We start from the raw sequence: 71834 nt of genomic DNA on the forward strand, positions 1-71834 counted from the left end.
AACTTGACCGAAAAATCAAGAGGCTTAGGTCCGACCGTGGTGGAGAGTATTTTCCCAATGAATTTGATGCTTTTTGTGCAGAACATGGTATAATCCATGAGAGGACGCCTTGATGTCTACTACACAACATTCTTCTTGTAGACGTTGTTGGGCCTCCAAGTGCAGAGGTTTGCAGGACGGTAGCAAATTTCCCTCAAGTGGATGACCTAAGGTTTATCAATCCGTGGGAGGCGCAGGATGAAGATGGTCTCTCTCAAACAACCCTGCAACCAAATAAAAAGAGTCTCTTGTGTCCCCAACACACCCAACACAATGGTAGATTGTATAGGTGCACTAGTTCGGCGAAGAGATGGTGATACAAGTGCAATATGGATGGTAGATATGGATTTTTGTAAACTGAAAATATAAAAACAGCAAGGTAACTAATGATAAATGTGAGCACAAACAGTATTGCAATGCTAGGAAACAAGGCCTAGGGTTCATACTTTCACTAGTGCAAGTTCTCACAATAATAACATAATTGGATCATATAACTATCCCTCAACATGCAACAAAGAGTCACTCCAAAGTCACTAATAGCGGAGAACAAACGAAGAGATTATGGTAGGGTACGAAACCACCTCAAAGTTATTCTTTCCAATCAATCTGTTGGGCTATTCCTATAAGTGTCACAAACAGCCCTAGAGTTCATACTAGAATAACACCTTAAGACACAAGTCAACCAAAACACTAATGTCACCTAGATACTCCAATGTCACCTCAAGTATCCGTGGGTATGATTATATGATATGCATCACACAATCTCAGATTCATCTATTCAACCAACACATAGAACCTCAAAGAGTGCCCCACAGTTTCTACCGGAGAATCAAGACGAAAACGTGTGCCAACCCCTATGCATAGGTTCATGGGTGGAACCCGCAAGTTGATCACCAAAACATACATCAAGTGAATCACGTGATATCCCATTGTCACCACAGATACGCACGGCAAGACATACATCAAGTGTTCTCAAATCATTAAAGACTCAATCCGATAAGATTACTTCAAAGGGAAAACTCAATCCATTACAAGAGAGTAGAGGGGGAGAAGCAACATAAGATCCAACTATAATAGCAAAGCTCGCGATACATCAAGATCGAATCACCTCAAGAACACGAGAGAGAGATCAAACACATAGCTACTGGTACATACCCTCAGCCCCGAGAATGAACTACTCCCTCCTCGTCATGGAAAGCGCCGGGATGATGAAGATGGCCACCGGTGAGGGTTCCCCCCCTCCGGCAGGGTGCCGGAACAGGGTCCCGATTGGTTTTTGGTGGCTACAGAGGCTTGCGGCGGCGGAACTCCCGATCTATTCTGTTCCCCGAAGGTTTTAGGGTATATTGGTATATATAGGTGAAAGAAGTACGTCAGGGGAGCCACGAGGGGCCCACGAGAGTGGAGGGTGCGCCCAGGGGGGTGGGCGCGCTCCCCTGCCTCGTGCCTCCCTCGTTGCTTTCCTGACGTGCACTCCAAGTCTCCCCGGTTGCTTTCCTTCCAAAAATAACTTCTCCAGAAGGTTTCATTCCGTTTCGACTCCGTTTGATATTCCTTTTCTTCGAAACACTGAAACAAGGGAAAAAAACAGGAACTGGCACTAGGCTCTGGGTCAATAGGTTAGTCCCAAAAATAATATAAAAGTGCATAGTAAAGCCAATAAAACATCCAAGATGGATAATATAATAGCATGAATACTTCATAAATTATAGATACGTTGGAGACGTATCAGCATCCCCAAGCTTAATTCCTGCTCATCCTCGAGTAGGTAAATGATAAAAGAAATAATTTATGAAGTGTGAATGCTAGCAGGTGCATAAGTTTGACCAATGATAATTTCAATCACCTTTTCTAGCATTATTATATGTCATAACAGTAGCTCAACTCATAGAACTTTGCATGATCAAGTAACAAACTATTCACATGTTAAAGTATAGATCATAAACTTTCTTGAAAACTAACAAACTATGTTCTCAGTCATCAAACAATTGCAATTCATCTTATTTTCAGGAAGAGTCTATGTCAGAGCTTTGATTCAGCAAACTTCACATACTCAACTATCATTTAGTCTTCCATGATTGCTACCACTCAAAGCATATTTTTAGAACAAATAGTATTCATCAAACACAGAGAAAGATAGGGGCTTAATGTTTCGCCTCCCAACCTTTTACCTCAAGGGTAATGTCAACAATAATAATTCATGCTCAAATATATTTGAATGGCCATATATGCTTAGATCTTTCCATCACATGATGCTTGCCAACTAAAGAGTAGGTTGGAATGAGAAGGAATACTACTGACTCTTGCATAAAAGTAAAAGATAGGCCCTTCGCAGAAGGAAGCAGGGATTTGCAGAGGTGCCAGAGCTCGAAGCAAAAACAGAGATGAAAATAATTTTGAGAGGTATGCTTTCATTGTCAACATAACGACCAAGAGTTCCCAATATCTTCCATACTACATACATTATAGGCAGTTCCCAAACAGAAAGGTAAAGATTTTTACTCCCCCTCCACCAACAATCATCAATCCATGGCTTGCCCGAAACAATGGGTGCCTCCAACTAACATCAAACCTGGGGGAGTTTTGTTTGCAATTATTTTTGATTTGATTTTGATCTTTTGATCATGGGACTGGGCATCCCAGTTACCGGCCGTTTTCTCGTGAATGATGAGCGGAGTCCACTCATCGTGAGAATAACCCACCTAGCATGGAAGATACTGCTAACCTGTAGTCGCTACATGAGCGATTCGGGCATACAAAACAGATTATTATTTGAAGGTTTAGAGTTTGGCACATGCAAATTTACTTGGAACGGCAGGTAAATACCGCATATAGGTAGATATGGTGGACACTCATGGAAGAAACTTGGTTCAAGGAATTTGGATGCACAAGCAGTATTCCCGCTTAGTACAGATATTTTGGCTAGCCAAGGATTCTAAATAGCAAGCACCACATGTTAGAGGATCCAAAACAATATAACTTATACAAATATACCCAAGCATAACTCATTATGTTGTCTTCCTTGTCCAACTTCAACTAATTTGCTCAGGTTTGAAAATAATTAATGGGGATCACAATCATAGAATATGTCCAAGATAGTATATTTATATGTGAAATCTCTCTTCCTTCAATATTCTTTCATGAATTGTTCAAGTGACCAATACAATGTTTGCTAACCTTCAATAGATTTACCACCTCTACTTCTTATATGTGAAGGCATTACTCCCCATGGGATAAGCATATGAAACATATATAATTTCAGATTTATGACATTCAAATCATTCAACCATTTACTCATAGGATATAAGTGAAGCACACAAGTAAATGACAAACTACTCCAAAAAGATATGTGTGAAGATCAATGAGTAGTTAAATAATTATGTAACTATGCGAAGACTCTCTAACATTTAAGACTTTCAGATCTTGGTATTTTGTTCGAACAGCAACCAAAGCTAAAGAAAATAAAACGACGCTCCAAGCAAAACACATATCGTGTGGTGAATAAAAATATAGCTCCAAGTAAAGTTACCGATGAACAAAGACAAAAGAGGGGATGCCTTCCGGGGCATCCCCAAGCTTAGGCTCTTGGTTATCCTTGAATATTACCTTGGGGTGCCTTGGGCATCCCCAAGCTTAGTCTCTTGCCACTCCTTATTCCATAGTCCATCGAATCTTTACCCAAAACTTGAAAACTTCACAACACAAAACTTAACAGAAAACTCGTAAGCTCCGTTAGCGAAAGAAAACAAGACACCACTTCAAGGTACTGTAATGAACTCATTCTTTATTTATATTGGTGTTAAACCTACTGTATTCCAACTTCTCTATGGTTTATAAACTATTTTACTAGCCATAGAGTCATCAAAATAAGCAAACAACACACGAAAAACAGAATCTGTCAAAAACAGAACAGTCTGTAGTAATCTGTAACTAACGCAAACTTCTGGAACTCCAAAAATTCTAAAATAAACTGGTGGACCTGAGGAATTTTTCTAGTAATCCTCTGCAAAAATAATCAACTAAATATCACTCTCCAGTAAAAAGTTTTAGCTAATCTCGTGAGCGCTAAAGTTTCTGTTTTTTTACAGCATGATCATAAAGACTTCACCCAAGTCTTCCCAAAGGTTCTACTTGGCACAAACACTAATTAAAACATAAAACCACATCTAAACAGAAGCTAGATGGATTATTTATTCCTAAACAGAACCAAAAAGCAAGAAACTAAAATAAAATTGGGTTGCCTCCCAACAAGCGCTATCGTTTAACGCCCCTAGCTAGGCATGATGATTTCAATGATGCTCACATAAGACATAAGAATTGAAACATAAAGAGAGCATCATGAAGAATATGACTATCACATTTAAGTCTAACCCACTTCCTATGCAAGGGATTTTGTGAGCAAACAACTTATGGGAACAATAATCAACTAGCATAGGAAGGCAAAACAAGCATAACTTCAAAACTTTAAGCACATAGAGAGGAAACTTGATATTATTGCAATTCCTACAAGCATAAATTCCTCCCTCATAACAATTTTCAGTAGCATCATGAATGAATTCAACAATATAACCATCACCTAAAGCATTCTTTTCATGATCTACTTGCATAGAAATTTTACTACTCTCCACATAAGCAAAATTCTTCTCATTCGGAATAGTGGGAGTATCATAAGAGACTTGAATACTATAAATTGTTTCCACATTAAAAGAGTAATGTTAAGAAAAAGGGTAATCATAATCATGACAAGTTTTATAAATATAATCATCACTACTTTTTATAGCATAAGTTTCATCACAATAATCATCATAAGTAGCAACTTTGTTCTCATCATAATCGATTGAAACCTCTTCCAAGATAGTGGACTCATCACTAAATAAAGTCATGACCTCTCCAAATCCACTTTCATAAATATTATATGATTCAACATCCTCCAAAATAGTGGGATCATTAATTCCTAAAGTTGACACTCTTCCAAACCCACTTTCATCAATATAATCATCATAGGTAGAAGGCATGCTATCATCATAACAACTTTGCATATCAAAACTTGGGAGGCTAAAAATATCATCTTCATTAAACGTAGCATCCCCAAGCTTGGGACAAACATTAATTTCAGCAAATATATTCTCAAATATGTCATCCTCATCAAACATAGCTTCCCCAAGCTTGGGCCTTTTCATATCATAAGCATAATCACTCTCATAATTAATAGTATGGATAGCACCAATAGTATAGCAATTATCATATTCTTCCAAGCAAGTGCCAAAAAGATTTTCAAGATCATAAGAAATATCATTATCTTCCCAATCATAATCATCACAACAAGCAATAGGAATAACGAGATCATCATCAAGTGCATCATCTTCCACAATTATTTTTGATTCATTTTCATGAGGCACAACAATAATAGGAGCAACATTATTTGGGAGAGATATCTTTTTACCTCTCTTCCTTTTTATTTTCTTCTTCTTCACCACATCATGTGTGGGTTCAATCCTCTTTTTGGAGCTCCTTATTAATGAGATTGGTTGAATAGAAGGCTCCTCCTCATAAGAAATAATAGGAGGATATTGGGAAGTCTCTCCCCTTTCATTAGTATTCTCTTCATCTTCTATTTGTTTTCTTTTCTTTATGTAATTGGCAATATAAGGATTTTCAATGCAATTCACCACACAATACATATAAATTTCCTCTAGGTCAAAATCAAGAAATTTATCGAGATTAAATTTTGGAATACCCTCAGTTATACGTTTCATTTCTTCATAACCCAAAAAAAGACTAAGCTCTTTATGATGTTCAAGGGTAATCAAGTTATCACAATTTTTGAACACGACTTGATCATGAAACAAATAGCATTGGAGCTTTAAATGACCATGTTCATTGCAAAGTTCACAAGGATGGCGATAAATATTGAATCTTTCAGCACAAACATCTAACCTTTCTTGCAACAATTTAGTTTCTAAATGCTTATGCCTCTTGCAATATCTATCTTCCCTATTTGGTGTGTACTTGCAAACCCAATGCACTCCATAAAAATTGACATGTTTATAGGAGACATTTTCATCATGACTAGTGCAATCATCATTAGTACTATGGATATTCAAGGAGTTCATACTAACAACATTGCAATCATGCTCATCATTCAAAGATTTAGTGCCAAACATTTTAATGCATTCTTCTTCTAACACTTTGGCACAATTTTCCTTTCCAGCATACTCACGAAAGATATTAAAAAGATGAAGCGTACGAGGTAAACTCAATTCCATTTTTTTGTAATTTTCTTTTATAAACTAAACTAGTGCTAAAACAAGAAACAAAAAGATTCGATTGCAAGATCTAAAGATATACCTTCAAGCACTCACCTCCCCGGCAACGGCGCCAGAAAAGAGCTTGATGTCTACTACACAACCTTCTTCTTGTAGATGTTGTTGGGCCTCCAAGTGTAGAGGTTTGTAGGACAGTAGCAAAATTCCCTCAAGTAGATGACCTAAGGTTTATCAATCCGTGGGAGGCGTAGGATGAAGATGGTCTCTCTCAAACAACCCTGCAACCAAATAACAAAGAGTCTCTTGTGTCCCCAACACACCCAATACAATGGTAATTGTATAGGTGCACTAGTTCGGCGAAGAGATGGTGATACAAGTGCAATATGGATGGTAGATATGGGTTTTTGTAAACTGAAAAATATAAAAACAGCAAGGTAACTAATGATAAAAGTGAGCACAAACGGTATTGCAATGCTAGGAAACAAGGCCTAGGGTTCATACTTTCACTAGTGCAAGTTCTCTCAATAATAACATAATTGGATCATATAACTATCCCTCAACATGCAACAAAGAGTCACTCCAAAGTCACTAATAGCGAAGAACAAACGAAGAGATTATGGTAGGGTACGAAACCACCTCAAAGTTATTCTTTCCAATCAATCCGTTGGGCTATTCCTATAAGTGTCACAAACAGCCCTAGAGTTCGTACTAGAATAACACCTTAAGACACAAATCAACCAAAACCCTAATGTCACCTAGATACTCCAATGTCACCTCAAGTATCCGTGGGTATGATTATACGATATGCATCACACAATCTCAGATTCATCTATTCAACCAACACATAGAACCTCAAAGAGTGCCCCAAAGTCTCTACCGGAGAATCAAGACGAAAACGTGTGCCAACCCCTATGCATAGGTTCATGGGCGGAACCCGCAAGTTGATCACCAAAACATACATCAAGTGAATAACGTGATATTCCATTGTCACCACAGATACGCACGGCAAGACATACATCAAGTGTTCTCAAATCATTAAAGACTCAATCCGATAAGATTAGTTCAAAGGGAAAACTCAATCCATTACAAGAGAGTAGAGGGGGAGAAGCAACATAAGATCCAACTATAATAGCAAAGCTCGCGATACATCAAGATCGAATCACCTCAAGAACACGAGAGAGAGAGAGAGAGATCAAACACATAGCTACTGGTACATACCCTCAGCCCCGAGGGTGAACTACTCCCTCCTCATCATGGAGAGCGCCGGGATGATGAAGAGGGCCACCGGTGAGGGTTCCCCCCCTCCGGCAGGGTGCCGGAACAGGGTCCCGATTGGTTTTTGGTGGCTACAGAGGCTTGCGGCGGCGGAACTCTCGATCTATTCTGTTCCCCGAAGGTTTTAGGGTATATTGGTATATATAGGTGAAAGAAGTACGTCAGGGGAGCCACGAGGGGCCCACGAGGGTGGAGGGCGCGCCCAGGGGGTGGGCGCGCCCCCCTGCCTCGTGCCTCCCTCGTTGCTTTCCTGACGTGCACTCCAAGTCTCCCTGGTTGCTTTCCTTCCAAAAATAACTTCTCCAGATGGTTTCATTCCGTTTCGACTCCGTTTGATATTCCTTTTCTTCGAAACACTGAAACAAGGGGAAAAACAGGAACTGGCACTGGGCTCTGGGTCAATAGGTTAGTCCCAAAAATAATATAAAAGTGCATAGTAAAGCCCATAAAACATCCAAGATGGATAATATAATAGCATGTATACTTCATAAATTATAGATACGTTGGAGACGTATCACGCCTCCCTACTCACCTCAGTCAAATGGGGTGGCCGAAAGAAAGAACCGTACTCTAATTGATTTGGTTAACGCCATGTTAGACACATCGGGTCTCTCCAAGGCATGGTGGGGGGAGGCGATATTGACAGCATGTCATGTCCTAAACCAAGTTCCCGCAAAGAACAAAGAGATAACTCCATTCGAGGAATGGGAGAAGAAAAGGTTAAAACTCTCTTATCTGCGAACATGGGGTTGTTTGGCGAAAGTCAATGTTCCAATTCCAAAGAAGCGGAAGCTTGGACCAAAGACTGTGGATTGTGTTTTCCTGGGATATGCTTTTCATAGCATTGGCTGATTCTTGGTTGTAAAATCTGAGGTACCTGACATGCATGTCGGTACGATCATGGAGTCGAATGATGCGACTTTCTTTGAAGATATCTTTCCCATGAAGGATATGGCTACCTCATCTAATCAGGAGATGCCTAGTTCATCGAATCAAGAACCAATTACAATTACCGAACCTGCCATTTCGATGGAACACTTTGAAAGTTCTGTGGAGGAGAACAATGAAGTTCCTACTAGGAGCAAGAGACAGAGGGACTGCAAAGTCCTTTGGTGATGATTTTCTTGTGTATCTCATAGATGACACTCCCAGTTCAATTTCAGAGGCCTATGCATCTGAAGATGCTGACTACTGGAAGGAAGCGGTTCGTAGCGAGATGGATTCCATCTTGGCAAATGAAACTTGGAAGATAACTGATCGTCCTTATGGGTGCAAACCTATAGGATGCAAATGGGTATTCAAGAAGAAGCTTAGGCCTGATGGTACTATTGAAAAGTACAAGGCTCGGCTCGTGGCTAAGGGTTATACCCAAAAGGAAGGTGAAGACTTCTTTGATACTTACTCACTTGTGGCTCGACTGACCACTATTCGAGTTCTGCTTTCACTAGCTGCCTCACATGGTCTTCTCGTTCATCAAATGGATGTTAAGACTGCTTTCCTAAATGGAGAGTTGGACGAGGAGATTTATATGGAACAACCAGATGGGTTTGTACTAGATGGTCAGGAAGGGAAAGTGTGCAAGTTGCTGAAGTCTTTGTATGGACTTAAGCAAGCACCCAAGCAGTGGCATGAGAAGTTTGAAAGAACTTTAACCGCTGCAGGCTTCGTTGTAAACGAAGCTGATAAATGTGTGTACTATCGCCATGGTGGGGGCGAAGGAGTTATTCTTTGCTTGTATGTTGATGACATACTGATTTTCGGAACAAATCTGAATGTTATTAAGGAGGTCAAGGATTTCCTATCTCGTTGTTTTGAGATGAAGGATTTAGGAGTGGCTGATGTCATTCTGAACATCAAGTTGTTGAGAGACGATGATGGTGGGATTACATTGCTTCAATCTCACTATGTGGAAAAGATCTTGAGTCGCTTTGGCTATAGTGACTGCAAGCCCTCTCCAACACCATATGATGCGCGTGTGTTACTTCGAAAGAATCGAAGAATTGCTAGAGATCAATTGAAGTATTCTCAGATCATTGGCTCGCTTATGTACTTAGCCAGTGCTACAAGACCTGACATCTCTTTTGCTGTTAGCAAACTGAGTCGGTTTGTCTCAAAACCAGGAGATGTGCATTGGAAAGCTCTAGAGAGAGTCTTGCGTTATTTGAAAGGCACTGCAAATTATGGAATTCACTACACTGGGCACCCAAAGGTGCTTGAAGGGTATAGTGACTCAAACTGGATCTCAGATGCTGATGAGATAAAGGCCACGAGCGGATATGTATTCACTCATGGAGGTGGCGCTGTTTCTTGGAAGTCTTGCAAGCAGACCATCTTAACGAGGTCAACAATGGAAGCAGAACTCACAGCACTAGATACAGCTATGGTCGAAGCAGATTGGCTTCGCCGGCTCTTGAATGACTTGCCGGTTGTTGATAAACCTGTACCGGGTATCCTTATGAACTGCGACAATCAAACTGTGATCACGAAAGTGAGCAGCTCAAAGGATAACATGAAGTCATCAAGACACGTTCAGAGAAGGTTAAAGTCTGTCAGGAATATGAGAAACTCCGGAGTTATTGCATTGGATTATATCCAAACTTCTAAAAATCTGGCAGATCCTTTTACTAAGGGTCTATCACGTAATGTGATAGATAATGCATCGAGGGAGATGGGTATGAGACCCACAATATGAGTTGTTCACAGTGGTAACCTATTCTTTGTTATCTGAGATCCCGTGAATTAGATGTGGAAGACAAGCTGTTGATCAACTGAGAGGAGAGTATCCTTACTATTAACAATACCACTCCATGAAGATGCAATACTCTCCTAAAACTGCATGGCAGGTTGATGTATATCTTAATGTGTTCTAAGTGGCTCATTTAAGCAAAGATGTTGTCCTGCAGAACATCTTTTGAAGAACACACCTATATGAGTCTGATTGTCAAACGTCGCAATCTATGAGAGTAGGGTTCTCTCTAGTAAACTCATGAAAGGTCTCGGAGTATGACGCATAAGCTCCACCCGCGGGGAAGACCCACGGTAGCCACGTATCGGTCAAGGCTTTATGTGAAGCTAGATTCGCAGAAAACTTGCAGTTCAAGCCCTAGTCCACTGTTCAAGTTGCTTACTAGTGTAGCATAGAGTTCTAGGTGGAAGTTTCAACTTAACAGTCTCCACTGCAGTACCGGTATATAAAACAGTGTTTTGGAACCAAAGGCAAATTTTGTGTGCCTCTGGGATCTGGTGGGGGATTGCTGGAATTTTGTCTATTTTTGGGCCTAGCCCAATAGAAGTTTCAGAAATTCCTAATAAATCCTAGAGGCCCACGCAGCCCATTTGTGCAAGGCAAGAGGTGGAACTAAAGTTTAGTCCCACATTGCTAGTTTGGAGGGAGTTGGACCTCTTTATAAGGGAGGTTCTTTACCCACATGTATGAGCATGAGAACAAGAGGGACATCCACGCACGCTCCTCCTCCGGCGCCCGCCTCGCCACGCCACACCTCGTCACGACGCGGGTTGCGGGTTGCGGGAATGAGCCGAGCCGATGTCTAAATTTTTGCCACGCACGACGGGTATACGAACGGTCACACGGGAGCTGAAACGTTTTGCTGTAGTGGAGACTGAATACGAACGGCTCACCTCTTCGCGTGCTGCGTGTTCGCTTCGTCTCCCTCCGTTGCTTCGCCTCCCGCCGCAGCCTGTTTGCGTTCTTCTCCAGTGCCTATATAAGAGAGGTCGCTCCTCTCCAGAGAGACACACCAGAAGATCTTCTTCCTCTCACCACAAAGATCCTGAGCACTGCGCTGCTGCTACGTTCTTCCCCATCCCGGTTTGCGACGTGCACTGCAGGTCGGGACAGTAGGCCTCCGGAACCGCACCTTTTGAGTCCTGTGCGGGAGAAGGGTGATAAGGTTTTTGGGGAGCGCTCCGCGCGACTACTGACCTCTTCATCACGGACTCAGACAACTACTTCCCCGACGACGACTTCTTCCCCGACGTCGACAACCTCATCGACGACATGGCTGGCAAGGATGTCGACCCCAAGTCCAGTGCTTCTGTTGTTGCTGTCCCGTACGTGTTCTTCCTGTTTCTGATAGAAGTCCTGCCACGGTTCTTTGCTTTAGTGTTTGCCCTACATATGTTAGGTTCTACTTCATATATTCAATATGATCTAGTTTCTGTCCTAGATGTGTTCAGTTCAAGTTCATATATGCAGATGCTATTTACTTTCTCTCTGTCAGATTGCATGACTTGCTTTATCGCTACTATATTAGTCATGCTTTATCTAGTATTTCTGTTAATAAAATCATTTGGTAAATTGCTCATATTCCAACAATTCCCTTTGTCATCGGTATGTTACTTGCCCAAGATTCGATCATTTGTATCTTCATACCTAGTTCAATCTCGTTACCGGCAAGTCTCTTTACTCGTTCCGTAATACATCATCCCACAACTAACTCATTAGTCACATTGCTTGCAAGGCTTATTATGATGTGCATTGCTGAGAGGGCCCAGAGATACCTCTCCGCTACTCGGAGTGACAAATCCTAATCTCGATCTATGCCAACCCAACAAACACCTTCGGAGCTACCTGTAGAGCATCTTTATAATCACCCAGTTACGTTGTGACGTTTCATAGCACACAAGGTATTCCTCTGGTATCCGGGAGTTGCATAATCTCATAGTCAAAGGAATATGTATATGACATGAAGAAAGCAATAGCAATAAAACTGAATGATCAATATGGTAAGCTAACGGATGTGTCTTGTCCATCACATCATTCTCCTAATGATGTGATCTCGTTCATCAAATGACAACACATATCTATGGTTAGGAAACTTAACCATCTTTGATTAACGAACTAGTCTAGTAGAGGCTTACTAGGGACACAGTGTTTTCTCTATGTATCCACACATGTATCAAGTTTCCGGTTAATACAATTCTAGCATGAATAATAAACATTTATCATGATATAAGGAAATATAAAATAACAACTTTATTGTTGCCTCTAGGGCATATTTCCTTCAGCATGCAATTTCAAAAATTTCCTACGCTCACGCAAGATCTATCTAGGAGAAGCATAGCAACAAGAGGGGGAGAGTGTGTCCACGTACCCTCGTAGACCGAAAGCGGAAGCGTTTGACAACACGGTTGATGTAGTCGAACTTCTTCTCGTTCCGACCGATCAAGCACCGAACGTACGGCACCTCCAAGTTCTGCACACGTTTAGCTCGATGACGTCCCTCGAACTCTTGATCCAGCAAAGTGTCGAGGGAGAGTTTCATCAGCACGACGGCATGGTGACGGTGATGGTGAAGTGATCCGCGCAGGGCTTCGCCTAAGCACTACGACAATATGACCGGAGGCATAAACTGTGGAGGGGGGGGGGGCGCACACGGCTAACAATTGTTGGTGTGTGTTCTAGCGGTGCCCCCCCCACATATATATAGGTTGGAGGGGAGGATGGGCAGCCAAGGGGGCGCCCCAAGTAGGAGGAATCCTACATGGGGTCCTCCCAATTCGGCCTCCCCCTTTCCTATTCCTATTCGGAGTAGGAAGGGAAGAGGGGGGAGGGGGAATCCTATTCGCTTTTTCCTTTCCTCCTTCCCCTTTTCTACTCCAATTTGGCTAGCCCATATGGGGGCGCACCAGCCCCTTTGTGGCTAGTGTGTTTTCCCTCTTGGCCCATAAGGCCCATATCTTTTGCCGCGGGTGCCCGAAACCCCTTCCAGTGACCCGATAAGTACCCGGTGCATCCCGAAACACTTCCGGTGTCCGAATACCATCGTCCTAAATATCAATCTTTACCTCTCGATCATTTCGAGACTCCTCCTCATGTTTGTGATCTCATCCGGGACTCCAAACAACATTCGGTCACCAAATCACATAACTCATATAATACAAAATCGTCATCGAACGTTAAGCGTGCGGACCCTACGGGTTCGAGAACTATGTAGACATGACCGAGACACCTCTCTAGTCAATAAACAATAGCGGAACCTAGATGCTCATATTGGTTCCCACATATTCTACAAAGTTCTTTATCGGTCGAACCGTAATGACAACATACGTTATTCCCTTTATCATCGGTATGTTACTTGCCCGAGATTCGATCGTCGGTATCTTCATACCAAGTTCAACCTCATTACCGGCAAGTCTCTTTACTCGTTTCGTAATACATCATCCAGCAACTAACTCATTAGTCACATTACTTGCAAGGCTTATTATAATGTGCATTACCGAGAGGGCCCAGAGACACCTCTCCGATACTCGGAGTGACAAATCCTAATCTCAATCTATGCCAACCCAACAAACACCTTCAGAGATACCTGTAGAGCATCTTTATAATCACCCAGTTACGTTGTGACGTTCGATAGCACACAAGGTATTCCTCCGGTATCTAGGAGTTGCATAATCTCATAGTCAAAGGAATATGTATATGACATGAAGAAAGCTATAGCAATAAAACTGAACGATCAAAATGCTAAGCTAACGGATGGGTCATGTCCATCACATCATTCTCCTAATGATGTGACCCCGTTCATCAAATGACAACACATGTCTATGGTTAGGAAACTTAACCATCTTTGATTAACGAGCTAGTCTAGTAGAGGCTTACTAGGGACATGGTGTTTTGTCTATGTACCCACACATGTATCAAGTTTCCGGTTAATACAATTCTAGCATGGATAATAAACATTTATCATGATCTAAGGAAATATAAAATAACAACTTTATTATTGCCTCTAGGGCATATTTCCTTCATGACGGCCTCGCCTCCCGCCTCCGCCACCTCATCACTCTATGCTGACGCGTGCTAAGGATGGGATTCATCAGCCGAACCCTCACTACCACAACCTCAGTGTCATGGCCATCTCTCCGATTCCGCGCTCGGTGCGCTCTACTTTGAGCGACCCGCACTGGCTCGCGGCTATGTGCGCTGAGTATGATGCTCTTGTCGCCAACCGGACTTGGACGCTGGTCCCTCGCCCTCCCGGCGCCAACATCATTACCGGCAAATGGGTGTTTCAGCATAAACTTCTACAGGATGGTTCTCTGGACAGGTACAAGGCTCGTTGGGTCGTTCGTGGATTTGCACAACGTGCCGGCGTTGACTTCTCGGAGACTTTCTCCCCGGTTGTTAAACCCGCCACGATTCGTGTTGTCCTTCAGCTCGCCGCATCTCGACACTGGCCCGTTCATCAGCTTGACATCAACAACGCCTTCCTCGACAGTCATCGTCAGGAGCGTGTTCTTTGTCAGCAGCCAGCTGGTTTTGTTTATCCCACTCCGCCTGATGACGTTTGCCTGCTCTCACGGTCTCTCTATGGCCTGAAACATGCACCTCGTGCGTGGTATCAACGCATTGCATCATTCCTCACTGCTCTCGGGTTTTGCAGCACCATCTCCGACACGTCGCTATTTGTGCTTCATCGAGCTGATCATGTCGCCATGCTTCTCTCTATATGTTGATGATATCGTCATCACCGACTCTCGCGCGGATTTACTTCGCGACATCATTGGCCGCCTTGGTTCTGAGTTTCGGCTGAAGGACTTAGGCGCGTTGCACTTCTTCCTCGGCATTAATGTGCGACATGATGCCTCCGGATTTTTTTCTTCATCAAGGACAGTATGCTCTTGATTTATTGGATCGTGCTGGCATGACCGACTGCAAACCTCCTGCTACTCCTGTCGAGGCCAAGCCGAAGCTCTCTGCCAATGCTGGACAGCCTGCCACTGACGTCGCTCTCTACCGCAGTATTGTTGGTGCTCTTCAGTACCTCACGCTCACCAGACCAGACATTCAGTTTGCCGTGCAGCAAGTTTGCTTGCACATGCACTCGCCTCGTGATGTTCACTGGTCTCTGGTCAAGCTCATTCTCTGGTACATTCGCGGCACACTGACCTTCGTCCTTCCTCTTCGTGCCTCCGCCTCCACCGAGCTGTTTGCCTACACTGATGCGGATTGGGTTGGTTGTCCTGACATTCGCCGATCCACGTCCGGATATTGTGTCTTCTTTGGTGACTCTCTCATCTCATGGTCCTCTAAGCGGCAGTCCACCGTCTCCCGCTCGAGTGATGAGGCCGAGTACCGTGTCGTCGCCAACGTTGTTGCCGAGACGTGTTGGCTACGTCCATTACTTTGCGAACTTCGGGTCACGATCCCGAAAGCTACGGCGGTTTTCTGTGATAATGTTTTGGCCACCTATCTTGCGGCCAACCCGGTGCAGCACAAGCGCACCAAGCATATTGAACTTGATGTTCACTTCGTCCGCGAGAAGGTTCAGTTGGGTCAGCTTCGTGTTCTTCATGTACCGACCACCCAACAGTTTGCCGACATTATGAACGTGACATATTTGTATTACTATTCCTGTAATCTCTAGCCTTGTATAGTTGACTCCTAGAGATATGATAGGATTACTTTCCTTGTCACGCAAGACATCTCATGTATATATTGTGACCAACTTCGAGGAATACAATTGAGTTGCATCCCATATTCTCTCTACAGGGGCGAAGGTTCGTAAAGAGCAAGGAGAAAACAATATACCACATACATTGGAAGAACTCTTGTATTTGATCGCTCTTGAGTATGAGTGTTGTAGGCATAAATGCCTGGTGTAGTATTGTTTGCGTAACATTCCAACCTACTCCAGTTCCACGTGAAGTGGCAATGGGTGAAGAGGGGCGTAACTGAGCGTCTTTCCTGTTTTCCTCTCGTCCCTGGCGGCTGAAACCCTAGCCACCGCGAGGGGAGGCCGATCTTCCAACGCCGCTCTCCGGCGGCTCCCCTCCGCCGGCGACCTCGGTCGTCGGTGGTGAGGGGGGCGCCGGATCCACGCGTGTGGATCGCTTTTACTCTCTCGTAGTTTAGGTTTTAGATTGTTCATCGTCTTTGCTTCGGCGGCGACGATGACAATGCTGAATAAAGATTCTTCAGATCCTTTCCTGACGAGGCCATCGGTCCTATGGTTGGGGATGGATTTGGAAACCAGTCTGTTCAAGCAAGGATGGCGTGGCGGCGACGGTATCCTCGTGGTGGACCTGTGTCCTCGGGCTCCGCCGTTGCGACGGCGTTTGCTTAAGCGTCGGCGCGGAGCTTGGGAGGTAGTCCAGGAGCGGATGCAGATTGTGGTCTGCATCGACGACATCTGGAAGACGGAGCATGTGTTGGGCTCGTGATTCGTGGATGGCAGATATGGTTTCCTCCTTCGGCATTTTAGTCGTGGTGGGGTGCCAGATCTGGAGTTCGATGGCGTGTTCGGGGTGTTGCCCCGGTCTGATTCGTTCAACGGTAAGGGCTTCACTTTTGGTGAGCCACCTTGGAGGTCCGCAAAGCTGCATATCAGCGATGGAGCCGTGTCGAGCTCGGGTGAGGAGGTGATTCGTCATTCTTTTCTTCGGTGGCTGCTGTGGTGGTGCCGGAGGCAGGTGACGGGCGTTGGTGTCAAGCTCAGAGATGTTCTGCTATCTTTTCGGTTTTTACGTGACTTGTACTTTGTTCTTTATGATATGAATAAGACACGTATTACCATGAAAAAAAGAGGGACGTAACTTTTGACGTGTGAAGACATAAGCGCAGCACTTGTCACTTGGCCTTCTCTTTTGCACATCCGTCGTGGGGATCTGATTGGAGCGTGACTCTTTTGAATGAGTGCAGGTATGCAAATTGAGTTGGAGTATGTTGTAACTCCTTTCCCGAACTTTGCTACACTCACGGAACTTATGCTACGGAATTCCTCGACAGACTGGCGTGGAGAAAATCAATAGGCGGAGGTTAAAATCACGAGGGGAAGTATGCGAAAATCAAGGGGTGGGATTAGTGCGTAGGTCCAGTCCGTAGGTTTGGGTCCGTAAGGGTAGCATTTTTGCTCCGTTCCGTCAGATCCACCCCCGTCTTGCGCACACACACCACCCCCCCCCCCCCCCCCACACACACACACACGCGCGCGCGCGCGCACGCACGCGTGGATGCACCACTGGATTTTCTATTTTTATATGTACTAGATGACCCGTTGCGCCAATGGCGCAAAGGCCGAGTGTAAGCTAATTATTGTAAGAGCATGCATTAACATATTGTTATTCGAAAAGAATAGCTCATTCTATACGCAGTAAGTACATCAGATTGGAAATGATGCAATAAGTCATGTAGGGAAGGACTCTTTTGATCTGTTTAGATTGGATAGACAATGCCTTTGGATGTGCACTTGAAGGTGAAAGCATATATTTCTTCCATTAAGGTTGTTTCAAAAGCATACCACATAGCAGTCTAAGCAGAATATAACCGATAGCTAAATGCACAGGATGGTCTTAGAGGATTACATAAGATCCAAAAGGATGATAAACACAGAAGTCTTGGTAGGCATCTATACTGATACTAAGTTATATAACAAGGGGCTCTTGCAACTTGCTTATATTGAGTAGATGATTAGGCACAGTCCCTTGGAAGTGCATTTGAAGGCGAAAGCATATACTTGCCCTTCGTTCATGTGTGCCTGACAGAAGAAGTCGCTCCAGCCTTTAGTGATGGTTGCCCTTTTGTCAACACCCTTGATAAAGCGGGCCGTGACAGTGATAGTTCCGTCTCCAGTAGTGATTGGCAGTTCACCATGGTCAACATCCATGTGTGGGAAAAGGGAACCCATAGAAAAGGGAACGCTAAAGTACTGAAAATAACAGTAAAGGTTGGTCACCATATCATTTTATACCATGCTATTATATGAAACCGGACAGAGTAATTGCAAAGGATTACCATTCTTTTGCCTTGTGTTGCAAATGTTTCTGTCATGTGACACACATAGTAGTTATCAGGCGTGGTGGTGCTGCGGATGATCTTTTGCAGTGTACGAACATTATGGTTGTAGAGCTTAACTGTGTTGCCCCACACAATGTGGTGACTAAACTCATCTAAGTAGTGGATGCAAGGCTCACCTATGTTAAATTGTACAAAGTTATATCCTTTAGCAGTTGTTGCGAGAGTTGATGGAATGAGAAGAGTAATGTAGCTCTTACCACGGAGAATGTACTTTCTAGGCTTTACATGGATTTTCTTGCCTTTGAACTTTTGGATTGAGTTTGCTTTGTGTGGGCGATGAATATACTCGTATGGCTTATTGTGCTTCTGACACAGTGGTTCGTCTGTGTTGAATAGATAAGGAGATCATGGTAAGAGTTTGCAATAGCAAATAGAGGACAACATAAACAAACAGAGGGGCTAATTAGCTTGTGTGTACTCGTGAAAGGTAGAAAAGACTATCTATTGTATATGGTCAGTGGGAAGCAGTAAGCAGTGCTTGTACATGTAACATCAAATAAATCAGAGCATCAGTGATGTTATCATGGGAAATATGCAAAGAGCATAATGGGTCGTTAGATCTGTAAGCCATGGAGCTCCAGCCCCTTTTAAAAATGGAACTTTCTCAACCACGTTTGATATCTAGAAGCATGACAGAAAATTGAAATGCCTGCCTGAAATTATCAGTCGAATGCTTTAGACTTGAAAGAGAAGGAAATCATAGTTCAAAACCTCTGCACGAAAATAACCCTTGCATACACCAGTACAACAATGAAATACCAACATGTGCTCAGTTTCAGGAGCCAGCCAACAAGTTAACCCAAAGCTGAAGCGATTAGCATCTTGTAGAACGATGGGCAAATATATACTAAGATATATACACGATGGTTGCTTTCTTGATACTTTCTTTTCCTCAGTTTACCTCTTGAATAATGACAGGATATGATTTACTATTTGAAGTGAACAGGTTTTTCAGCAGTATCATGGGCAAATAAAACTAATTTCTTACATAGATCAGGCCTATTGCCCAATTAGTGCGGCCAAGTGATAAAAGTTGGAACTTGGAAGTGTAATGTTTTCCCTATAGTACATGACAGTTTTGATGATCACGGTCCTTACAGCCGTATTATACACAATTAAAACTGAAAATTACCATTCGGTTTTGTTCTGAAGAAGATTGCAGTGCAACTGTTGATTCTAAATTTTCAGAATGTCTAACAAAAGTGCCAAAAAAGTAAGATTAAGCAGTTGGCTATTTTATTCATTAAATGTCGGAGAGAGTCTGTGCCTGAGATTTGGACCATGATAGATCAAGAACATCAGCGGCGTGCTCCAGGAGCGAGCAAAATGGCTTATCTCTGAACCCAAACACGTACCCGGGCACAACCAGATGATCAGAACCGATGGACTTGCGTCTGCTCTGCACCCGTGGCCTCCTCTTCTTCTCCACATATCCCTTGTCTGCACTGCTGAGCGGCGACATTGCCACCTCCGGCGATCCATTTCCAGCAACTGCCACAAACGGGCTGCCTCCGCCACCACTCTCCTTTGAAACCGCACCTTCCCCGAGCAGCTCCCCCTTTCTCTCACCCTCGGAGACCTCCCAGACATGGATCACACGGTCCTCGCCGGCGCTCGCGAGGTACCGTCCAGCCAAGCTGAAGTTAATGCACCATACAGAGCCAGAGTGCGCGGCCAACTCCTGTGTCATGAACATGCCGGTGAGCTGCTTGCACGTCTTCCCATACTGCCGCACCTTGACCCTGTCGGCACTGCGCGTGCTGCTGCCGTCGAGGCTGTCGTCGGTGGCGGAGCTGAGGCGTCGTGCCTCCCTCTGAAAGGCATAAATCCATCAAGCTGTTACATTGTGAGCTTTCAAAAGTGTGTATTTTACTTGTTTTTCTGAGATAAATATATTAAACAATATTGCGAGCTAACAGAAAAGCAATGCATAGTAGAAACTGAGATCAGTCCGTAAATAAGGAGACATATCATGATTGGCTTTTTAATGGTGTTCATTTCCTGAACATATTTGTGAGATCTTATATTCAGTAGCGCAGTTTTAAAGTAAAAAATATCATAAGCACAATTCCAGATTATAAAAAAGTGTCCTAATTTGGATTAAGTTGATTTGGTTGACTTTACAAAAGGTTGGAGCATAGGTACCATTTTTAGTAAAATAACATACCTCCAAATAGTAACTATCATGCAAGTAATATCGGGTTGATTAATCACTCTGGTGCTAATGTCATTCGAGCATAATGTATCTTCAGGTTTCTAACCAACCCTTAGGGCCTAGGCAGGGTGTCATGTCAATCGCGAGCTCAGTAGCATCACAGAGAAACCTCACTCTACTAAAGCACATACTAAGGATGCTATCTAGCCGAGGTGACAGTGTTACCAATTGCCATGGCCAAGCAGGACATCGAACATATAAACCATCCTAGACTACCCGCTCATCTGGAGGCATCGCTGGCGCGCGTCGGTTTTGACCACCCGATCGGGTCAGCCGTCTGCTTTTTTTCACTTTTGTTCCTGATTCTGGAGAGGATGGCAGGTGGGGCTCGATAGACGTGGGGCCGCGAAGTCAACGTGAGTTTACTTCATATCCATTGAGACGTTGACCAAAGAGGCCCTACATATATATCATGTACCTTGCTCCTCAAAAATAACAACTCTGTCCTGAGGGGAAAACATTTAGGGATTTATTTATAGACTTCCATTTTCAGGTTTGAAACAATAATTAACACACAGGTGGCCATTATATCTTTCTTATTTTTACCACAAGCTATTTTACTAATTCAATTTTCAACAATAACACTAACCAGAGGTACGTACAAATGAGCTAGAAATTCCTAGAGCGACCAAAATGAATATAAACACGAGTGGAGGTAATGGTGAAAAGCTTCCATTATTTTACGTTGCCATTGTAACCTTAAAATATTGTAACTCTGTACTCATTAGTCTGAGTTCAGTTTAGTTTGTAGCTTGAGACCAATGTGCGGGTCAGAAATAGTAGGTGCATGCTTTAAGCTCCATCTATATAATTAACATTCAATTAATCTGGTAGAAAGTGCTTAAGACAAATAACCGTTGCCCTGGATCATAAGCAAAGTTGCTCTTTGTAGGTGCCTATCAAATCATAAATAAATTAAGCGTGAGATTTAGGTCATCTGAGTTAGTTAGAGGAAGGGCGAGCTTCCTCTTTCGTATATATGTTTATTTTGATATAGAATATACACACCTAAGGGTGCAAAATCTTGGTTAGAAGAAAAAAATTGATTGGCAAAAGATAGGGGAAAAAACAGAAAGCATGGCAGAAAATGGAAACCAACGAAGAAGAGGCCAAACAACCAAAATAACTATACAGCTACCTTACAACCATTACTGAACCAGTCTGGAGTGATAAGATTCACATTAGAACAGTTAGCAGTTTTCATCATCAGGGACCTCAACTCTGACTCGGTCAAATGAATTAGGTTAGCCGTGTGTTACATGTGTAATCCTTCGGTGTAAATTACTCTACATCTATACCTAATCCCTGCTTAAAGGGTCATCCACAGATCACAGCAAAGAAAATGTGTGCAGCAACTTGACAAATTTGTTTTTGCCCTTTTTTCTTGTCCATTTCGAAAATGAGAGATCCTAAATGTGTTTGCAGCTATATTATTCATAGACGAGAGAAGTCAAGGTTGCAACATATGCACAGTGTGTCCTTTGTATCCTAGCTCTGATAATGAGGCTCACAGTTGACCCGAGATTAAAGCTCAGGCTTACCGGAAAACTGCGCAAAACGACAGTGAACAGCGACCGATGTGTTTGTGCTAACAGCAGCCCGGTGCGTGCCTAATCTCCAATATTCTGATGTCCACCTTGTAGCTGCAAGTTCGTTCCATCGGTCCAGTCCACGGAGTTGTTGCTTTCAGGCTTTGCATGCCATGCAATTCCGCAAGTACAATGCTGATATCTGAAAGGGATCATTCAGCTCCGTCCCTGTTCCTTTGCACCAAAAGTTTCTGCAATCCGAGTCATGATGCAAGTCAATCTATACAATGTGCATTGGTAAAGATCAAATCAAGCAGGTGGGGTTACGGCAGCGCCACCCTCTCTTCAACTGAGACTTCGCCACAAGCCGGATGGTGGGATTACGACTGCAGGGAAGCAGAGGAAGGGAGCCAGGAAGGGGATGTCAGAAATTACCTTTGCCATGAGGAGTCACAGGTCGTCCTCGTCACCTATCCCGCCCCGCCGCAGATCTGCGTCTCCGGTGCCGATGCCTCACCACTGCCCACCCTCGTTCCTCTTTGCTGCAACACCATCGATCCACCCCTCCCTTGTCGCGGATCTCGGATGCGGAGCTGGGATGGGGGCTCCACCGTGGACTGGGAAGGGCTCCAGGAGCGAGGCGAGATGGCGAGGCGGGGAAGAGGCGGCGGCTGTCCTCCTCCGTGGGCCCCGCCTCCTCCGGAGTAGGCGAAGCGGGCGGAGGGGAGGGAGAGGGGGAGCGAGAGAGGGGAGGGGATGGAGATGGAGTGGCGGCCGGTTGAGACGAGGGAACGGGGATGGAGGACGAGCGCGTCCTTCCCTCGCGTGGTGTGGTGCGCCCTAGCTGTTTTTTTTCAGGCGCAGCGCGGTGCGGTGGTTTTGCCCCCTCGCGTGGTGCGGTGCGCTCGAGCCACGGTTGTGTCTAGCGACTCCTTCATCCTTTATATGTTCAATGTTCAATGCAGTTCTCCTGCATGTTTCAAAAAAAAGGAGTTCACTTAAGTACTCCCTCCGTTCACAAATAACAGATGTTTTGAATATTTCAATATTGACTACATACAGACTAAACGAGAGAACAAACACACTAAAACGTATCATCTGACTCAGAAAACAAGTTAGAATATCTTATATTGTGAACAGAGGGGGTAACTAGGATGCATTTTTTTAATTAAAAGTCACACGCCATGTTACATTTTCATTGAAAAAGAAACACAGAGTAACAAGCATCGTCAGGCTCCTGGATACCTTACTAATGTACTATCTCCGTTTCAAAATAACTAAAGTTATGAGTTTGTTCTAAGTCAAATATATTTAACTTTAGCTATGCTATACAAAAATATATCAACATCTACAACACCAAAAAATATATTTAATTCATTATGAAATATATGTCATATATGTAATTTTGATATTATAGGTATTAGCACATTTTTCTATAGACTGTCAAACTTTAGAAAGTTTGACTTAGGGCAATCGTAGAGCTTCAATTATTTTGGAACGAAAGGAGTTATTGCTAAAATGTAAAGGCTATTTAGAAACGAAAGCACCATATGCTACAACTGTTTTGACAAAACATATTCATATCATTATCGTCAAAGAAGGTTGGAAAGAAACCGACAAAAGGCACTCTCTCCATCCTATAATATAAAATGTTATTACAACCAATGTACTCATATATTGATCGTAATAACATATTATATTATGAGACGTAGGAAGTACGAAACAAACAAATCAGGGTAGAAGGCGAAGGTTCCTAAAGAGTAAGGAGAAGGAAAAAAATACCACACACATTGGAAGAACTCTTGTATTTGGCCGGTCTTGAGTTTGAGTGCTCTAGGCATCAAATCCTGGTGTCGTGTTGTGTAACATTCGAACCTACTCTTGTTCCACACCATGGACCCAACCTCACACGTAAAGCAGCAATAGGTGAGGAGGTATGAAGACAGAGGCACACCACTTGTCGCTTGGTCTTCTATTTCGTTCAAGCATATCCGTCGTGGGAATCTGATTGACGTGTGACTCTTTTGAATGAGTATGCAAATTGAGTTGAACAGCAACCACTTTCGTAAGCATATTGCAACTCCTCTCCCTAGTTGAGATCCACCCCCATCTTTCCCCCCGGACACAGTTATGCCACTACTGGTCCTGATCGATAGGGTATCCATCAGCGTGGTGTTTGCTGCTGCTAAGTTTTCTCGCTGGAATTGGCTAATTCATTTGCTACGGCTAACTATTGGAGTTTTTTGTTGTTTAGTTCTTTTTTGCTAGAAACACCATTAAGTTTTGCTAAAACCGACATTTCTTTTTTTTGCTTCAACAGAGTACTGGAGCTTTTTGTTGCTTTAGATTTTTTTTGTTGAAGATGACAGCGCAAGTCGACAACAACGGCGAGCCGAAGACAGGAATGTCGGGGATGCTGGAACCATGGCGACCGCGTGCTGAAACCCGCCTGTGCTGAAGCATGGCGAGCGGAGGCAGCCGTGGCACAGCGGACGGCGAGCACGGTGGAATGGACTGCCGGCAAGCACGGGAAGCCGAGGACAAGTGTAGGCGGCCGACGAACGCGTGGGGTCCAGTATGCGTGCATGCTACTTTTTTTCGTGTTTTCTATCCGCTTTTTCGTGTATGTTTGATTTTTAAGACGTACTTTCTCTGTAAAAAATATGAAAGTGTTTAGATCACTGCTACTAATTCATCGGACGGTTAGAAAAGGATGTATCGAAACGTACGTCCAGCTTCTCACAAAAAAAGAAAAGGAAAGGAAATTAGGGCAAAAAAAAAAACGTGCATGCAGCTGTCGGTCCAAATTTGGGCCGGCCGACCGGCGCGTAGCGGGCCTTGCATTTTGCAGGCAGGCTTAATTTCCTTGTTTCGCTCTGATGACTGAAGCGGTAAAAAGGGAAAATAAAAAGAGAACACTCTCTTCTCCGACGCCCCGAATCGAATCCCATCCCCCAAATTCCAGAATTCCGCCGCGATCCCTAGCGAGCGATGAAGAAACCTAACCCTCCCCCCTCCAAGCCCTCCGCCTCCGCCTCCGCCAAGCCCCCCGCCGGCATGGCGCCGCGCAAGTCCCGCTGGGGCCCGCCGCCCGCGGGCGCCGCCGCCGGCCCCGCCGGAGACAAGGCTGCGTCCACCTCCCGCCGCACCCCGACCCCCACCCGCTCCTCCAACGCCAGGCGGCACCCCGCTCCTACCGCCCCCGCCCCGCAAGCCCGCAACCCCGCGTCCCCGGCGGCTGCCGCCCGCCCGCCGCCGCACCAGCAGCCGCGGGTGGAGACGCCTCCCCCGCCGCCCTACGGCTTCCACAACCTCGACCGCCGCACCATACACCTGGCCGACGGCACCGTGCGCACCTACTTCGCCCTGCCCCCCGACTACCCGTTCGAGCCCGCCCCCCTGCCCCAGCTCCCGCACTTCCCGCGTGCCGGCCCTGAGGCCTGGCCGCCGCATCAGCCACCGCCGCCGCAGCAGTTCCCGCCGCACGACAAGCGAAGGCACCCCGCCGACCCCGAGGAGGGCTTCTCCAGGCACCCGAAGCAGCCCCGCTTCGAGCCGCCGCCGCATCAATCGTCGCAGATGCAGCAGCCCCCGGTCGACAGGCAAGCGCTCAGGAAGGCGTTCCTCAAGTACTCCAAGATGCTTAACGAGAATCCTGCCCAGAAGCGGATCTACCTTGAAGGTGGACGCGTCCAATGTCTCCCCTGCGGCAGGTTTGGTGATCCCGCCTTGCTTGTCACTTCCTTACTAGGAAGCATTCTTGTACAGATTGTACTCAGTTTTTTGTGCTGGCTTCTTTCCATTGTGGAGCTCGCTCTTACGTTTTGACTTCATATGACTTTACTATGTCTTCCTTATCGTCATAAACCAATACTGATAATATTATGTGCATGTCTAGCTGGAGAGAGACGCATTGCGCCCTAGGTTTTTATGCCGCTCAATCAACATAGATTATATATGTGGCCTACTTGGCGATGTGTGACAAGTCTGTTCATTCCTCTAGATGTCGTGTCACTTGGCATAAGTAATTAAGTAGGAATAGTTTCAGGTGAATCGTAGCTTTGCTATTGCTTCATTTCATCTGATACAGCCATGAAATTGAACTGCACTTGATGCAGCGACATTACGGTCCCTGAAATTAGTTTCTGTTATTGAATTTTTTATTTCCTCGCCTGAGAACAACGGTATCATCATATTCTACCAGGCCCTTTGTTTGTTTCTGTGAGCTTGCCTCTGTGGCTAGCACATATCATATGTGATCCATGCTGTCTCTTTTCCGCCCACTGAAGCTTGGAGCAAAGTGGCATATTACTTTTGTGATAACTGAGAGAACTGCGAGGCTTTCTTTTCTACTTTGGCATATAATATTAGAATTAATACTGTTTTTATTTGAAATTTGTTATTAGGCTATTAGTGCGAAACTTCCAAGTTATAACTATCCTTGCATTTTTTTCAGAGCTACTTTTTGTGTGATATTTCTGATCCAGCTTTCTAGTACAATATTCTGGAACAATATATGTACTGCATATTCTGTTTCACTTCTTGTAGCTGAGTAGTTAACATATTGGCTGATACTGCTCAGACAGATATGGTACTATCATATTTTTTCGTTGGCTATAAATAGTACTAGTGTTTGTTTGAGTAAATTTACATTGTACTCCCTCCGTTTCTAAATATAAGCCCTTTTAAAGATTTCAATACGAACCACATACGGATGTATATAGACATATTTTAGAGTGTAGATTCACTCATTTTGCTCCGTATGCAGTCCATATTGGAATCTCTAAACAGTCCTGTATTTAGGAACGCGGGGGGGGGGGGGGGGGGAGAGTATGTAATCAATCGTACAGATTTGGATCCTGTACCAGTTGGAATGTACCATTCCACTACCCAAAGAAGCTCCGCGGAGGCTGTGTTATTTACTAGCCTCAGATTCGTCTGACTCTAGCCGTGCTTGTCAACTATGGTTCGAGCGATTCGCTAGTAGGAGCGAACCTTGTCGCACCAGTTCACATCACGCCCTGATGTGCCACTTGCCTCACATCTGTGCATGAATTGTGCCAAACTTGTACTGGTTCACTGCAGCATGCACAGCTTCATGTTACCCCGTCATGCCTCTCGTAGATCAGCTTGCACTGTCCTGGAGCTGGATTGTGCCATGTCAGGAGCATAGTTTTTAAAAATGAACTAGACCAGCGGTATGACTAAAAAACCATGGAACCGGTGACCTGTCTTGCCTAGTTTGGTTAGACTACCATTTAAGCACATGAACAGAGAACTCCCACTCTGACTGTCTGTTTCAGTGCCGAACTTGGAGGAAACCAGGAGCAGTCAAACCACCCAAGTGCGCCAGGGGACTCCTCTTCTGATATTCCCCCCAAAACCACCCAAGTGTGTCAACGGACTCCTCTTTTGATATTCCGCCAAAAGTAATGCGTGGGAGGGGTTTGAAACCACGACCTCACCTAGTGAGGTCTGAATTTCATCGCCACTAACCAACTAGACCTGATTACTTTGGTGTATAACACCCAAATCTCGAATATTTGGAATTCTGAGGGTTGTGAGGAAGATGTGAGTGAGGGAGAAATGGGTACATGAGTGGGTGACAAAGACAAAGTATAACTTCGTTTTGAGGAGTTTGCCGCTGTCCAGCCTGCGGCTACTCTGGGATGGATCGAGGTTTAGGCCAACAGAGGGGCTTGCTCCCTTTCTTCTGGAGTTAAGAAAGGAACCTATTCTTTGATCTTTGGTGGGCCAGTATGTCTCATTTGAATGGGCTTCCAGTGACAATGTTTTTGAATGCTTGCCTATTGATTCACATGTTACAGCTACAATGCATGTCGGAGAGGTCTGTCCGTCTGTGAGGGTAAGCTCACGTACGTGTAATAGAGCTATGGGCTAATGAATTGTATTATTGCTATTGTATATCTTGAAATGGCAAGTCCTAATGGGCTGGTACTATATGGTCCATTCCTAGAGGCAACTCGGATGCAATTAGCAATAATTTTGGTATTGGAATATTTACCTTGTATTTTTTAGGTTTATTTATGGATAGTTTGGTAACCTGTGAGTCTGTGACATGGTGGTTTTGCGGCAGATGAGGCAATAGAGAAATAGCTGGCATTATTCTATCAAAATATCATTTGTGTTTTGAACCCCCCATTCCTAGAGGCACCGTTATTACTTATCATACCTAGTTATTACTTATCATACCTAGACCGGACCAACGCGAATGCAGAAACGTAGACCTGATAGCTTGTTGGATCTAGGTCTATCAGTCTATGGGCCACGATATCATCCCTCTGAAATTTGAACCTACAAGCTCCTGCGGTTTATAATCAACTTGCAAGTAAGAACATAGTATAATATTCGACAAAATTAACACATATTTGTTTTCTTGTTGCTTGTACTTTTAGCTATATATTCCATCTACATATTATTAGTGTTTTAGGGAAAGCATGGGACACCAGTGACCAGGTGATGTGAGGCCTTTGTAGGGATGGTTATAATAACATTGCCAAGAGAGTGATAAGATCCTAGAAGATGGCTACAAGGGTCGGTCACCATTTCATATGGCAACTTGAATTATGCCTTCGTTCAAAGGGCATTAGGGCAGTAAATAATTCTACATAGATGTTATCTTATCTCCACTTTGATAACTACATCTAGTATGTCTCTACCGTGGGAAAAAATATCGAGAGAAAGTACAGAAGGTAGATGCTGCCAAAATGGTAGATTAAATTAGATTGGACATTTCACATTTGTCCATCCATCCTATCCCCTTAAGGCTTGTTGCCTGTCATTGTTATTGCAAACTTCCTTTTGCATAACCTCATTCTTTTACGTGTGTGATACTCAGGCTGGGCAATCAGTTACACCGCACCAAACGGTTCGGTTTATCGATCTATTACAAAATTCGGTTTTCACAAAACGATGGCCGATCGGTTTATTGCTAAGTCACTAACCAAGGCATTTGGTCATGGAGATTCCGGTTCGGTGCTCGGATTTAATCGACTAAACCGAACAGAGTTAAATGAAGCCAAAAGAAGACGAACACAGAGCAACTGCACCAATGAGAACGCAAACATATCAAATTGTCAATTGAAGGGAAGGGAATAAGAAATGTAGTTGGATGCGCTAATCGGGACAAAGGGGACGCGGCGGCAGTGCTTCTTACAGATCACCAGACGCACTGCTGTTGACTGGAATGACACCGGCGAGATGTCGAGTAGGGGGCGCAGCACGGCCGCTTGCCACAAGTCAGAGAAAAAGACGGCGGCGGTCCATGTCCAGCGCGTGGCTGGATCCAGCTTCACCCGGGATGCGATCTGCAGGACACCGATGTTCGCCTGCACTGGCCACTAGGGCGGATAGTTGTGGTCTTGGAGTCCTGCTAGGGAGGAGAGTTTGAGTTCTTGGAGAGGTCACGAACTCATGATGGATGGGAGGGCTAGTTGGCGGCTAGGGCGTGGTGTGACTTGTGACTTGTGAGGCTGCGACGGGATAAGGATAGGAAGCAACTTGAGAATTTGCGCAAGTGTACGAGCCTTTCGTTAGTTTTCTTGCTTTCTCGGTTCTTTTGGTCAACTCGTGTGTGAAACTGAATTTACCGAAGCAAAATCGGTTCGCTGTAGTTGTTGACCGAATGTACTACCGATTTTTTTGGTTTCGGTGACTTCGGGTTCGGTCCGGGTTTTTCAGCTCGGTTTTTCGGTCAACGGTTTTTATGCCCACCCCTATGTGATATGTCCCAATTATAGTTTATTCAGACTCATCATATCTATATTTTCCTCATATGGTATATCTTCTTTCCTTTCCATAGTTGATCCAAATGCATCTCGTGTCAAGAACACATCTTCTTGTTTCACAAGCCTATTGTCAGTATGGTTACCTCCTAACCTCCTAACATATGCTTACAAAGATTGGCATACACACAGGTGCCATTAAAAACCCTTTAATAGAACTTCTTTCCTTTGATGCCCCTTGTTTCCGATCAGCAGTCAAAATTTAACGCGCTTGCCTGTGTATGGCAAACTTTTATTGGTTGGTAAGTGTAGGGGGTAAATGGACGAGTTAATGGCATGCTGGGACTAAAACTAAACATCAGCCATCAGCCTTAGACTTGGTGGTTGTGATTATCTGTGCATGGTAAGGAGAGCTCTGGTGTGGCCTAGACAACTTCATGCAGTACCAGCTGAAGCATGTTATTTTACTGGTGAACAAATATTACACCGTTTTCTTGTCGTGGGCTCTTCTTCGACATTGAAATTCTGTTTTCATGCTTTCTTGTCTCACATGCGTGATCGATATGCTTGGGGGCTAGTGCAATATATTTGACATTCTTTTTCATTTGTAGACCATGTCATGTGACAGATTTGCTGGTTACATTTATTTTAGTAGATATCAGCTCTTGTTGAACATGCCTTAATTTGTTTGCATTATGTCTGGTCAATGTGCACAATTCCAGGTCTTCTAAGGACTTTGCTGATGTGCACGGGCTTGTCATGCATGCTTACAACCCACCAAATGCAGATTCATTTGTTGATCATCTTGGTTTACACAAGGCATTGTGTGTCCTTAAGGGATGGGATTATACAAAAGTCCCTGATAACTCTAAGGCATACCAGTCATTACCTCCTGACCTTGTTCGAGCAAATAGGGAGGACCTTATTATATGGCCTCCAACTGTTATCATTCGTAACACTACCACTGGGAGGAAGAAAGATGGACGCTCTGAGGGTCTGGGAAACAAAGAAATGGATAAGAAAATTGCAGGTATGTCTATAATGTAGTCTCCAACTTATAAAGTGAACAGTTGTTGCATACTTGGTTGGATAAGTGCACAGCAGTTTCTTATTCGCACCGTGTCCTTGATATCAGTGTCACATTTATGCGAGAGACCTAAAAAACTTGTATGGTAACGCTTTAATGACCTTTCACCCTGGTCTTTCACCTTTTTCACCGAAGCATTATTAAAGCTATGCATTTATGTTAGGTCCATTATTCATTATACTGATCTAGGAACATTGTGGTCCCATAGGAATTGAACATACAAGACCATTGTATAGCTTGTCAAACTGATGGATTGAGAACACTGAATATTTCCCATTTTTTTATGAGCTCAGTCCGTGTACTACTCTCAGGCACATTACTACCATGTGATATGGCTGACTCCGGTTGATTGTGTTGAGAGATTAGCTTTGCATGTTTTTAACTTCTTTTAGAGTCGGTGAGGGTTGCGTGGTTATCCTATTTTGTTGGGTCATAGAGCAAACTGTGAAGAACAGGCCTGGCACAGTGGTGAAGTACTCCCCGCTTGTGCCAAGAGGTCCTGGGTTCGACACAGCCTCTCTGCATTGAACTGTGCAGGGGTAGGGCTTGCTTCGTATAATCCTTCCCCAAACCCCACCTGGGGTGGGAGCTTCTAGCACTTGGTCTGTCCTTTATAGAGCAAAACTCTCTTGATTGATTGGAGCGGTGAGAATTGTGAGGTTATCCTATTTTGTTGGGCCATAGAGCAGAACTGTCTTGGCTGAGGCAGTAGCATCAGTGCTGTGAGTTCTTGCAAGGTTGATCTCTGCAGTAGCAGTGGGGGTATCTCCGGTGCATTATTTGGCTTAAGCGATCAGTGGCATCTAACACTATTAGATGAGTCATGTTGAGTATGCATTCCTCGAAAAGGAATTAATGCACAGAGTACACTGTCCCAGTAAAATTAGTCTGCCCTGGCTTTGTTTTAATACCTGAAGTGCATATCCTGGTTTCAAATTCAAGAAGCTCCGTTAAGTTCTGATATTTGAGTCTGGAAAGCACACATTTACTTCCAGTGCGCTATGTATCTTAGTCAGACCTGGGTTTATTTTCTCATCTCTGCCTAATGTTTTGCCTGGCTATATATTTCTGTTAGAGGAAGACTTTAGCATTATCTTTGGGGTTCAGATTCTTTGCTAAAATGGAATATCAAATCTACTGTCGAGTGTGCAATTTAGATTTGAATGTAGCCACATTAGACTCCAAGAAAATAAAACCATTGAGAAATGCCGTTCCCACTTATGCAACTACTGCTCTGTTGAGCACATGTTTATGAAATAATACCATATATAGCACAGTAATATTTGCTGTGTTGTCATCTATCTTTGTTTTCAGAACTAGGGTTTGCTGGTGGCAAGTCGAAGTCCTTGTATGGAAAGGAAGGGCATCTGGGTCTGACACTTATCAAGTTCGCGAACAACCCATCTGGCTTGAAGGAGGCTGAGCGCCTTGCTGAGTTTTTTGAGAGGCAAGATCATGGACGTGTAGGTTGGTCACGTGCACAGGCTACTCACAACTTAGACCCTGATACAAACCCTATGCTGGTTGAGACTGATAGCAGGGGTGAGAAAAAGAGAATACTTTATGGGTGCCTAGCAATTTCCTCTGATCTGGATGAATTAGACTCAGATTCAAGAAAAAGGGCTACTGTCAAGAGCATAAAAGAATTTGACCCATCTGACTAGTCTCCTCAGAAAGGCCCACCATCCCCGCCAGTTTGTTTAATTTAGACTGAAACATCTGTATCTTCTGTCAATTCCGATTTCGTAGATACATGCTACTGCTGTGCTCCGGATATCTTAGGATGGATATAATACCTGCCCTTAGGATGCTTATGGTCATTATAATTATTCCTGGGCTTTATTTTGTATCAAGTCTTTTCTGCCAGGCATCCATCGCTCACTGATTGAATGATTATCTGGAAGACTAATTGTTCTTCCAAAATTGGTAGTTATTTATTGCATTATCAACTGCCCGCAGTATGAACCGTGATATTTATCTTGCTGTAGTGCCTTTGGTAGATAAATTCTTGGCGTAATTCATGGTAATCTGGAAGGCTCATTATTCTTCCAAATTGATGGTTATCTATGGCGCTTGAATGTTGAAAGTGAGGATGGGATACATTTTTTTAGGGATTAATGGTTCGATCAGTCTATAAATCATTGCACTAGGTCAGTACTATTTTATTGCCTATTTCTAGGGAAATGCCATAATCTTTGGATGGCCCCTCATGTTTGTATTGGTCTTCACATTCGGGGTACTGCTTCCAGCAATCTGTTGCATGGCACAAGATGGTGGCAAAACCACTTAAATGTCATGTGGTGCTTCTGAGTACATTTTTTTTCAATTTGTGTTTGCAATAGGGGCAGCTGTGATTTTGGTTCCATCACTTTGATAATTAGATTCCGAAAAAGATAAGCTTCAGAGATGATAGTGGAGGAATAATAAGTGTGCTTATAACACTTAATCCTAGTAGTAAATACTCCATATTCAACTTAGTGCTCCTTCTGCTGCCTTTTTCTGTTTTGGAAGCCATGCTCCTTGTGCTCCCTGTCTTGTACTTGTGCGTATTGCTTTCCCGGCGGCTGTGCTCGTGGCCGGCCATCAAAGGTGATTTAGCTGGGCTGTACTGGACTTGGAATGCTGCTGCCTGCTGCATTAGTGCAGGTTGCTGCTCCACAGGATGATGTTCTGGTGTTGCAGTGACCACGGCGTGTCTCTGTTGTCCCTGTGTTGAGGTCGACGTAATCAGAGAGCAAGCCACACACTTAACCTGAGGGCCCACCTGGCGACTGAGGGCAGCGAAGCCACACATGAATCGGCGTTTTTTTTTTCCAGCTCTCCTGACACTGCTACACAGCGGCGGCAGAGGCCCTGAGAGCTCTTGGCATCCACCAGGATTGAGGCTTCAAGAACTGCCGGCAGTGACATTTGCTTTCCGATGTGTTGGCGGCAGATTTGAGGGAAGAAACGCCAACGGGGACCAAGAAGGTATAGCGACATGGACCTAAACAGATGATCAACTCTAGTGTGTAGTACTATGTTGATTATTGCTGGTTGGTCGCTGGCAGCCGAGTAAATGCGTGCGTACACTATGCTGTCCCTTGTCGGTTCCAAATGGAAAAGCAAGCAACTTTTTACCGTGATCTGGTACAGGAGTGTCCAATGAGCTTTCGGCAGCATTCATTTCGGATCTACCTAACCTATGCTGGACTAGTTGTTAAGCCGTTCTGTCCCCTTGTTCATCCAGCATTCCACTCACTTCCACTGCCGCTGCGTGTTCACTCCCTTGGCTCGCCCACCACATTCTCCACCGAAAGAAGAGCACATCGAGCAGGAAGATGGACGCCCAGGGCGCGATCGACTCGCTGCTGGGCCGCCTCACCACGGTCCTTGTCAGCGAGGCGCAGCTGCTGGGCGGCCTCCGCGGCGACGTCGAGTTCATCAGCGACGAGATGGAGAGCATGAACGGCCTGCTCATGCACCTTGCCGAGTCCCACAACCGTGACAACCAGGTCCGGGCGTGGATGAAGCAAGTGGCTGGCCTCAGCCGCGACTGCGAGGGCAACGTCGAGCTCTACGTCCAGTACGTCGGAGGTGCTGGCCCCGGCGCCAGAAAGGGCGTCCTGGGCTCCTTGCTCCGGATGCTCCGCTTTGTGCGGACCATGTCTGCCCGCCACCGTATCGCGACGCGGATCCGGGAGCTCAAGGTCCGGGCCCGTGACGTTGGCGACAGGCGGGAGAGGTATGGCGTCACTGTCCCGCCGGCACCATCTCGCACCATCCCCGATGCTCCGGCTCCACAGCCCGGCGGACAGGAGGAGGAGGAGGATCTGCGGAGACGTGAGTTGCTCTACGGTGAACCACCGGACACTATAGAGGAGGAAAGCAACAAGGTCCTGAAGTGTCTGCTTTACAAAGAATTTGTTCATGATGCTAGCATTGAAAGTCAAAGCGATTATAACAAGAGGAAGTACAGGTTGATCTGTATTGAAGGAGAAGGTAGCGTGGGGAAGACAACTATCGCACAGAAGGTATACGAGCACACTTCCGTGGTGAGGTCCTTCGACCACATGGTCTGGATCAACATTGTAAAGTCGTACAGGCAATATTCTGAGCTTCGCAGGGAGATACTACAACAACTACACCCTCAAAGCAGGATGGTCAGTTTGTGGAAGGATGACAAGGAATCACAAAATAGCGAGCTTCTGTTTGGTAAAAGCATTCTAGTCATTCTGGATGCCGTCGGTGGCCAGGCAGAATTTTCCTGTGAAATAAACCGTGACTTTAGGCATTATGATGTCTGCGCTAATAGTGCTCTAATAATGACCGGAAATTACTTTGGTGACTGGATTGGTGATGATGCAGGATTTCATACCAAAAAATTCCGTTGTGAAACACGTCCAATTTTTTTTAGGACAAGAGCATTGGACCTTGCAAAGTGTGAAGTTTTTTTAGGACAAGAGTATTGGCCGTTTTAATGAAGTGCTACCACGATACCTTTGCACTGCAGCTGTTCCTTCATCTACTCTATGTCAATCCCCACAGGGCTACGGCGGAACTGGAAACCCTATGCCGTGTCCTAGAGGAGAACAGAAACAATACTGCTAAGATGCTGCTTATGGTCTGCTACAACGAGCTCCCTAGCCATCACAAGAGCTGCTTGATGTACCTATCAATCTTTCCTCAAGGACACATAATCATGAGAGCTGATCTGCTGAGGAGATGGGTCTGTGAAGGACTGATAACCAAAAGAAGCGCAGGGACGAGCACGCTGCATGATCAGGCCGAGCGCATCTTCGACTCACTGGTCACTCGAGGCTTTATATGTCCAGGAGAAATCAGCTCTGCAGGCAAGATTAAGAGCTTTACATTGAATTCTATTGTTCATGACTTCATCGTTACAGATGTAGGCTTCGTGGATACATCATCACGGCCTGAGCTAGCTCACCGCTTCTCCATCAACAGTGGGGTAGCAATACAGGAAGAACCTCTTTCTGAGTCTGATTCTGATCCATCCGGCCATGGCATCTTAACTACAATTGAGTCTCTGACTGAATCTGATCAATGGCAGTTTCTGAAGGTGCTGGATCTTCGAGGCTGCAAAGGGCTGCAGAAGAAGCATCTAAACAGTATTTGCAAAATACTGCTGCTCAAGTACTTGAGCCTCAGGAACACAGATGTCGCTGAACTGCCGAAGGACATTGAGAAGTTGCAGTGCCTGCAGACATTGGATATCCGGCAGACAGCGGTACGGGTACTTGCCACAAAATCTGTTGTGCTTCCAATGCTAAAGCATCTGCTTGCTGGGAAGAGAGACTCTCCGACTCCAAACAATGACTCTGAATCTGATACTGATAGGTTTGAAGAGTCGTTTGCGGCGGTGCGCCTTCCCAGGAGCATCCGAAGAATGGAAAAACTTGAGGTGCTCTCCCATGTTGAAGTTGCCCACAGTGATGATCTGACTGACGTCGGCAAGCTGCTACGTCTTAGAAAGCTTGGGGTGATTCTCCAGGGTAAGAAAGAAGAATTGGAACTTCTGTTCCAGCAGATCGAAAAATTGAAGGGTTGCCTCCGCTCCCTGTCAATCCAGATGGACCAGCACACAAAAAGCGAGGGCGAATTGCCCTCACCTCCAAAAAATCTTCAGAGCCTGAACATCCGCAGCATCACAGGTGGGCTTTACCCGTGGATTGCAGGGCATGACCAACTCACCAAGGTAACACTGAGCGAGACCGGCCTTGGGGAAGAGGCTCTACGCATCCTTGGCCAGCTTAGGATCCTGCGCTGCCTCAGGCTTCGACGCAAGTCTTACGTCGAGAGCCAACTCAAATTCAAAAAAGAAGAATTCAAGAGCCTCAAGTCTCTAGTTGTCGAGGGCAGTGACATCACCAGCATCACCTTTGAGACTGGGGCAGCTCCTAAGATGGAGATGATTTTCTGGTCTTTTGTCTCCATGGAAATTCCTTCTGGACTTAATCGCCTACCAAGTTGAAGAAGCTTGAACTCAAAGGTGACAGCTGCGACATAGACTCGCTGAGAGAAGGAATTGAATATCATGCCAACCATCCTGAACTGATGTACAATGGACAGCTGCAACACTATTAAGCTGGAACTGCAGCTGCAAGTGCTGCCTCAACTCCGTCTCCGTGAGCAATCGATCAATTACTCTCCATCACACGAAGGTCAAGTTGATACATCAATTTATCCTTGAATAAAGTTGCAGCTGAAGAAGATTCTGGCCCTCTTCTTCCAGCAGCCGCGCATATGTTTGTTTGCCGTTCATTTTCATGTATTTGTGTTTGCTTTGATTTCCTATTATCGCTGGACCTGTATTTTGTTATGTGCACGTGTTACCCATATCGCATGATTTGTTTATGGCTTGGTATATGATTTGTGTGTAACTCTGCTACTACTATCTTTGATCATGCTTGTCATGAGTGAGTGAACAATTATATATGCATTTGTACTTCCTGGTTATCCGGTGATGGAATCTGTGTGCTGTGTACAAGTTGATGGGAGAAAATACCAAGGATTGGTTATCTGAAGTATTGCAGGCCCTTATAGATATCTCACTGTTTCGTGGCCAGAACTATGGTCAATACTCTGCATCCTTTTGCTCTGTGCGTTTCCTTTTCAGCACACCAGTGTGGCCTCAGTGGTCAGATCGACCTCACCCATTTCTTTTTGATTGAATTGAGACAAGGGGCCTCCCATTGATTTCCACTAGAGAAACTACAGCAGCACATGTTATTTGAAACAAGTTAACGTGAGACAATCTGCACAAAAGGAACAGGGTGGCACAGCACAGCTCGAGCTGAGCTCTGAGTGCGAAACTGTTTTCTGGGTGTCCAATGCCCGCTTGCCACGGGCGTCAACGGCGGAGATGGACCGAGTTTGAGTTTGCGATGGCACGGCCGCGACGGCGCCGGCGCCGGCGGCAGGTCATGCAGGAGGGCGCAGACGATTTGGAGCAGAGAATAGGAGGACTCGTGGCTGCCTACGCCCTATGCTGAGTTCTCTTTTTTAGGGTTTTTTCTTAGCGGTGGACCGGCCTGATCCCGGGCCGCATCAACGAGAAGGCTTTCCTCGAGGTGGAATGTGAGCGATGTCCAGAAGCCCAGCTCAGGCCAGAAAAATATAAATGGGCCACAATATGTTTTTTTCTACTAAAAAATACTGTGGCCCATTTAAATCAGGCATGATAAAGAAAAAAACCATCTTTGATTCACAAATTTACCTAAAAAAAAAATCTTTGATTCACAAACAGCGACTGCTTCCTACACTGTTAACACCCAGCGCCCTAAACCCCCGCCATCGGGACACAAAAATTCACATCGATGCAGCCCATCGCAAAAGAATTGTGGGCACCGCTGTTGCTGTGTGTAGAGACGCGGCTGGGACGTTTCTGGGCAGCTCATGTTATATTTGTGTCGAATATTATGTAAGCAAGGGGTTACGTGGACTTGGAGTTGTAATTGGTGTGATTAGGTACGAGTTGTGTAGGAGTCGGACACTTGTATTCTAGGCCTCTTATATACGGAGGGGCACCACACGTTGTAACCCATGACGACTTGATAGCAACAGGTACGCGGGGGAGCCGACGGCTTGTGCCGGCGCCCGGGCGTCCGGTGTTGCGGTATCTTGGGGAGGAGCGCCCGTAGTCATGCCCCGGGGATGTAGCCATATCGTGAACCTCGTTAACAAATATCGTGCCTCGGTGTGTCATCTATGATCTTGCATTAGCATTTTATTCTAACAAGTGGTATCAGAGCAAGGTTGCGAGAAGGCTATGCGGAAGATCATTCGGAGGTATGAGGATCATGCTGGACGGGTGCCAGGGAACGTCCGATTGGCGCAAGATGGAGCATGGCGGCGATCGCCGATGCGGTCGGTGGTGTCGGACACTTCGGGCAGGAGGCCTGGTCCGTTCGATGGGCTGCGGTCGGTAAGGATTGGCTAGACGTGACGATCGGACCGGCGTAGTGGCTGTTGAAGACGTTGCGGAGGCGACGGATTCGACTCGCGATCAGACCGGCGACCAGACGCGTGGGGGACGGCCGGATAGATCGGAGTGTGAGAGCATCAAGACGATGCGCTCGGCGTTGTACAAGGGCAGCGGTGCGGCACTGCGGACGGATTGTGTCGGCAACACGGGTGGCCAGGGTACGACACGGCTCATGCACGGATAATGCGCGAGGTGGCGTCTGTTTCAGCAGGGTTGGCGTACGGTGTGCGCGCGACAGGGCAAGTTACAGATCGCTGGCGAAGAACCAAGATCAGAGACAGAAGCTGTCGTCGGAACTAGCGGCGGGTGTTTTCCGATGAACGCGGAGTCGAGAGAAGGAAAGTCAGGATTCAGTTGTTGGCGTTCGTACGCGAGACGGCCGCTGGAGCCTCCCAGGAGGCGTGTGGCAACCGGTCTCAGTAGCAGCGCGACGCAAAGGAAGGTTAAGGGTGCAGATTTCATCGGATAGGGTGCAGCGTACTCAAGGAAAGATAAAATCGTGATGAGGCAGGAGTCCAGGGAGTTAACTTGCATGCGGTCAGCGGATCAAATTTACAAGGTGATACGTGCGATGGGTGTGCATGTTCGTTAGGGGACAAGTCTGCTGCTGGTCATGATGATTAAAGAAAAGGAAAAGAAGAGACGTGTGCATGCATAGGTCCGTGGGAGACTTGGTTTGGCAAGACCGGACAAATCATGACAGACTTGAATCGGTTTCCGTGTGGAGAAAGGAAAATAAGGGCTGGGTATCCAGCAGTAATAGAAGGCTGGGGCGACGAGGCAGCGGACGCACAGAAAACAGTCTGCAGTTTCGGGAATAGGTGGAGCAGTTGGTTTCGGCGGAGAGCAAGTTCATCTGAGCATTGGCAAGGCTTCACGCTGATTTTCTGAAGGGCGGACAGGACGTTGCGTTGGTCATATTTCTTGGTAGATCACGGACCGCGGCGTGGCTTCAGACGAGGAATACGGGATCAGTGATCTTTTTCGTGAGGAAGTCGCAGAGGAAAAGGGCGGTAAGACCGGCGGCAACAGGTCGGTTAGATCGCGGCTCGGCATGGCGCCGGGGGTCACCACGTTTGATGTGGAGAAATTCGATGGCACGGGTAACTTCGGTCTATGGCAGACAAGAGTAAGGATATTCTGGCGCAGCAGGGAATCTTGAAGGGTTTGCAGGAGACGAAGCCGGCCAAGGTTGACAACGATGCGTGGTAGGATATGCAAGTGCAGGCGGCCGCTACCATACGGCTTTGTCTTGCGGATCAGGTCATCTATCATGTCATGGACGAAGATACTCCTAAGGGAATTTGGGATAAGTTGGCAAATCGTTATATGTCCAAGTCAGCGACCAATAAGCTGTATTTGAAGCAAAAGTTTTATGGGCTGAAGATGCAGGAGGGGTCGGATCTTGTGGAGCATGTGAATGCCTTTAATCAATTGGTCACGGATCTAGCGCGTCTGGATGTGAAGATTGAGGACGAGGATAAGGCACTACTTCTTCTTGTTTCGTTGCCACCGTCCTATGAGCATTTGGTCATTACATTGACACATGGAAAGACAACCATCAATAATGAGGAAGTCACTGCAGCGTTGCTTGGACATGAGTTGAGGAAGCAAAAGAATGCTACAGAGGAGAGTACTCAAGGTTTGGGGTTGGCAGTTAAAGGTTATCAGCTCAGGAAGGGACAAGAGGCGGAGAAGAAAAAGAAGAAAAAGGTGCAGTGCTACAGGTGCAAGGATTGGGGACATGTAAAGAGGGAATGCCCAGAACTGAAGGGTGGGGCAAGTGCTAATGCGGCTACTCGTGGTGATGACTCAGACAGCAGTAGTGATGTTCTCGTAGTATCAAACAGGCGGTCAACAAAAGCTGAAGCGTGGATGTTGGATTCAGCTTGCTCTTTTCATGCGACACCCAACAGGGAGTGGTTCTCTTCGTACAAGTCTGATGAGTTTGGTTTAGCCTATGTGGGCGATGACACAGGTTATCGTGTTGCTGGAGTAGGTGACATCAAAATCAAGATGTTTGACAGAGTTGAGCGGATGCTTCGGGGAGTCAGCATGTGACAGGGCTAAGGAGGAATCTAATTTCGCTTGGTGTTCTTCATGATGGTGGTATGGAATTCCATTCTGATCAGGATAAGAAGACCATCAAAATCATGGAAGATGGGGTGACCGTGATGATAGAAGAGAGGACGGCTTTGCATTTTTACAAGTTGCAAGGGAGCACTATTGCAGGTGGAGCCATGGAGAGTGGAGTTGCAGGAGTAGCAGTGAAGTCCCATGGTGGCGGCGGGTCTAACCCGTCGGGTAGCTCTGAGTAAGCTACAAAGAAGACAACCCAAGTCCGGAGTACATGGAGGTTCGAGCATGGACGACTTCTAAGTGGTGGGGAATATTCGCCAAGGTGGAGTTTGTTATATTTGTGTCGAATATTATGTACGCAAGGGGTTACGTGGATTTGGAGTTGTAATTGGTGTGGTTAGGTACGAGTTGTGTAGGAGTCGGACACTTATATCCTAAGCCTCTTATATACGGAGGGGCACCACACGTTGTAACCTATGATGACTTGATAGGAACAGGTACGCGGGGGAGCCGACGGCTTGTGCCGGCGCCCGGGCGGCCGGTGTTGCGGTATCTTGGGGAGAAGCGCCCGTAGTCATGCCCCGGGGACGTAGCCATATCGATAAAACTCATTAACAAATATCGTGCATCGGTGTGTCATCTATGATCTTGCATTAGCGTTTTATTCTAATAGCTCAGCCCTTGTTATCCGAGGTGTTGATGATCCTGCGATTCTAGAGACGATTGCGTGCAGGAGGCCCTTACGATGGCACAAGACCTCAACCTCTATGATCTAGCGATTGCATTGGACGCAAAGGAAGTGCTTGGAGCTGTCAATAAAGTTTGTCAAGGCAAGAATGGTGCAATCATCAGTGAGACTAATAATTTAGCAAGTTCTTTTAATTGTACTTTTAATTTCGAGGGTCGTGCCATCAATGTTGAGGCACATAGTTTAGCCAGTTTGCACTTTCGTTGGGTCTGAGACGTCACGTTTGGTTTGGCCAATCCCATAACCAGATTTGTATCCCATATCCTGTGTTTTTTGCTGCATAAAACTTGGTTTACCGCTAAAGAAAGCTCGCGCGCCCTCATATAAAAAAAGAAAGCTCGCGTGCCCGTAGAGCATGGTTTTTTGCTTCCCTGAGTGAAAAGTGGCTACGGGTCCTGCTTGATGGTGGTCGTCGCCGGCGATGCTTCGTCGCGGAGTTGTGTTGTGAGTGCTGTGTGATGCCTAACATGTGGTCTAACATGTTGGTACGTATGGAAATAAAAAGCGATATGTCTTGGTGTTTGGTTGGGCTTATTCTTTTGTTTTGCACTCTGACTTGAAAGCCACATATACATAGGCTCCCTACGTCAGCCTTCATCGACATATGATCTCGTCTCAATGTTCTCGAGCTCGGCTTTGACACTGCATCGGGGGGAGGGGGTAGTCAGACGAGTCGGTCAACAACACTTGCACCATGAACCCTACTATGATTAGGCTGCAGTTGTATTCTGGCCCTATATATGTACCCCTCTTGAGAAGCGGTTCTTTTCCTCGGGTACAAGGAAATCTTGCAAATCCAGCAGCCAATCCGCAAAGTTGGCGGTGTTCTTGGTGTGCCCGTTCATGGGGGCGGAGCGGTAGGCCGTAGGCTGACACAGTGGACATAGTTCTAGTTGTGCGCCTTGGAGAAGTCGAGGGACCTGTAGGTAAACCAAGCAACACATCACGATAACCTGACATGTGTGTCCCAACTGGCAGACATGCAAATATCTTGAATAGGCTCAAATCAGGCCCAAAGTTTCATAAATGATGTAATCATCAGACTTTTTATTTGTGAAATGGGATAATTGGTGTCCCAAATGCACAATTAGGAGGATAAAAAGTGAAATTCACTTGTATATACTTTTTCAGTTGGAACTTTTGTACTATACGTATTAAATTAGTGCTGCTAATTTAAGGGTCAATTAATGGACCAAGTAAACTGAAATGAGGCATATGGATACTCTGTGCCACTGAATAACTCGTCATAGATATGGATTGTTTTGCTCTCTGTACACGCCCTAGTCCTTGCAATATCACCACCCACTCCGCTTCCCGGAATGCGGATGCTTGTTGTCACAGTTGTTCCATTCCCAGCCCTATTTGTGGTTCCAGAGCAGAAAATGGACGTGTGAAAAGTGTCACCGGCGCATAACCTCCTTCTATTTTAACACAGTATTTCGTGGAGTCCACTGCATTCTCCACCCTCCACCAGAGGCACCAAATCTGCCTTTTTAGCAGTCCCTGGTGCTGGTGCCAGCGCAGCTCCTGCGGCCTGTCGCGTGCGCCGCTGTGCCCACCACGCGCCGGCGACCATCGGAGGTGATTTACTGATTTGGTCGGCGTCGCTGCCGGCCAGGACGGGAGGATCAAAATGATCATCAGACCACAAGACCAGCGGCGCTGGCCGGTGGCGGACTCGGATCTTTATCCTCATCTTTATCACGCTCTTCCTGGGTGCTCTGCTCTATCTGTTGCTGCAGGGATCGCAACATGTCTTCCTTCCATGGCATGCCGCTGCTGCGTCGAGGTCGCCTGCTTTGCTTTGCTTTGCTTTCCGGTTAGTTACGCTACGCATCATCAGCAGCAGGGTAATCACGTAGGCCCCGGCCGGAGCACACATGTTTTGCCTGCCTGCGTCTGCATGTGATCCGATTCATGGGCAAAGCGGCCACGATCTGCGCGGATCTCGGCTCGCGGTTGCACTGTCAGTGTCGCCCCTCACGCTCACCGGCTTCGTTGCTTCGCCTTTCGCCATTGCGGCCGGCTCTTTTTGGATGGGCTCGTCGGGAAGGCACGGGGGAGAGAGTGACGGTCGATCCATGATAAATCTCAATCATCTTAATTTCGGACGGCCGGGTGATCTCGAACGAGAGGAGAAGATTGGCGCGTGATGGTTACTGGTTTACCACGCGTCCACGATCTATCCATCCATCCAACAGTACAGTACAGTACAGCAGCCATGTGTGTGAGTGACAGAGTGAGCCTATGCGCGTACGGCGGCGGTTGGTTTTGCACGGCGTCTGTTTATTATTGCGTCCTGCTGCTGGATCCGAAGACCCCCCCCCCCCCCCCCCCCTCTCTCGCCCGTCTCAAGGTGTGTGGCGCAACGCAATTGCAAATGGCGATCCCAAAATTACTCGGTCCAAGAGTGAAAACCGACAGCATTGTATTCACATTTACTACTGTACAAAGTAATGGTCACGGCATAACCATGCCTGACATGGCCTGTGCGCACACTCTATTTAGTGTACCAAACTAGCCTTCAGATGCCCCAACGGAAAGATAAAGGACACAGTGAAAAGAGCGTAGAAGTGGCCGAAAAGACAAACGCAATTACACAAAGAAACAAAGCGGTGCAACTGTAGAAGCTAAGATATTCCCCGTCTTCGCCAGCACGCTCACGCCTTTCATAAAGAGCAAAAGCAACGCCCACACAAAGGTACAAAGCGGCTTTTGCCGCGAAATTGCACACGAACATAATTTTTTACAGTCAGATCAGATGCATGGCCTGTCTGCTGGGAACTGACGAGCACAGCACCAGCATCTTGCACCCCAAAAAAATATGAGAAATGGACGAAAGTGTTGAGCTCTGCAGGGAGGCACAGGCAGGCACGTCGACGCAGCTGCTACATGCTGCCGTGCTGCTCGTCGTCGGCGTCGAGGTCGTCGGTGGCGGTGAGGCGGAGGAGGAGGTCGGTGAAGGCGCTGACGACGTACCGGTGCGCGCGCTTGTCGTTGAGCGCCAGGTAGCAGAGCAGCAGCTCGTGGAGGCGCGCCCTGTCGCCGCGCCGCCGCGCGTCCAGCCGCAGCGCCGCCGACATCTCCTCCATGGACCGCAGGAAGTCGGCGTGCGGGTCCGGGGAGTAGGTCGGCACCGCCACCCCGGCCGCGCCCACGCCCAGCACGGCGGCCGCGTGCGCCGCCGACGAGTCCACGATGGAGTTGGACCGGCCCGGGGAGGCGAGGAAGAACCGCCGGGACGCGATGGCCGACGACAGCCCGGAGTCCACGGCGAGCGCGGGCGACAGCGGCGGGCACTCCTTCGCGACGTCGGCGTCCCCGCCCCTGCCGCCGTCCCGGAGGCACGCGTTCTTGAAGCGGGCGGAAGAGGAGGACGAGCGCGGGGAGGTCGCCGGGGTGGAGGTCGACGCGGCCGACGTGGACGCCTCGTCGGGCGGCTGCACGGGGGCCGGCGCCCCCGCCGCGGCAGAGGCCGGCCGCCGGAGCCGGGAGAAGCAGCCCAGCATGGCGCTTTGAATTCTTGCCTCGAAGCGGGCTCGGCTAGCTCCTTGGGCTCGCTCTCTAGCTAGCTTGGCTCGGCTGGAGAGAGTGGGGAGGTGGTTGTGCGCGGTGAATGGAGTGAGAGCGTGGTGGATGCTGCGGGGAGTTTATAGGGGAAGTGAAGTGAAGTGAGTGGCGCTTCGTCAGGTTGGTAGGAGGGGCTCACCTATTATTGGACGTATTGAGTTCAGTGCAGAGCTGACAAGGGGACACTAGTTTGTCCGAGAAGAGAAGGGGTGTAATTACTCCCCGACCTAATTAACAGGTGGAGTAGATGCGGCTTCCTCATGCAGGGATCATTCGCAGGTTTCAGATTAGGCTTTGCCCTTACTTTTTCTTTTCACACAGTACAGACGCGAGCTCATATACACGTGCATACACTCACCCCTACGAATGCACACACGCACATCCTACCCATCTGAGCACTTTCGAAAGACTGAGCTGGCATATCATCTTGAAATCACCTCGTAGTCGACGGGAACGTCTCCTCCCACTGAATGCATATAGCCGGAAATCCTAAAATAAATCCAGGAATAAATGCAAGCACCAGGATTTGAACCCTGGTGGGCTAGGGATATCACACTCCCTCAAATCATCCAACCACAGGTTGGTTCGATGCCTTACTTTTCTTATCCAACAAAACTAAAAGATTATCCAGGTTCATAGATTAGATTGTCTTTTTTTCGAGGAGGATTAGAATTTTCTTAAGGGAAACTGCATGACTTTGCTGCGTATTTTTATCGATTTTCAAATAAGAGGTACAAAATGTTCTGTACAACAAAACTATGATAACTGCCATGTCAATTATTTGAATGCATCAACCCATCCTTGGAAGCCTCCATAGTAGTTGCTCTGTAGGTAATCCAAGTGCATCTCTTTTTTCAAATATCCTCCTGCAAACATATAGGTTTGGGGGAAGGCCTTTAAAAGATGAAGTCATTCATGATGATCCTTATATCCCAAGAAACTAGGATGATGATCTCCAGAGAGAATGTAACACCAAGGAGGGCCTTTAAGTTGTTGATCTCATGTTGGATGCCCAGGAATGTAGGAGTCCATATAGGACATAAATAAGTTCAACAACGTTTGGTAAATGGGAAATGTAGGAAAAGGTCATCCGTAGTTTCAAGCACATGTAGGCCACATAAAACACAAGTATAATCAGGAATGAATAAGTTTTTCCGCTGGAGCATGGATCTTGAGTTTTGCCTGTTATGAAGAAACAATCAGAAGAAATTCTTGTCTTTGAGTTGACTGCAAGTTTTTCACATCCATGCCAGTGTTGGAATGAGATCCTGATGACCAGTGAGAATTCTGTAAGCTTGAGAAACCTGAAAACTTACAACCCCAGATGGAAATTGCCAGGCATCTGATGTCTGTGTTAGGTGGGTATTATGTATTAGCTCCATCAGTTCCTGATATTGATGAAAAGCCTCTTCTGACAAAGGTAGATGGAAGTGCTCTGAAACGTCTGTGAAGGAACCCATAGCCTGTAAGGAGATCTGTTGGTTCTTAGAGAAGGAGAATAGATGTGGCCAACAATGCATTTTGGTAATGTCATCCCATCTATCACTCCAGAAAGCAACTGAACTGCCATCCTCAATCAAACATGTTGCATTTCCCTTGTACTAGGCAGAAGCTTTTAGCAATCTCTCCACCAAAAGGAGCAGTGAGAAGGAGTTGAAGAGGTGACGCCATGTGGATAGTAGAATTCCCAAATTAGATGAACCCAAGGAAGGCCACAATGATTTAGGAATTTATTATGCACCATCTTTAGTAAAAAGGCCAATGTTTTGAGTGTGCAGGTTTAACACTCCCAAACCACCTTCATTCTTGGGCTTGCATACTAACTCCCAAACCACCTTCATTCTTGGGCTTGCATACTAACTCCCAGGTAGCAAGGGGTGGAGACTTCAAGTTCCAAGTCTTTGCCCCTCCAAAAGCAATGTCTCCTATATTTGTCTACTTGATCTATGATTCCTTTGTAGAGAAGTGGACAACTCATAACAAAAGTTGGAAGTGATGAAAGTACTACATTAACTATCAATAGTCTGCCATCATAGCTCAAGAATTGTGGACAAGAGTTCAGTCTCTTCTAAATCCTCTCAATAATGTACATCAAGAACTCCATCCACACCTAGATATGTGAATGGGAAAGTCTCAATTTGACGCTCTAAAATGCTGCAAAGGTTGGGTATCTCTTTTTGTGGGATGCTGATAGGCAACATGTTTGATTTCTAAAAGTTGACCTTTAAGCCAGATGCATGTGAAAAGAGATCCAACAGCCCCTCCAAGTGATGTAGTTGATTAGGGCAAGCTTGCATGATTATTAGGGTATCATATGCATACTGCAGGATTGGAGAATCAGGGCAATATGTAGGGGGGATTGGTGGCTCAATAAACTGTTTTTGCATGGCATTACTGAGAATGGTTTGAAGAAAATCTGCAGCAATAACAAAAGGCAGGGGGGAGAGGAGGTCACACTGCCTAACTCCTCTCTTGAACACAGTTTTTTTCCTAGAACCCTGTTAAGGAGTACAACAGAAGTACCAGTTGATAGAATTTAGTTGATCCAATTGCATCACTTATTGCCAAACCTTTTCTTCTTGAGAATAGCCATGATCATTGCATGCTCAACCTTGTCAAAGGTCTTTTCAAAGTCCAGTTTGAGCACCATAGTGGGTTTCTTATTGAGTAACATTGAAAAAGGTATTCATATGCCCAAGCAATGCAATCATGAATAATTATTGTTCTGATGAAGCCATGCTGATTAATATGGATTAGCTGAAGAATGATGGATTGAAGCCTATTTTCCAATGACTTGGTCAGCAACTTAATTGTGCAGTTGAGGAGTGAAATAGGCATGTAGTCATTGACTCCTGAAGCCCCTGGATTTTTTTGGAACTAGAGTGATGCTTTGCAAACAAAGTTCCCCTATGTAGAATTGATCGTAGAGATCATAGAAATATCTTTTTATAATGTGCCAGCATTGAAACAACTCTTGATTGCCTTTTCTTGTCCTACAAAAAAAATTAAAAGACAACCATGCATGAAAAAACCAGGTTTGCTTATCTAAAAAAACAGGTTTGCTAATTCTCATTTAACCGACAATGACCTAAATCTCAGTCGTACCAAGTAATGTCCATTTGAATTTTAGATCTGCGCTACTAGATTTATTGTTCATTAAGTTGGGAGTCCCATGGTATGTATGGCACATGAATGGATTACATAAGAATTTGGCAACCCCAATCTTATGGTCCAAAGAGCCTTCCAATGATGATCCAACATTTGCAAATAGGTTTTTTGTGTGCAATTGCATCTTTTTGTCAACTTTTGGGTCAAATATTGGGGGCCTTTATTTCATTGTTGTAGCATTTTTTTTTTGTACTAAAAAGAGTATGTGCATGCGAGAATCGACTGGACTTAATAAACTTTTAAACACGCTAGATGATCCCCTATTTTAACTATGTACGCGTATACATGCAGATTGATATTGTGAAAAGAGGAGGTACATACTAGATTAGATGATACCTCATGCGATGTCACAGAATAGGATATTTTATTTCTATATATCATATATACTATACATTAATTACTAAAGATGCTTAAAAGTGAAAATTTTCTACAAACATGAAAAAAATCTTAAAATAAAAGATAAACCTTCAAACAATTAAATGTGATAGGATTTCAAACTCCCTTAGAATTTAGAATTCATCTCTAAATCAGACATCTATTGATGGACCAAGCTCTCAAATCTGATGTCTATATTGTTTGACGAATGATTCTAGGATCATATATACTGCAAGATGCTAGCTGATAACCCACAAGTATAGGGGATCAATTGTAGCCTCTTTCGATAAGTAAGAGTGTCGAACCCAACGAGGAGCTAAAGGTAGAACAAATATTCCCTCAAGTTCTATCGACCACCGATACAACTCTACGCACGCTTTAACGTTCGCTTTTACCTAAAACAAGTATGAAACTAGAAGTACTTTGTAGGTGTTGTTGGATAGGTTTGCAAGATAATAAAGAGTGCGTAAACAAAAACTAGGGGCTGTTTAGATAAAGACACAATAAAGTTAGTATAGCGAGTGTGGAAAAGTGGTGGTAGGAGTTGCAAAATTGTCCCTAAGAAATTGACTACTTTACTAGACCGATAGCAAGTTTTATGTGGGAGAGGCCACTGCTAGCATGTCATCCCTGACTTGGAATTCTATGCACTTATGATTGGAACTATTAGCAAGCATCCGCAACTACTAACGTCCATTAAGCTAAAACCCAACCATAGCATTAAGATATATTGGTCCCCCTTCAATCCCGTATGCATCAATTTCTATGCTAGGTTGAAGCTTCTGTCACTCTTGCCCTCCAATACATAGTCCTATCAACATACAACTAACCCTATGGTGTGATCCACGCGCGCGCTCATATGATGGGCACCAAAGGACAACAACATAACCACAAGAAAATTAAATCAATCATAGCAATTCACCGATAGGACAACGAAAATCTACTCAGACATCATAGGATGGCAACACATCATTGGATAATAATATGAAGCATAAAGCACCATGTTCAAGTAGAGGGTACAACGGGTTGCGGGAGAGTGGACCGCTGTAGATAGATGGGGGAAGGTGATGGAGATGTTGGTGAAGATGGCGGAGGTGTTGGTGTAGATCGCGGTGATGATGATGGCCCCCGGTGGCACTCCGGCGCCACCGGAACCGAGGGGGAGAGAGCCCCCCTTCTTCTTCTTCTTCTTCTTCCTTGACCTTCTCCCTAGATGGGAGAAGGGTTTCCCCTCTGGTCCATGGTCTCCATGGCGTGGGAGGGGCGAGAGCCCCTCCGAGATTGGATCTGTCTCTCTGTCTCTCTCTGTTTCTGCGTTCTCAGATCTGGCCTTTCACCGTTTCTTTTATAACCGGAGATCCGTAACTCCGATTGGGCTGAATTTTGGACACGATCTCTATCCGGAAATTAGCTTTCTTGCGGCGAAAGAAGGGCTCCAACCACCTTAAGGGGTGGCCACGAGGGTCCAGGGCGCGCCCCTGCCTCATGGCCCCCTCGGGCATCATATCGCGTTGATTCTTCTTCCCAAAATCACAAATATTCCAAAAAAAATCTCCGTCAGTTTTTATCCCGTTTGGACTCCGTTTGATATGGATTTTCTGCGAAACAAAAAACATGCAACAAACAGGAACTGACACTGGGCACTGTATCAATATATTAGTCCCAAAAATAGTATAAAAAGTTGCCAAAAGTATATGAAAGTTGTAGAATATTGGCATGGAACAATAAAAAATTATAGATACGACGGAGACGTATCAGCATCCCCAAGCTTAATTCCTGCTCGTCCTCGAGTAGGTAAATGATAAAAAATATAATTTTTGATGTGGAATGCTACCTAGTATAATCTTGATCACGTAATCTAATCATGGCATGAATATTAAGACACGAGTGATTCAAAGCAATAGTCTATCGTTTGACATTAAGACAATAATACTTCAAGCATACTAATAAAGCAATCATGTCTTTTCAAAATAACATGGCCAAAGAAAGTTATCCCTACAAAATCATATGGTCTGGCTATGCTCCATCTTCACCACACAAAATATTCACATCATGCACATCCCCGATGACAAGCCGAGCAATTGGTTCATACTTTTAACGCGCTTCAGCCTTTTCAACCCTCACGCAATACATGAGCGCAAGCCATGGACATAGCACTATGGGTGGAATAGAATATGATGATGGAGGTTGTGTGGAGAAGACAAAAAAGGAGAAAGTCTCACATCGACGCGGCTAATCAACAGGCTATGGAGATGCCCATCAATTGATGTCAATGTGAGGAGTAGGGATTGCCATGCAACGGATGCACTAAGAGCTATAAGTGTATGAAAGCTCAAACTGAAAACTAAGTGGGTGTGTGCTACCTCTTGAGCACTGCGTTGGTTTTCCCTTGAAGAGGAAAGGGTGATGCAGTAAAGTAGCGTAAGTATTTCCCTCAGTTTTTGAGAACCAAGGTATCAATCCAGTAGGAGACTACGCACGAGTCCCTCGCACCTACACAAACAAACAAGAACCTCGCAACCAATGTGATAAAGGGGTTGTCAATCCCTCAACGGTCACTTATGAGAGTGAGATCTTATAGATATGATAAGATAATATTTTTGGTATTTTTATGATAAAGATGCAAAGTAAAATAAAAGGCAATGAAAGTAACTAAGTGTTGGAAGATTAATATGATGGAAGATAGACCCGGGGGCCATAGGTTTCACTAGTGGCTTCTCTCGAGAGCATGAGTATTACGGTGGGTGAACAAATTACTGTTGAGCAATTGATAGAATTGAGCATAGTTATGAGAATATCTAGGTATGATCATGTATATAGGCATCACGTCCGAGACAAGTAGACTGACTCCTGCCCGCATCTACTACTATTACTCCACACATCGACCGCTATCCAGCATGCATCTAGAGTATTAAGTTCAAAAGAACAGAGTAACGCTTTAAGCAAGATGACATGATGTAGAGGGATAAACTCATGAAATATGATATAAACCACATCTTGTTATCCTCGATGGCAACAATACAATACGTGCCTTGCTACCCCTACTGTCACTGGGAAAGGACACCGCAAGATTGAACCCAAAGCTAAGCACTTCTCCCATTGCAAGAAAGATCAATCTAGTAGGCCAAACCAAACTGATAATTCGAAGAGACTTGCACAGATAACCAATCATACATAAAAGAATTCAGAGAAGATTCAAATATTGTTCATAGATAAACTTGATCGTAAACCCACAATTCATCGGTCTCAACAAACACACCGCAAAAGAAGATTACATCAAATAAATCTCCACGAGAGAGGGGGAAAACATTGTATTGAGATCCAAATAGAGAGAAGAAGCCATCTAGCTAATAACTATGGACCCGAAGGTCTGAGGTAAACTACTCACACATCATCGGAGAGGCTATGGTGTTGATGTAGAAGCCCTCCGTGATCAATGCCCCCTCCGGCAGGACGCCGGAAAAGGCCCCAAGATGTGATCTCACGGGTACAAAAGGTTGCGGCAGTGGAATTAGGTTTTCGTGGATGCCTCTGTTGGTTTGGGGGTACATAGGTATATATAGGAGGAAGAAGTACGTCGGTGGAGCAACATGGGCCCCACAAGGGTGGAGGGCGCGCCCAGGGGGGTAGGCGCGCCCCCCTGCCTCGTGCTCTCCTGGTTGCTTTCGTCATGTAGGGTCCAAGTCTTCTGGATCACGTTCGTTCCGAAAATCACGTTCCCGAAGGTTTTATTCCGTTTGGACTCCGTTTGATATTCTTTTTCTGCGAAACACTGAAATAGGCACAAAAAACAGCAATTTGGGCTGGGCCTCCGGTTAATAGGTTAGTCCCAAAAATAATATAAAAGTGTATAATAAAGCCCGTTAAACATCCAAAACAGAATATAATATAGCATGAAGCAATCAAAAATTATAGATACGTTGGAGATGTATCAGTGTGCATCCAACTTGCTTGCTCATGAAGACCTCGGGCATTTGAGGAAGCCCATCATGGAATATACAAGCCAAGTTCTATAATGAAAATTCCCACTAGTATATAAAAGTGATAACTCAAGAGATTCTCTATATGAAGAACATGGTGCTACTTTGAAGCACAAGTGTGGTAAAAGGATAGTAAGATTGCCCCTTTTCTTTTTTTTTCTCTTTTTTTTCGGGCTTCTTTGGCCTCTCTTTTTTTCTTGGGGCAATGCTCTAATAATGATGATCATCACACTTTTATTTACTTACAACTCAATATTACAACTCGATACTAGAACAAAGATATGACTCTATATGAATGCCTCCGGTGGTGTACCGGGATGTGCAATGATCTAGCGTAGCAATGACATCAAAAAAGGGACAAGTCATGAAAACATCATGCTAGCTATCTTACGATCATGCAAAGCAATATGACAATAAATGCTCAAGTCGTGTATATGATGATGATGGAAGTTGCATGGCAATATATCTCGGAATGGCTATGGAAATGCCATGATAAGTAGGTATGGTGGCTGTTTTGAGGAAGATATAAGGAGGCTTATGTGTGATAGAGCGTATCGTATCACGGGGTTTGGATGTACCGGCGAAGTTTGCACCAACTCTCGAGGTGAGAAAGGGCAATGCACGGTACCGAAAAGGTTAGCAATGATGGAAGGGTGAGAGTGCGTATAATCCATGGACTCACATTAGTCATAAAGAACTCATATACTTATTGCAAAAGTGTATTAGCCCTCGAAGCAAAGTACTACTACGCATGCCCCTAGGGGGATAGATTGGTAGGAAAAGACCATCGCTCGTCCCCGACCGCCACTCATAAGGAAGACAATCAATAAATACCTCATGCTCCAACTTCGTTACATAACGGTTCACCATACATGCATGCTACGGGAATCACAAACTTTAACACAAGTATTTCTACAATCCACAAGTATCCACTAGCATGACTCTAATATCACCATCTTTATATCGCAAAACTATTGCAAGGAATCAAACATATCATATTCAGTGATCTACAAGTTTTATGTAGGATTTTATGACTAACCATGTGAATGACCAATTCCTGTCAACTCACTAAATAGATATAAGTGAAGCAAGATAGTTTAATGCTTTCTATAAAAGATATGCCCACGCTCTAACAAATATAAGTGAAGCAAAAAGAGCATTCTACAAATGGCGGTTTTCTATGTGAAGAGAAATAGGCAATCCAAACTTCAAATGATATAAGTGAAGCACATGAAGCATTCTATAAAGCCTTACTCAAAAGATATAAGTGAAGTGCAATGAGCATTCTATAAATCAACCAAGGACTATCTCATACCAGCATGGTGCATAAAAGAAAAATGAAAACTAAATGCAAAAGGCGCTCCAAGATTTGCACATATCGCATGAATGAAACGAATCCGAAAACATACCGATACTTGTTGAAGAAAGATGGGATGCCTTCCGGGGCATCCCCAAGCTTAGACGCTTGAGTCTCCTTGAATATTTACTTGGGGTGCCTTGGTCATCCCCAAGCTTGAGCTCTTGCCTCTCCTCCTTCTCCTCACATCGAGACATCCTCGATCTTCGAACACTTCATCCACACAAAACTCAACAAAAAGCTCGGTAAGATCCGTTAGTATAATAAAGCAAATCACTACTCTAAGTACTGTTGCAAACCAATTAATATTTTGTTTTTTCATTGTAACTACTGTAATATAACTTTTCCATGGCTTAATCCACTGATAGAAATCGATAGTTTCATGAAAACAAGCAACCTATGTATCAACAACAGAATCTGTCTTAAACAGGACAGTATGTAACAATCTGAAAATTAACCATACTTCTGGTGCTTCAAAAATTCTTCCAAACTTAGGAAAAATAAAAAATTTGTAAAGAAAGACAGTGCAAAAAGTTTCAGAACCATTTGATGTTCCAGTAAAAAATGTAAAATCGCGCACTACAGCCAAAGTTTCTGTCCTGCACCGCACAAACCAACAAGCATTGTAAACATCCTAAAGGCAAACCTTGGCACATTATTTTTATAATACAATGGAGTACAAGGGGATAATTATTTTTGTTGAAAATTTTCTGTAATCAATATTCACAAAGTTTCCATGAGCATGAACAAAGTTCAAGGAGCTCCCCCACTTCAACAATGCTTGTCTCTCTCACTTTCACTTTCCTTTTCGAAAAAGTTTTGGGTTCCCCTATTTATTTTTTTGTTTTTAAACTATATGAAAGCACTCAACATAAATAAATGACTCTCTAAAAGTTCCGGGTTGTCTCCCTGGCAGCGCTTTCTTTAAAGCCATTAAGCTAGGCATATAGTGCTCAAGTAGTGAATCCACCCGGATCCCAAGGTATATCAAAGCCAATTTTAATTAACAATGATTTGTAATTTAGTAGTGAGCACAAAGTAACATATATCATGTAGTGACGAAGTCTAACTCTCTTCCTATGCATCGGCATGTCATAAAAGAACAATTCATGCACACAAAGTAAAGGCCAATGCATAGTATAAACAGTTTCTTGCAATTTTATCATATTGGAAACATAGAGAGGTGGAGATATAGTTCCTCTCTCATAATAATTGCAAGTAGGAGCATCAAGCACATGCATATTATATCTATCAAAATCATCATGTGCAACGGTAAAAGGCAACCCATCAATATAATCCTTAATAAGGGCAAACTTCTCCGTTATAGTGTAGTCGGGAGAATTCAAAAAGATAATAGGACTATCATGCGTGGGTGCAATAGCAACAATTTCATTTTTAACATAAGGAACTATAGCAAGTTCATCTCCATAAGCATAATTCATATTGGCATCTTGGCCACAAGCATAGCAAGCATCATCAAAAAGGGATATTTCAAAAGAATCAATGGGATCATAACAATCATCATAGCAATCATCCTTCGGTAAGCACGAAGGGAAATTAAACAATGTATGAGTTGGAGGGTTACTCTCATTAGAAGGGGGCACGGGTAGCTAATCCGCTCTTCCTCCTTTTGTTCTTCGCTCTCCTCATCATCTTTTTCACCCAATGAGCTCACAATGTGTTGGAAATATGCCCTAGAGGCAATAATAAATGGTTATTATTATATTTCCTTGTTCTGATAATTGTCTATTGTTCATGCTATAATTGTATTATCCGGAAATCGTAATACATGTGTGAATACATAGACCACAACGTGTCCCTAGTAAGCCTCTAGTTGACTAGCTCGTTGATCAACAGATAATCATGGTTTCCTGACTATGGACATTGGATGTCATTGATAACGGGATCACATCATTAGGAGAATGATGTGATGGACAAGACCCAATCCTAAGCATAGCACAAAAGATCGTGTAGTTCGTTTGCTAGAGCTTTTCCAATGTCAAGTATCTTTTCCTTAGACCATGAGATCGTGTAACTCCCGGATGCCGTAGGAGTGCTTCGGGTGTGCCAAACGTCACAACGTAACTGGGTGACTATAAAGGTACACTACGGGTATCTCTGAAAGTGTCTGTTGGGTTGACACGGATCGAGACTGGGATTTGTCACTCCGTATGACGGAGAGGTATCTCTGGGCCCACTCGGTAATGCATCATCATAATGAGCTCAATGTGACTAAGGAGTTAGCCACGGGATCATGCATTACGGTACGAGTAAAGAGACTTGCCGGTAACGAGATTGAACAAGGTATTGGGATACCGACGATCGAATCTCGGGCAAGTAACATACCGATTGACAAAGGGAATTGTATACGGGATTGATTGAATCCTCGACATCGTGGTTCATCCGATGAGATCATCGTGGAACATGTGGGAGCCAACATGGGTGTCCAGATCCCGCTGTTGGTTATTGACCGGAGAGGCGTCTCGGTCATGTCTGCATGTCTCCCGAACCCGTAGGGTCTACACACTTAAGGTTCGGTGACGCTAGGGTTGTAGAGATATGAGTATGCGGAAACCCGAAAGTTGTTCGGAGTCCCGGATGAGATCCCGGACGTCACGAGGAGTTCCGGAATGGTCCGGAGGTGAAGAATTATATATAGGAAGTCCAGTTTCGGCCACCGGGAAAGTTTCGGGGGTTATCGGTATTGTACCGGGACCACCGGAAGGGTCCCGGGGGTCCACCGGGTGGGGCCACCTATCCCGGAGGGCCCCATGGGCTGAAGTGGGAAGGGAACCAGCCCTTAGTGGGCTGGGGCGCCCCCCCTTGGGCCTCCCCCTGCGCCTAGGGTTGGAAACCCTAGGGGTGGGGGGCGCCCCACTTGCCTTGGGGGGCAAGCTTCCCCCCTGGCCGCCGCCCCCCCTTGTAGATGGGATCCAGGGCCGACGCGCCCCTCCCAGGGGGCCTATATATAGTGGGGGGGAGGGAGGGCAGCAACACCACAGCCCCTGGCGCCTCCCTCTCCCCCTGCAACACCTCTCCCTCTCGCAGAAGCTTGGCGAAGCCCTGCCGAGATCCCCGCTACATCCACCACCACGCCGTCGTGCTGCTGGATCTCCATCAACCTCTCCTTCCCCCTTGCTGGATCAAGAAGGAGGAGACGTCGCTGCTCCGTACGTGTGTTGAACGCGGAGGTGCCGTCCGTTCGGCACTCGGTCATCGGTGATTTGGATCACGACGAGTACGACTCCATCAACCCCGTTCATTAGAACGCTTCCGCTCGCGATCTACAAGGGTATGTAGATGCACTCCTTTCCCCTCGTTGCTAGTATACTCCATAGATGGATCTTGGTGATGCGTAGGAAATTTTAAAATTCTGCTACGATCCCCAACAGTGGCATCATGAGCCAGGCCTATGCGTAGTTACTATGCACGAGTAGAACACAAAGCAGTTGTGGGCGTAGATGTTGTCAATTTTTCTTGCCACTACTAGTATTATCTTGTTTCGGCGGTATTGTGGGATGAAGCGGCCCGGACCGACCTTACACGTACGCTTACGTGAGACAGGTTCCACCGACTGACATGCACTAGTTGCATAAGGTGGCTAGCGGGTGTCTGTCTCTCCCACTTTAGTCGGAACGGATTTGATGAAAAGGGTCCTTATGAAGGGTAAATAGAAATTGGCATATCACATTGTGGTTTTACGTAGGTAAGAAACGTTCTTGCTAGAAACCTATAGAAGCCACGTAAAAACTTGCAACAACAATTAGAGGACGTCTAACTTGTTTTTGCAGCATGTGCCTTGTGATGTGATATGGCCAGAAGATGTGATGAATGATATATGTGATGTATGAGATTGATCATATTCTTGTAATAGGAATCACGACTTGCATGTCGATGAGTATGACAACCGGCAGGAGCCATAGGAGTTGTCTTTATTATTTTGTATGACCCGCGTGTCATTGAATAATGCCATGTAAATTAATTTACTTTATTGCTAAACGCGTTAGCCATAGAAGTAGAAGTAATCGTTGGCGTGACAACTTCATGAAGACACGATGATGGAGATCATGGTGTCATGCCGGTGACGAAGATGATCATGGCGCCCCGAAGATGGAGATCAAAGGAGCAAAATGATATTGGTCATATCATGTCACTATTTGATTGCATGTGATGTTTATCATGTTTTGCATCTTATTTGCTTAGAACGACGGTAGTAAGTAAGATGATCTCTTATAATAATTTCAAGAAAGTGTTCCCCCTAACTGTGCACCGTTGCGAAGGTTCGTTGTTTCGAAGCACCACGTGATGATCGGGTGTGATAGATTCTAACGTTCGCATACAACGGGTGTTGACGAGCCTAGCATGTACAGACATGGCCTCGGAACACACGCAATACACTTAGGTTGACTTGACGAGCCTAGCATGTACAGACATGGCCTCGGAACATGGAAGACCGAAAGGTCGAGCATGAGTCGTATAGAAGATACGATCAACATGGAGATGTTCACCGATCTTGACTAGTCCGTCTCACGTGATGATCGGACACGGCCTAGTTAACTCGGATCATGTTTCACTTAGATGACTAGAGGGATGTCTATCTGAGTGGGAGTTCATTGAATAATTTGATTAGATGAACTTAATTATCATGAACTTAGTCTAAAATCTTTACAATATGTGTTGTAGATCAAATGGCCCACGTTGTCCTCAACTTCAACGCGTTCCTAGAGAAAACCAAGCTGAAAGATGATGGCAACAACTATACGGACTGGGTCCGGAACCTGAGGATCATCCTCATAGCTGCCAAGAAAGATTATGTCCTAGAAGCACCGCTAGGTGAAGCACCCATCCCAGAGAACCAAGACGTTATGAACGCTTGGCAATCACGTGCTGATGATTACTCCCTCGTTCAGTGCGGCATGCTTTACAGCTTAGAACCGGGGCTCCAAAAGCGTTTTGAGAAACATGGAGCATATGAGATGTTCGAAGAGCTGAAAATGGTTTTCCAAGCTCATGCCCGGGTCGAGAGATATGAAGTCTCCGACAAGTTCTTCAGCTGTAAAATGGAGGAAAATAGTTCTGTTAGTGAGCACATACTCAGAATGTCTGGGTTACACAACCGCTTGTCTCAGCCGGGAGTTAATCTCCCGGATGACGCGGTCATTGACAGAATCCTTCAGTCGCTTCCACCAAGCTACAAGAGCTTTGTGATGAACTTCAATATGCAAGGGATGGAAAAGACCATTCCTGAGGTATATTCAATGCTGAAATCAGCGGAGGTGGAGATCAGAAAGGAACATCAAGTGTTGATGGTGAATAAAACCACCAAGTTCAAGAAGGGCAAGGGTAAGAAGAACTTCAAGAAGGACGGCAAGGGAGTTGCCGCGCCCGGTAAGCCAGTTGCCGGGAAGAAGTCAAAGAATGGACCCAAGCCTGAGACTGAGTGCTTTTATTGCAAGGGAAGTGGTCACTGGAAGCGGAACTGCCCCAAATACTTAGCGGACAAGAAGGCCGGCAACACAAAGGTATATGTGATATACATGTAATTGATGTGTACCTTACCAGTACTCGTAGTAGCTCCTGGGTATTTGATACCGGTGCGGTTGCTCATATTTGTAACTCAAAACAGGAGCTGCGGAATAAGCGGAGACTGGCGAAGGACGAGGTGACGATGCGCGTCGGGAATGGTTCCAAGGTCGATGTGATCGCCGTCGGCACGCTGCCTCTACATTTACCTACGGGATTAGTTTTAAACCTCAATAATTGTTATTTAGTTCCAGCTTTGAGCATGAACATTTGTTGGGGAACGTAGTAATTTCAAAAAATTTCCTACGCACACGCAAGATCATGGTGATGCATAGCAACGAGAGGGGAGAGTGTTGTCCACGTACCCTCGTAGACCGACAGCGGAAGCGTTACCACAACGCGGTTGATGTAGTCGTACGTCTTCACGATCCGAACGATCAAGTACCGAACGTACGGCACCTCCGAGTTCTACACACGTTCAGCTCGATGACGTCCCTCGAACTCCGATCCAGCCGAGTGTTGAGGGAGAGTTTCGTCAGCACGACGGCGTGGTGACGATGATGATGTTCCACCGACGCAGGGCTTCGCCTAAGCTCCGCAACGGTATTAATGAGGTGTAATATGGTGGAGGGGGGCACCGCACACGGCTAAGAGATCTCAAGGATCAATTGTTGTGTCTCTGGGGTGCCCCCCTGCCCCCGTATATAAAGGAGCAAGGGGGAGGCAGCCGGCCAAGGGGAGAGGCGCGCCATAGGGGGGAGTCCTACTCCCATCGGGAGTAGGACTCCTCCTTTCCTTGTGGGAGTAGGAAAAGGGAAGGGGGAAGGAGAAAGAAGGAAGGGTGCGCCCCCCTTCCCTAGTCCAATTCGGACCAGACCATGGGGAGGGGTGCGGCCACCTTTTGAGGCCTTTCTCTCCTTTCCCGTATGGCCCATTAAGGCCCAATACGAATTCCCGTAACTCTCCGGTACTCCGAAAAATACCCGAATCACTCGGAACCTTTCCGAAGTCCGAATATAGTCGTCCAATATATAGATTTTTACGTCTCGACCATTTCGAGACTCCTCGTCATATCCCTGATCTCATCCGGGACTCCGAACTCCTTCGGTACATCAAAACTCAATAAAACTGTCATCGTAACGTTAAGCGTGCGGACCCTACGGGTTCGAGAACTATGTAGACATGACCGAGACACGTCTCCGGTCAATAACCAATAGCGGGACCTGGATGCCCATATTGGCTCCCACATATTCTACGAAGATCTTTATCGGTCAGACCGCATAACAACATACGTTGTTCCCTTTGTCACCGGTATGTTACTTGCCCGAGATTTGATCGTCGGTATCTCGATACCTAGTTCAATCTCGTTACCGGCAAGTCTCTTTACTCGTTCCGTAACACATCATCCCGCAACTAACTCATTAGTCACAATGCTTGCAAGGCTTATAGTGATGTGCATTACCGAGTGGGCCCAGAGATACCTCTCCGACAATTGGAGTGACAAATCCTAATCTCGAAATACGCCAACCCAACAAGTACCTTTGGAGACACCTGTAGAGCACCTTTATAATCACCCATTTACGTTGTGACGTTTGGTAGCACACAAAGTGTTCCTCCGGTAAACGGGAGTTGCATAATCTCATAGTCATAGGAACATGTATAAGTCATGAAGAAAGCAATAGCAACATACTAAACGATCGAGTGCCAAGCTAACGGAATGGGTCAAGTCAATCACGTCATTCTCCTAATGAGGTGATCTCGTTAATCAAATGACAACTTATGTCTATGGCTAGGAAACATAACCATCTTTGATTAACGAGCTAGTCAAGTAGAGGCATACTAGTGACACTCTGTTTGTCTATATATTCACACATGTATTATGTTTCCGGTTAATACAATTCTAGCACGAATAATAAACATTTATCATGATACAAGGAAATAAATAATACTTTATTATTGCCTCTAGGGCATATTTCCTTCAACATTGTATCTGGATCTCGTTTAATTCGAGATGGCTACTCATTTAAATCCGAGAATAATGGTTGTTCTATTTATATGAGAGATATGTTTTATGGTCATGCCCCGCTGGTCAATGGTTTATTCTTGATGAATCTCGAACGTGATGTTACACATATTCATAGTGTGAATACCAAAAGATGTAAAGTTGATAACGATAGTCCCACATACTTGTGGCACTGCCGCCTTGGTCACATTGGTGTCAAACGCATGAAGAAGCTCCATGCAGATGGACTTTTGGAGTCTCTTGATTACGAATCATTTGACACGTGCGAACCATGCCTCATGGGTAAGATGACCAAGACTCCGTTCTCCGGAACAATGGAGCGAGCAACCAATTTATTGGAAATCATACATACCGATGTGTGCAGTCCAATGAGTGTTGAGGCTCGCGGAGGATATCGTTATGTTCTCACTCTCACTGATGACTTAAGTAGATATGGGTATGTCTACCTAATGAAACACAAGTCTGAAACCTTTGAAAAGTTCAAAGAATTTCAGAGTGAGGTTGAGAATCAACGTGACAGAAAAATAAAGTTCTTACGATCAGATCGTGGTGGAGAATATTTAAGTCACGAATTTGGTACGCACTTAAAGAAATGTGGAATCGTTTCACAACTCACGCCGCCTGGAACACCTCAGCGAAATGGTGTGTCCGAACGTCGTAATCGCACTCTATTGGATCTGGTGCGATCTATGATGTCTCTTACCGATCTACCGCTCTCATTTTGGGGCTATGCTTTAGAGACTGCCGCATTCACTTTAAATAGGGCTCCGTCGAAATCCGTTGAGACGACACCGTATGAATTATGGTTTGGGAAGAAACCTAAGCTGTCGTTTCTAAAAGTTTGGGGATGCGATGCTTATGTCAAGAAACTTCAACCTGAAAAGCTCGAACCCAAGTCGGAGAAATGCGTCTTCATAGGATACCCTAAGGAAACTATTGGGTATACCTTCTACCTCAGATCCGAAGGCAAGATCTTCGTTGCCAAGAACGGGTCCTTTCTGGAGAAAGAGTTTCTCTCGAAGGATGTAAGTGGGAGGAAAGTGGAACTTGATGAGGTGATAGTCACCCCTTCCGAACCGGAAAGTAGCGCAGCGGGAAGATATTCCTGTGGTGCCTACACCGACTGGGGAGGAAGTTAATGATGATGATCATGAAGCTTCGGATCAAGTTACTGCTGAACTTCGAAGGTCCACAAGGACACGTTCCGCACCAGAGTGGTACGGCAACCCTGTCCTGGAAATCATGTTGTTAGACAACGGTGAACCTTCGAACTATGAAGAAGCGATGGCGGGCCCGGATTCCGACAAATGGCTAGAAGCCATGAAATCCGAGATAGGATCCATGTATGAAAACGAAGTATGGACTTTGACTGACTTGCCCGATGATCGGCGATCCATAGAAAATAAATGGATCTTTAAGAAGAAGATAGACGCGGATGGTAATGTGACCATCTATAAGGCTCGACTTGTCGCTAAGGGTTATCGACAAGTTCAAGGGGTTGACTACGATGAGACTTTCTCACCCGTAACGAAGCCGAAGTCCGTCCGAATCATGTTAGAAATTGCCGCATACTATGATTATGAGATATGGCAGATGGACGTCAAAACGGCATTCCTTAACGGCTTCCTTAAGGAAGAATTGTATATGATGCAGCCGGAAGGTTTTGTCGATCCTAAGAATGCTAACAAAGTATGCAAGCTCCAGCGCTCAATCTATGGGCTGGTGCAAGCATCTCGGAGTTGGAACATTCGCTTTGATGAGATGATCAAAGCGTTTGGGTTTACATAGACTTATGGAGAAGCCTGTGTTTACAAGAAAGTGAGTGGGAGCTCTGTAGCATTTCTCATATTATATGTGGATGACATACTATTGATGGGAAATGATATAGAATTCTTGGAAAGTATAAAGGCCTATTTGAATAAGTGTTTTTCAATGAAGGACCTTGGAGAAGCTGCTTATATATTAGGCATCAAGATCTATAGAGATAGATCAAGACGCCTCATTGGTCTTTCACAGAGTACGTACCTTGACAAGATATTGAAGAAGTTCAATATGGATCAGTCCAAGAAGGGGTTCTTGCCTGTATTGCAAGGTGTGCAATTGAGCACGGCTCAATGCCCGATCACGGCAGAAGATAGAGAAAAGATGAGTGTCATCCCCTATGCCTCGGCCATAGGGTCTATTATGTATGCCATGCTGTGTACCAGACCTGATGTAAACCTTGCCGTAAGTTTGGTAGGAAGGTACCAAAGTTGTGACGCCCGGGTAATTAAGCTACAGTAATCCCACGCTAATGGTGCCACGTTACCTTCGTTACTGTTGCTAATCTATCGTTAGATCAAAACCGGTCCAAAATTCAAAGTTCAAAATCAAGCAAACAATAAAAGTTTTCAAATATTAAAACTAAAATGTTCGGAGTGAACCAAATATTGCATAGATAATAATGGTGGAGAAACCTAACTTTAATAAAATGTTTAAGTGTTCAAAATAATTAAAATTAGAGGTTTAAATATTAAAATAAATGCCTTTTAAATTTTATAAAATTTTAAACTATTTTAATTTGGGTTGAGAATTAATGTGGCAATAGTATATTTAAAAGTATTAATTTAAGTGCTAGTGATAATTTTTATTAAACTAAAATAAAAGAAAACCAAAAGTAAAACAGTAAAAGAAAAATAAATAAAAAGAAAAGAGAGAAGCAAAACTAAATAAAGGGGACACACCCCCCCCACTGGGCCAACCGGCCCATCTGGCACCCAGGCCAACTGGCCCACCTAACCCCCTGGCCTATATGGCCTCACACCCGAAACCCTAACCCCCATTCCCCACGATCCCCACTCTCCTTCCCCCCCGCGCGATTTGGATCAGGGGCGCCCCAACGCATCGCCGCCCCGATCCCGTTGCCCCCGAGCCTGACGCCGGGGCCCGACGCCGCCCCGCCGTCGCCGGGCTGCCCCGCCCCACCACTCTGTCGCCGGAACGCCATCGCCGCCGCCTCGCTCCACCAATCCCCCGCCGGCGCCTCGCCAAGCCCGACGCCGCCCGTCGTCAGCGCCGGCGCCAGGCGCCTCCTCGCCTGCGCGGCCCCAGCCGCGCCGCACGAAGCCACCGCCCGCCTCTCCGACTCCTCCCGCACGCCCGTTCCCCCCCGCGACTTGACGCCGTCGCCCATCGCCCCTGACGCCGCCTGGAGGACCACATCGCCGGAGCCCTGCGCCGCCACGACTGCGTCGTCGCCCGTCGTCACCGCCACCTCGTCGCGCGCCCCCCGACCTCGCTGCCTCAAGCACCACCTCGAGCCGCTGCCATCCCCTCCTGGCTCACTGTGAGCCCCGCGCCCTCCTCTTTCCCCTGTGCTCCGGCCTCCCCTCCCCTAGCTCGTTCGCCACTGTCGCCGGCGCCGTTCCCCTCCGCCGCGCCCTGGCGCCCCCCCCGCCGTGGCCTCACCGCTGTGGCCTCGCCTCCTATCGCTCTCGCCCGCGCACGTGCGTCCGCGCCTCGGCCGCGCTCACCGCGGCCCCGCCTCCATCGTGCCCGCACGTCGCCGTCCTTGCCCGGCCCCGTGAGCGCACGGCCCCTGCCTCCCTGCGTCCCCGGCGCCCCACCAGTGCCTCGCCAGTCCCGCGCCGCGGCTGACCTGGGCGAGTGCCCGCTCGGGTGCGCCCCCCCCCCCGCGCCCCAGCGCCCGCTAGCAACCGCCCCGCGGTGGCCCTATGTGCCACTGACTAGGGGGCCCCACCTCTCAGAACGAAAAATGATAAAAAATAAATAAATAAAAATAAAATAAATAAATAAAAATAAAATAATAATTAATATATAGAAAATAATAATAATAATAATAAAAACAATTAATTAATTAATAAAAATTAATAAATGAATAAATAAAGAAGATAAAAATAAAAATAAAACTAATAAATTAAGTTAATTAACCCTGTTTAGATTAATCTAATTTAATTAATTAGTTTAATTATTAGTTAATTAATTAGTTAACTCTAATTACCCTAATCAGTCTATGACAGGTGGGACCCACGTGTCAGATGACTGCTGACGTTAGCATGATGTCATGCTGATGTCATCGCAACACTGTTTCGGATAATGTATATATATTAAATAATTAAATAAATTCCAGAAATTAATAAAATCTTTAAAATTTAATATAAGATAAACCGTAGCTCGGATGGAAAAACTTTGTACATGAAAGTTGCTCAGAACGACGAGGCGAATCTGAATACGTAGCCCGTTCGTCCACCACACCTCCCTAACCTATCGAACACGCAACTTTCCCCCTCCGTTTCATCTGTCCGAAAATGCGAAACATCGGGAATACTTTCCCGGATGTTCCCCCCCTTCGCCGGTATCGCTTACTACCGCGTTAGGGCATACCTAGCACCGCGTTTTGCCTCCTTATGTTTTGTGATGCTTGGTTTGCTCCGTATTTACTGTTTCTTCCCCCTCTCCTTCTCCGGTAGACTACGAGACCGAGCTGCTGATACCCAGTTCGACTACGGAGTTGACGACCCCTCCTTCTTGCCAGAGCAACCAGGCAAGCCCTCCCCTTGATCACCAGATACCGCCTACTCTACTCTCTACCGCTTGCATTAGAATAGTGTAGCATGTTACTGCTTTTCTTTAATCCTATTCTGTTGCATAGCCTGTCATTGTTGCTACAGCTGTTTCCCTTACCTGCTATCCTACTGCTTAGTATAGGATGCTAGTGTTCCATCAGTGGTCCTACACTCTTGTCCGTCTACCATGCTATACTACTGGGCCGTGATCACTTCGGGAGGTGATCACGGGTATATACTATATACATTATATACATGGCACATGTGGTGACTAAAGTCGGGTCGGCTCGAGGAGTACCCGCAAGTGATTCTGATGAGGGGGCTGAAAGGACAGGTGGCTCCATCCCGATAGAGGTGGGCCTGGGTTCCTGACGGCCCCCGACTGTTACTTTATGGCGGAGCGACAGGGCAGGTTGAGACCACCTAGGAGAGAGGTGGGCCTGGCCCTGGTCGGCGTTCGCGGTTACTTAACACGCTTAACGAGATCTTGGTATTTGATCTGAGTCTGGCCATTTGGTCTATACGCACTAACCATCTACGTGGGAGTAGTTATGGGTATCCCGACGTCGTGGTATCAGCTGAAGCTCTTTTGACGTCAGCAACTGAGTGGCGCGCGCCACATTGGACCGTAAGCTCGCGCTTGTATTAAGGGGGCTAGGTCTGCTTCCGGCCGCGTACGCAACGTGCAGGTGTGCATAGGGCGATGGGCCCAGACCCCTGCGCGCATAGGTTTAGACCGGCGTGCTGACCTCTCTGTTGAGCCTAGGTGGGGCTGCGACGTGTTGATCTTACGAGGCCGGGCATGACCCAGAAAAGTGTGTCCGGCCAAATGGGATCGAGCGTGTTGGGTTATGTGGTGCACCCCTGCAGGGAAGTTTATCTATTCGAATAGCCGTGTCCCTCGGTAAAAGGACGACCCGGAGTTGTACCTTGACCTTATGACAACTAGAACTGGATACTTAATAAAATACACCCTTCCAAGTGCCAGATACAACCCGGTGATCGCTCTCTAACAGGGCGACGAGGAGGGGATCGCCGGGTAGGATTATGCTATACGATGCTACTTGGAGGACTTCAATCTACTCTCTTCTACATGCTGCAAGATGGAGATGACCAGAAGCGTAGTCTTCGACAGGACTAGCTATCCCTCTCTTATTCTGGCATTCTGCAGTTCAGTCCACTGATATGCCCCTTTACACATATACCCATGCATATGTAGTGTAGCTCCTTGCTTGCGAGTACTTTGGATGAGTACCCACGGTTGCTTTTCTCCCTCTTTTCCCCTTTCTATACCGGATCGTCGCAACCAGATGCTGGAGTCCAGGAGCTAGAGATCCCGAGGATGATTCTACATGGAGTTCGGCTTCGAGGAGTAGTTAGGAGGTCCCAGGCAGGAGGCCTTGGCTTTTTCGATCGTTGCTACTTTTGTGCTAGCCTTCTTAAGGAAACTTGTTTAACTTATGTCTGTACTCAGATATTGTTGTTTCCGCTGACTCGTCTATGATCGAGCACTTGTATTCGAGCCCTCGAGGCCCCTGGCTTGTATTATGATGCTTGTATGACTTATTTATGTTTTAGAGTTGTGTTGTGATATCTTCCCGTGAGTCCCTGATCTTGATCGTACACATTTGCGTGCATGATTAGTGTACGGTCAAATCGGGGGCGTCACAAAAGTAATCCCGGCATGGAACACTGGACAACGGTCAAGAATATCCTGAAGTACCTGAAAAGGACTAAGGATATGTTTCTCGTTTATGGAGGTGACGAAGAGCTCGTCATAAAGGGTTACGTCGATGCTAGCTTCGACACAGATCTGGATGACTCCAAGTCACAAACTGGATACGTGTATATTTTGAATGGAGGGGCGGTAAGCTGGTGCAATTGCAAGCAAAGCGTCGTGGCGGGATCTACATGTGAAGCGGAGTACATGGCAGCCTCAGAGGCAGCGCAAGAAGCAATCTGGATGAAGGAGTTCATTACCGACCTAGGGGTGATTCCCAATGCGTCGGGCCCGATGACTCTCTTCTGTGACAACACTGGAGCTATTGCCCTTGCCAAGGAGCCCAGGTTTCACAGGAAGACCAGGCATATCAAGCGTCGCTTCAACTCCATTCGTGAAAGTGTTCAAAATGGAGACATAGATATTTGTAAAGTACATACGGACCCGAATGTAGCAGATCCGTTGACTAAACCTCTCCCTAGAGCAAAACATGATCAACACCAGAACGCTATGGGTGTTCGATTTATCACAATGTAACTAGATTATTGACTCTAGTGCAAGTGGGAGACTGTTGGAAATATGCCCTAGAGGCAATAATAAATGGTTATTATTATATTTCCTTGTTCATGATAATTGTCTATTGTTCATGCTATAATTGTATTATCCGGAAATATAATACATGTGTGAATACATAGACCACAACGTGTCCCTAGTAAGCCTCTAGTTGACTAGCTCGTTGATCAACAGATAGTCATGGTTTCCTGACTATGGACATTGGATGTCATTGATAACGGGATCACATCATTAGGAGAATGATGTGATGGACAAGACCCAATCCTAAGCATAACACAAAAGATCGTGTAGTTCGTTTGCTAGAGCTTTTCCAATGTCAAGTATCTTTTCCTTAGACCATGAGATCGTGTAACTCCCGGATGCCGTAGGAGTGCTTTGGGTGTGCCAAACGTCACAACGTAACTGGGTGACTATAAAGGTACACTACGAGTATCTCTAAAAGTGTCTGTTGGGTTGACACGGATCGAGACTGGGATTTGTCACTCCGTATGACGGAGAGGTATCTCTGGGCCCACTCGGTAATGCATCATCATAATGAGCTCAATGTGACTAAGGAGTTAGCAACGGGATCATGCATTACGGTACGAGTAAAGAGACTTGCCGGTAACGAGATTGAACAAGGTATTGGGATACCGACGATCGAATCTCGGGCAAGTAACATACCGATTGACAAAGAGAATTGTATACGGGATTGATTGAATCCTCGACATCGTGGTCATCCAATGAGATCATCGTGGAACATGTGGGAGCCAACATGGGTATCCAGATCCCGCTGTTGGTTATTGACCGGAGAGGCATCTCGGTCATGTCTGCATGTCTCCCGAACCCGTAGGGTCTACACACTTAAGGTTCGGTGACGCTAGGGTTGTAGAGATATGAGTATGCGGAAACCCGAAAGTTGTTCGGAGTCCCGGATGAGATCCCGGACGTCACGAGGAGTTCCGGAATGGTCCGGAGGTGAAGAATTATATATAGGAAGTCCAGTTTCGGCCACCGGGAAAGTTTCGGGGGTTATCGGTATTGTACCGGGACCACCGGAAGGGTCCCGGGGGTCCACCGGGTGGGGCCACCTATCCCGGAGGGCCCCATGGGCTGAAGTGGGAAGGGAACCAGCCCTTAGTGGGCTGGGGCGCCCCCCCTTGGGCCTCCCCCTGCGCCTAGGGTTGGAAACCCTAGGGGTGGGGGGCGCCCCACTTGCCTTGGGGGGCAAGCTTCCCCCCTGGCCGCCGCCCCCCCTTGTAGATGGGATCCAGGGCCGGCGCGCCCCTCCCAGGGGGCCTATATATAGTGGGGGGAGGGAGGGCAGCAACACCACAGCCCCTGGCGCCTCCCTCTCCCCCTGCAACACCTCTCCCTCTCGCAGAAGCTTGGCGAAGCCCTGCCGAGATCCCCGCTACATCCACCACCACGCCGTCGTGTTGCTGGATCTCCATCAACCTCTCCTTCCCCCTTGCTGGATCAAGAAGGAGGAGACGTCGCTGCTCCGTACGTGTCTTGAACGCGGAGGTGCCGTCCGTTCGGCACTCGGTCATCGGTGATTTGGATCATGACGAGTACGACTCCATCAACCCCGTTCATTAGAACGCTTCCGCTCGCGATCTACAAGGGTATGTCGATGCACTCCTTTCCCCTCGTTGCTAGTATACTCCATAGATGGATCTTGGTGATGCGTAGGAAATTTTAAAATTCTGCTATGATCCCCAACACAATGTCATTAATTTCTTCTTCCATAGGCTCCTGCAAAATATTAGTCTCTTCTTGTACAGCGGAGACTTTCTCAATAAATTCATCAATATCGGAATTTAATTAATAATTCTCATAGCAATATTTAAGGATAGCTAAATTTTCAGGTCTATAAACAGCATCATAAAGATTTTCACACTCTTTGAACAAAGACTCAATTTCATAAGAACCCATAAAGGCAACAAATTCTTCTATTTGTTCCACATCATAATAATCATATATACCATTAGCATAAGAAGCCAAGGTTTTATCATCATTAAATTTGCATGAAAAGGGAAGGTGTGGAGCCTTCATCCTAGAGCAACAAGTATAATCATATCTCAAGCATAGTTGCCGAGCATACCACTTCAACATATAAATTTGGTCCCATAATAGTTTTCCTTTTTGAGTCAAGCGATAATCCCTAAAGTATTCACGTTGATCCAACGTGTCTCCCATTACAAAGTTGAATGGGGTTTTCTCAGGATTATCAAAGTAGTACATATTATCTTTCACGTAATGAGCATCGAGGGTTTTAGGAGGTTCCCCATCTCCATGAGTAGCAAGTAAACCTGTTTTTTTGGTATTTCGTGTTCCATATCCATAACTAAAGATAGAGAACAACTAAGAACAGCAAATAAAAATTACTTAGTGATAAAGCAAACAAGCACACGCGAGAATATTCACCCCACGCTATAACTCCCCGGCAACGGCGCCAGAAAAAGGTCTTGATAACCCACAACAATTGTAGCCTCTTTCGATAAGTAAGAGTGTCGAACCCAACGAGGAGCTAAAGGTAGAACAAATATTCCCTCAAGTTCTATCGACCACCGATACAACTCTACGCATGCTTTAACGTTCGCTTTTACCTAAAACAAGTATGAAACTAGAAGTACTTTGTAGGTGTTGTTGGATAGGTTTGCAAGATAATAAAGAGTGCGTAAATAAAAACTAGGGGCTGTTTAGATAAAGACACAATAAAGTTAGTATAGCGAGTGTGGAAAAGTGGTGGTAGGAGTTGCGAAATTGTCCCTAAGCAATTGACTACTTTACTAGACCGATAGAAGGTTTTATGTGGGAGAGGCCACTGCTAGCATGTCATCCCTGACTTGGAATTCTATGCACTTATGATTGGAACTATTAGCAAGCATGCGCAACTACTAACGTTCATTAAGGTAAAACCCAACCATAGCATTAAGATATATTGGTCCCCTTCAATCCCGTATGCATCAATTTCTATGCTAGGTTGAAGCTTCTGTCACTCTTGCCCTCCAATACATAGTCCTATCAACATACAACTAACCCTATGGTGTGATCCACGCGCGCGCTCATATGATGGGCACCAAAGGTCAACAACATAACCACAAGCAAATTAAATCAATCATAGCAATTCACCAATTACAGATAGGACAACGAAAATCTACTCAAACATCATAGGATGGCAACACATCATTGGATAATAATATGAAGCATAA

General features: G+C 45.5%; 4 protein-coding genes across 7 annotated transcripts; 2 read left to right on the plus strand and 2 right to left on the minus strand.

Moving 5' to 3' along the window:
- Positions 1 to 17780: 17780 nt before the first annotated feature.
- On the minus strand, positions 17781 to 23051 carry LOC109752512 (uncharacterized). Of its 4 annotated transcripts, XR_012182401.1 has the most exons (6): positions 22573 to 23049; positions 22150 to 22388; positions 19749 to 20206; positions 18591 to 18716; positions 18331 to 18509; positions 17781 to 18244 (listed from the first exon to the last, which is right to left on the minus strand). XR_012182401.1 is itself a non-coding variant. In XM_045227953.2 (5 exons), exons 1-3 carry the CDS (start codon positions 22579 to 22581, stop codon positions 18689 to 18691), a joined length of 495 nt encoding a protein of 164 aa, XP_045083888.1. In that variant the 5' UTR covers positions 22582 to 22862; the 3' UTR covers positions 17781 to 18244; positions 18331 to 18509; positions 18591 to 18688. The 4 variants fall into 4 exon arrangements, 2 of the variants coding, with proteins under 2 accessions (XP_045083888.1, XP_045083887.2); XM_045227953.2 differs by lacking the exon at positions 22150 to 22388 and having other exon boundaries at positions 22573 to 22862; XR_012182402.1 differs by lacking the exons at positions 17781 to 18244; positions 18331 to 18509; positions 18591 to 18716 and having other exon boundaries at positions 19424 to 20206; positions 22573 to 23051.
- Positions 23052 to 25032: 1981 nt separating this feature from the next.
- LOC109752511 (uncharacterized) lies at positions 25033 to 32918 on the plus strand. Its single transcript, XM_020311394.4, has 3 exons — positions 25033 to 25850; positions 30605 to 30912; positions 32284 to 32918. The coding sequence occupies exons 1-3, from the start codon at positions 25129 to 25131 to the stop codon at positions 32631 to 32633; spliced, it is 1380 nt and encodes a 459-aa protein (XP_020166983.1). The 5' UTR covers positions 25033 to 25128; the 3' UTR covers positions 32634 to 32918.
- Positions 32919 to 33059: 141 nt separating this feature from the next.
- Positions 33060 to 37428, plus strand: LOC109752508 (disease resistance protein PIK6-NP-like). The gene is made up of 4 exons (XM_073496897.1): positions 33060 to 34658; positions 34694 to 34791; positions 34889 to 35389; positions 35497 to 37428. Exons 1-4 carry the CDS (start codon positions 34290 to 34292, stop codon positions 36941 to 36943), a joined length of 2415 nt encoding a protein of 804 aa, XP_073352998.1. The 5' UTR covers positions 33060 to 34289; the 3' UTR covers positions 36944 to 37428.
- Positions 37429 to 44191: 6763 nt separating this feature from the next.
- LOC109752514 (transcription repressor OFP16) lies at positions 44192 to 45556 on the minus strand. The gene has a single exon (XM_020311404.3). The coding sequence runs from the start codon at positions 45290 to 45292 to the stop codon at positions 44672 to 44674; it is 621 nt and encodes a 206-aa protein (XP_020166993.1). The 5' UTR covers positions 45293 to 45556; the 3' UTR covers positions 44192 to 44671.
- Between the last annotated feature and the right edge of the window lie 26278 nt (positions 45557 to 71834).

This window comes from Aegilops tauschii, chromosome 4 (assembly GCF_002575655.3).
Source record: "Aegilops tauschii subsp. strangulata cultivar AL8/78 chromosome 4, Aet v6.0, whole genome shotgun sequence".
Lineage (NCBI taxonomy): Eukaryota > Viridiplantae > Streptophyta > Magnoliopsida > Poales > Poaceae > Aegilops > Aegilops tauschii.

Coding starts and splice junctions, on each gene's coding strand:
- LOC109752511 (XM_020311394.4), top strand. CDS start 25,129: ATGAAGAAACCTAACCCTCCCCCCTCCAAGCCCTCCGCCTCCGCCTCC. Junction 25,851..30,604: donor CAATGTCTCCCCTGCGGCAG/GTTTGGTGATCC, acceptor GCACAATTCCAG/GTCTTCTAAGGACTTTGCTG. Junction 30,913..32,283: donor AATGGATAAGAAAATTGCAG/GTATGTCTATAA, acceptor CTTTGTTTTCAG/AACTAGGGTTTGCTGGTGGC.
- LOC109752508 (XM_073496897.1), top strand. CDS start 34,290: ATGGACGCCCAGGGCGCGATCGACTCGCTGCTGGGCCGCCTCACCACG. Junction 34,792..34,888: donor GGAGGAGGATCTGCGGAGAC/GTGAGTTGCTCT, acceptor TCATGATGCTAG/CATTGAAAGTCAAAGCGATT. Junction 35,390..35,496: donor AGAGCATTGGACCTTGCAAA/GTGTGAAGTTTT, acceptor CAATCCCCACAG/GGCTACGGCGGAACTGGAAA.
- LOC109752514 (XM_020311404.3), bottom strand. CDS start 45,292: ATGCTGGGCTGCTTCTCCCGGCTCCGGCGGCCGGCCTCTGCCGCGGCG.